The 72,089-nt window shown below is 42.2% G+C and overlaps 10 non-coding genes across 10 annotated transcripts; 3 read left to right on the top strand and 7 right to left on the bottom strand.

The window, feature by feature from the left end:
• Positions 1-18,802: 18,802 nt before the first annotated feature.
• LOC140310363 (U2 spliceosomal RNA) lies at positions 18,803-18,986 on the bottom strand. Its single transcript, XR_011916441.1, has one exon. It is a non-coding gene; the product is annotated as a U2 spliceosomal RNA (small nuclear RNA).
• Positions 18,987-19,294: 308 nt separating this feature from the next.
• On the bottom strand, positions 19,295-19,408 carry LOC140310736 (U5 spliceosomal RNA). The gene has a single exon (XR_011916780.1). It is a non-coding gene; the product is annotated as a U5 spliceosomal RNA (small nuclear RNA).
• A 6,926-nt stretch (positions 19,409-26,334) lies between these two features.
• Positions 26,335-26,448, top strand: LOC140310657 (U5 spliceosomal RNA). The gene has a single exon (XR_011916707.1). It is a non-coding gene; the product is annotated as a U5 spliceosomal RNA (small nuclear RNA).
• Positions 26,449-29,714: 3,266 nt separating this feature from the next.
• Positions 29,715-29,898, bottom strand: LOC140310471 (U2 spliceosomal RNA). Its single transcript, XR_011916538.1, has one exon. It is a non-coding gene; the product is annotated as a U2 spliceosomal RNA (small nuclear RNA).
• Positions 29,899-30,205: 307 nt separating this feature from the next.
• On the bottom strand, positions 30,206-30,319 carry LOC140310602 (U5 spliceosomal RNA). Its single transcript, XR_011916656.1, has one exon. It is a non-coding gene; the product is annotated as a U5 spliceosomal RNA (small nuclear RNA).
• Positions 30,320-43,598: 13,279 nt separating this feature from the next.
• LOC140310394 (U2 spliceosomal RNA) lies at positions 43,599-43,789 on the bottom strand. Its single transcript, XR_011916470.1, has one exon. It is a non-coding gene; the product is annotated as a U2 spliceosomal RNA (small nuclear RNA).
• A 289-nt stretch (positions 43,790-44,078) lies between these two features.
• LOC140310488 (U5 spliceosomal RNA) lies at positions 44,079-44,192 on the bottom strand. The gene has a single exon (XR_011916551.1). It is a non-coding gene; the product is annotated as a U5 spliceosomal RNA (small nuclear RNA).
• Positions 44,193-52,552: 8,360 nt separating this feature from the next.
• LOC140310773 (U5 spliceosomal RNA) lies at positions 52,553-52,666 on the top strand. Its single transcript, XR_011916812.1, has one exon. It is a non-coding gene; the product is annotated as a U5 spliceosomal RNA (small nuclear RNA).
• Positions 52,667-52,974: 308 nt separating this feature from the next.
• Positions 52,975-53,165, top strand: LOC140310652 (U2 spliceosomal RNA). Its single transcript, XR_011916702.1, has one exon. It is a non-coding gene; the product is annotated as a U2 spliceosomal RNA (small nuclear RNA).
• Positions 53,166-56,154: 2,989 nt separating this feature from the next.
• LOC140310656 (U5 spliceosomal RNA) lies at positions 56,155-56,268 on the bottom strand. Its single transcript, XR_011916706.1, has one exon. It is a non-coding gene; the product is annotated as a U5 spliceosomal RNA (small nuclear RNA).
• Between the last annotated feature and the right edge of the window lie 15,821 nt (positions 56,269-72,089).

Raw genomic sequence — 72,089 nt, 5'->3', positions numbered from 1 at the left:
AAGCGGGAGCAGAGCTGTTCGACTGCAAGTAGGTGTGAATGTCAGATCATAATTTGCAAAAAGCTGATGAGAAAGGGTGAGAATGCCCGACTATACATCATCAAATGCGGGAGCGGAGTTGTTCGGCTGTGAGTAGGTGTGAATCTCCGACCATAATTGCTGAAAAATGTGTTAGAAAAGGTAAAAATGCCGGTCCATACATCATCAAAAGCGAGAGAGGTTGTGTAATTATGGCTGGACATTCACACCTACTTGCAGCCGAACACCACTTTTCCCGCTTTTGATGATGTATGGTCCGGCATTCTAGTCTTTTCTAAAACATTTTTCAGCAATTATGGTTTGACATTCACACCTACTCACAGCCGAACACTTCCGCTCCCGCATTTGATGGTGTATAGTCGGGCATTCTCACCCTTTCTCATCAGCTTTTTGCAAATTATGATCTGACATTCACACCTACTTGCAGTCGAACAGCTCTGCTCCCGCTTTTGATTGTGTTTGGTTGGATATTCGAAACTTTTCTTCACTGCTTTTTACAAACTTTGGTCGGACGTTCACACCTTCTTGCAGCCGAACACCTCCGCTTCCGCTTTTGATGGTATATATTCGGGCATTCGAACCTTTTCTTACCCGCTTTTTACAAACCATGGTCGGACTTTCACACCTTCTTGTAGCCGAACAACTCCGCTCCCGCTATTGATTGTGTACAGTCGGGTATTTTCACCTTTTCTTACCCGCTTTTTACCAACTATTGTTGGACATTCACACCGTCTTACAGCGGAACACCTCCGCTCCCTCTTTTGATGGTGTATGTTCGGGCATTCGAACCTTTTCTTACCCGCATTTTACGAACTATGGTCGGACATTCAAACCTTCTTTTAGCCGAACACATCCACTCCTGCTTTTGATGATGTATGGTTGAGCATTCGCACCTTTTCTTACCCATTTTTTACAAACTATGGTCGGACATTCACACCTTCTTGCAGCTGAACACCTCCTCTCCCACTTATAATGATGTGCGGTTTGATATTCGAAAATTTTCTTTCATGTTTTCTAGCAATTATTGATGGACATTCAGACCTTCTTGCAGCTGAACACCTCCGCTCCAGCTGTTGATGGTGTATAGTCGGGCTTTCGAGCCTTTTCTTCCCCGATTTTTACAAATTATGGATGGACATTCAGACCTTCTTTCAGCCGAAAACCTCCGCTCCCTCTTTTGATCATACATTGTCGGGCATTCGCACCTTTTCTTACCCGCTTTTTACAATTCATGGTTGGACTTTCACACCTTTTAGTAGCGGAACAACTCTGCTCCCGCTATTGATTGTGTACAATAGGGTATTTTAACCTTTTCTTACCTGCTTTTTGCCAATTATGGTTGGACATTCACACCTTCTTACAGCGGAACACCTCCGCTCCCTCCTTTGATGGTGTATGTTCGGGCATTCGAACCTTTTCTTACCCGCTTTTTACAAACTATGCTCAGACATTCAAACCTTCTTGTAGCCGAACACGTCCACTCCTGCTTTTGATGATGGGTATTCAAACCTACTTGTTGCCCGCTTTTCATTAATTATGGGTGGACATACACACCTTGTCGCAGCCAAACACCTCCGCTCCCTGTTAGGATCATGTATGGTTGGGCATTCGTACCTTTTCTTACCCATTTTGCAGTAATTATGGGTGGACATTCACACCTTCTTGCATTTGAACACCTCCTCTCCCGCTTATGATCATGTGCGGTTTGATATTCGAAAATTCTCTTCCATGTTTTCTAGCAATTATTGATGGACATTCAGACCGTCTTGCAGCTGAACACCTCCGCTCCCACTTTTGATGGTGTATAGTCGGGCTTTCGAGCCTTTTCTTCCCCGGTTTTTACAAATTATGGTTGGACATTCAGACCTTCTTGCAGCCGAAAACCTCCACTCCCTCTTTTGATCATACATTGTCGGGCATTCGCACCTTTTCTTACCCGCTTTTTACAAACCATGGTCGGACTTTCACACCTTTTAGTAGCCGAACAACTCAGCTCCCGCTATTGATTGTGTACAGTCGGGTATTTTAACCTTTTCTTACCCGCTTTTTACCAACTATGGTTGGACATTCACACCTTCTTACAGCAGAACACCTCCGCTCCCTGTTTTGATTATGTATGGTTTGACATTCGCACCTTCTCTCACCCGCCTTTTACTATGGTCGGCCATTCACAGCTTCCTCTCCACCATACTTGTATGGTGGGATATTCACAACCACTTCCATCCGAAGACCTCCGCCCCCACTTTTGTTGATATTTAGTCGGACATTCGCACCTTACCCGCTTTTGGCAAACTATGGCCTTCTTGCAGCCAAACACCTCTGATCTCGCTTTTGATGATGTAAGGTTGGGCATTCAGACCTTGCTTCACCTGCTTTTCACCAAATATAGTCGGACATTCACACCTTCTTACAGCAGAACACCTCCGCTCCCTGTTTTGATTATGTATGGTTTGACATTCGCACCTTCTCTCACCCGCCTTTTACTATGGTCGGCCATTCACAGCTTCCTCTCCACCATACTTGTATGGTGGGATATTCACACCCACTTGCATCCGAAGACCTCCGCCCCCACTTTTGTTGATATTTAGTCGGTCATTCGCACCTTACCCGCTTTTGGCAAACTATGGCCTTCTTGCAGCCAAACACCTCTGATCTCGCTAAGACGGTGTGAATGTCCGACCATAGATAGTAAAAAGCGGGTAAGAAAAGGTTAAATTACCCGACTGTACACAATCAAAAGAGGGAGCGGAGTTGTTCAGCTAAGAGAAGGTGTGAAAGTCCGACCTTGGTTTGTAAAAAGCGGGTAAGAAAAGGTTCGTATGCCCGAATATACACCATCAAAAGCGGAAGCGGAGGTGTTCGGCTGCAAGATATTGTGAACGTCCGACCAAAGTTTGTAAAAAGCAGTTAAGAAAAGGTTCGAATATCTAACCAAACATAAGAATGAGTCTTTTCCGCTGTAGAATGCCCGACTATAGACCATCAAATGCGGGAGCGGAGGTGTTCGGCTCTGAGTAGGTGTGAATGTCCGACCATAATTGCTGAAGAATGTGTTAGAAAAGGTAAGAATGCTGGGCCATACATCATCAAAAGCGGTAGAGGTGGTGTTCGGCTGCAAAAAGGTGTGACTGTTCGACTAAAGTTTGTAAAAAGTGGGTAAGACAAGGTGCGAATGCCTGACAATTTATGATCAAATGCGGGAGCGACGTTGTACTTTGCAATAAAAGAAAGAGCAAATCAAAAGTTTTAGGAATCCGAGAATAAGCTTATTTTCATGAGTTCTGCACGATTTCGGATTTTATGTATAAAATGAATTCATTCACTCAAACCAAGTTAAAACTGCTTTTTCCTTCATATTTATCAATGTCTAGATCAACTTCAACAAAGAACAACATTGTATTTTGCAGTAGAAGAAAGAGCAAAACTGAAGGATCAGGAATCCGAGAATAAGCTTCTTTTCATACGTTCTGCATGATTTGGGATTTTATGTATAAAATGAATTCCTTCACTCAAACTAAGTTAACACTGCTTTGTCCTTCATATGTACCCATTTCTACATATATTTCAAGCATAAACTTCCTCATACTACCCTGAATGAGAAAGAACCACACTTGTGATTAAGCCATACGCCCCTTTTGAGGAGTTCTGCATGATTTGGGATTTTATCTATAAAATCAATTCCTTCACTCAAACTATGTTAAAACGGCTTTTACCTTCATATTTATCAATGTCTCGAAAGATTTAAACAAAAAAACAACGTTGTACTTTGCAGTAAAAGAAAGAGCCAATCAAAAGTTTTAGGAATCCGAGAATAAGCTTATTTTCATGAGTTCTGCACGATTTCGGATTTTATGTATAAAATGAATTCATTCACTCAAACCAAGTTAAAACTGCTTTTTCCTTCATATTTATCAATGTCTAGATCGACTTCAACAAAGAACAACATTGTATTTTGCAGTAGAAGAAAGAGCAACACTGAAGGATCAGGAATCCGAGAATAAGCTTATTTTCTTATGGGCAAGTGGGAACTGCTTTTTCCTTCATATTTATCAATGTGTAGATGGATTTCAACTTCTTCTACTGCAAAGTCCAATGTTTTTCTTTGTTGAAGTCGATCTAGACATTGATGAATATGGAAGGACAAAGCAGTTTTAACTTGGTTTGAGCAAAGCAATTCATTTTATAGCAAAATCCGAAATCGTGCAGAACTCATGAAAGCAGGCTTATACTCGGATTCCTGAAACTTTAGATTTGCTCTTTCTTTTACTGCAAAGTACAACGTTGTTTTTTTGTTTAAATATTTCTAGACATGGTAAATATGAAGGACAAATCAGTTTTAACATAGTTTGAGTGAAGTAATGCATTTTATAAGCAAAATCCCAAATCATGCGGAACTCACGAAATGCTTTTTCTCGCTTTTCACTGCTTTTTACAAACTTTGGTTGGACGTTCACACCTTCTTGCATCCGAACACCTCCGCTTCCAATTTTGATGATGTATATTCGGGCATTCGAACCTTTTATTACCCGCTTTTTACAAACCATTGTCGGACTTTCACACCTTCTTGCAGCCGAACACCACCTCTCCCGCTTTTGATGATGTATGGTCCAGTATTCTTACCTTTTCTAACACATTTTTCAGCAATTATGGTCGGACAATCACACCTACTCACAGCTGGACACCTCCGCTCCCGCTTTTGATCATACAATGTCGGGACATCGCTCCTTGTCTTACCAGCTTTTTACAAACTTTAGTCGAAAATTCACACCTTCTTGCAGCTGAACACCTCCGCTCCCGCTTTTGATGATGTATAGTCGGGCTTTCGAGCCTTTTCTTACCCGGTTTTTACAAATTATGGTTGGACATTCAGACCTTGCAGCCGAACACCTCCGCTCTCTCTTTTGATCATACATTGTTGGGCATTCGCACCTTGTCTTACCCGCTTTTTACAAACTATAGTTCACACATTCACACCTTGCAGCTGAACCTCCGCTCCCTGTTTTGATCATGTATGGTCTGGCAATACTACCTTTTCTTCCCCCGTTTGTGAGTAATTATGGCTGGACATTCACACCTACTTGCAGTCGAACTGCTCTGCTACCGCTTTTGATTATGTTTGGTTTGGATATTCGAACCTTTTCTTAACTGCTTTTTACAAACCATGGTCGGACTTTCACACCTTCTTGTAGCCGAACAACTCCGCTCCCGCTTTTGATTGTGTACAGTCGGGTATTTTAACCTTTTCTTACCCGCTTTTTACCAACTATGGTCGGACATTCACACCGTCTTACAGCGGAACACCTCCACTCCCGCTTTTTATGGTGTATAGTCGGGCATTCGAACCTTTTCTTACCCGCTATTTACAAACTATGGTACAACATTCAAACCTTCGTGTATCCAAAAACTCCGCTCTCTCTTTTGATCATACATTGTCGGACATTCGCACCTTTTCTTACCCGCTTTTTACAAACCATGGTCGGACTGTCACACCTTCTTGTAACCGAACACATCCGCTCCCGCTATTGATTGTGTACAGTCGGGAATTTTAACCTTTTCTTACCCGCTTTTTACCAAGTATGGTCGGACATTCACACCTTCGTACAGCGGAACACCTCCGCTCCCTCTTTTGATGGTGTATGTTCGGGCATTCCAACCTTTTCTTACCCGCTTTTTCCAAACTATGGTCGGCTATTCACAGCTTCCTCTCCACCATACTTGTATGGTGGGATATTCACACCCACTTGCATCCGAAGACCTCCGCCCCAAATTTTGTTGATATTTAGTCGGACATTCGCACCTTACCCGCTTTTGGCAAACTATGGCCTTCTTGCAGCCAAACAACTCTGATCTTGCTTTTGATGATGTAAGGTTGGGCATTCAGACCTTGCTTCACCTGCTTTTCACCAAATATAGTCGGACATTCACACCTTCTTGCAGCCGAACACTTCCGCTCCACCTTTTAGTGTTCTATCACACCTTTTTTTTCACCGCATTTTATACATTATGGTTGGAAATTTTCAACCACTCTCATCCGAAGACCTCTCCTCCCACTTTTGTTAATATATTTGAACTTTAGTTTGACATTCAAACCTTCTTGCAGCTGAACCACCTCCGCTCCCTGTTTTGATCATATATGGTCTGGCTACTACCTTTTCTTACCCGTTTGTGAGTAATTATGGCTGGACATTCACACCTACTTGCAGCCGAACACAACCTCTCTCGCATTTGATGATGTATGGACCGGCATTTTTACCTTTTCTAACACATTTTTCAGCAATTATGGTCGGAGATTCACACCTACTCACAGCCGAACAACTCCGCTCCCGCATTTGATGATGTATAGTCGGGCATTCTCACCCTTTCTCATCAGCTTTTTGCAAATTATGATCTGACATTCACACCTACTTGCAGTCGAACAGCTCTGCTCCCGCTTTTGATTATGTATGGTTGGATATTCGAACCTTTTCTTAACTGCTTTTTACAAACTTTGGTTGGACGTTCACACCTTCTTGTAGCCGAACACATGCACTCCTGCTTTTGATGATGTATGGTTGGGCATTCGCACCTTTTTTTTACCCATTTTTCAGGTATTATGGGTGGACATTCACACCTTCTTGCAGCTGAACACCTCCTCTCCCACTTATGATCATGTGTGGTTTGATTTTCGAAAATTTTCTTTCATGTTTTCTAGCAATTATTGATGGACATTTAGACCTTCTTGCAGCTGAACACCACCTCTCCCGATTTTGATGATGTATGGACCGGCATTTTTACCTTTTCTAACACATTTTTCAGCAATTATGGTTGGAGATTCACACCTACTCACAGCCAAATAACTCCGCTACCGCATTTGATGGTGTATAGTCGGGCATTCTCACCCTTTCTCATCAGCTTTTTGCAAATTATGAAGTGACATTCACACCTACTTCCAGTCGAACTGCTCTGCTCCCGCTTTTGATTATGTTTGGTTAGATATTTGAACCTTTTCTTAACTGCTTTTTACAAACTTTGGTCGGACGTTCACAATATCTTGCAGCCGAACACCTCCGCTTCCGCTTTTGATGGTGTATATTCGGGCATACGAACCTTTTCTTACCCGCTTTTTACAAACCAAGGTCGGACTTTCACACCTTCTCTTAGCTGAACAACTCCGCTCCCTCTTTTGATTGTGTACAGTCGGGTAATTTAACCTTTTCTTACCCGCTTTTTACCAACTATGGTCGGACATTCACACCGTCTTACAGCGGAACACCTCTGCTCCCGCTTTTGATGGTGTATAGTCGGGCATTCGAACCTTTTCTTACCCGCTTTTTACAAACTATGGTGGGACATTCAAACCTTCTTGTATCCGAAAACCTCCGCTCTCTCTTTTGATCATACATTGTCGGACATTCGCACCTTTTCTTACCCGCTTTTTACAAACCATGGTCGGACTGTCACATCTTCTTGTAGCCGAACACATCCGCTCCCGCTATTGATTGTGTACAGTCGGGTATTTTAACCTTTTCTTACCCGCTTTTTACCAAGTATGGTCGGACATTCACACCTTCGTACAGCGGAACACCTCCGCTCCCTCTTTTGATGGTGTATGTTCGGGCATTCAAACCTTTTCTTACCCGCTTTTTCCAAACTATGGTCGGCTATTCACAGCTTCCTCTCCACCATACTTGTATGGTGGGATATTCACACCCACTTGCATCCGAAGACCTCCGCCCCAAATTTTGTTGATATTTAGTCGGACATTCGCACCTTACCCGCTTTTGGCAAACTATGGCCTTCTTGCAGCCAAACACCTCTGATCTCGCTTTTGATGATGTAAGGTTGGGCATTCAGACCTTGCTTCACCTGCTTTTCACCAAATATAGTCGGACATTCACACCTTCTTGCAGCCGAACACTTCCGCTCCACCTTTTAGTGTTCTATCACACCTTTTTTTCACCGCATTTTATACATTATGGTCGGAAATTTTCAACCACTCTCATCCGAAGACCTCTCCTCCCGCTTTTGTTAATATATTTGAACTTTAGTCGGACATTAACACCTTCTTGCAGCTTAACCACCTCCGCTCCCTGTTTTGATCATGTATGGTCTGGCAATACTACCTTTTCTTACCCATTTGTGAGTAATTATGGCTGGACATTCACACCTACTTGCAGCCGAACACCACCTCTCCTGCTTTTGATGATGTATGGACCGGCATTCTTACCTTTTCTAACACATTTTTCAGCAATTATGGTTGGAGATTCACACCTACTCACAGCCGAACACCTCCGCTCCCGCATTTGATGGTGTACAGTCGGGCATACAAACCTGTTCTTACCCGCTTTTTACAAACTATGGTCGGACATTCAAACCTTCTTGTAGCCGAACACATCCACTCCTGCTTTTGATGATGTATGGTTGGGCATTCGCACCTTTTCTTACCCATTTTTCAGTAATTATGGGTGGATATTCACACCTTCTTGCAGCGGAACACCTCCTCTCCCGCTTATGATTATGTGCGGTTTGATATTCGAAAATTTTCTTTCATGTTTTATAGCAATTATTGATGGACATTCATACCTTCTTGAAGCCGAACACATCCACTCCTGCTTTTGATGATGTATGGTTGGGCATTCGAACCTACTTGTTGCCCGTTTTTCATTAATTATGGGTGGACATTCACACCTTGTCGCAGCCAAACACCTCCGCTCCCTGTTTTGATCATGTATGTTTTGACATTCGCACCTTTTCTCACCTGCTTTTTACTATTGTCGGCCAATCACAGCTTCCTCTCCACCATACTTGTATGGTAGGAAATTCTCACCCACTCTCATCCGAAGACCTCTCCTCCCGCTTTTGTTAATATTTAGTCGGGCATTCGAACCTTTTCTTACCCACTTTTTACAAATTATGGTCGAACATTCACACCTACTTGCAGCTGAATACTTCCGCTCCACCTTTTAGTGATGTATAGTTGGCATTTGCACCTTTTGTTACCCTCTTTTTATACTGATTGCTGAAGATTAAGTTGTTCTTTCTCAAACTACAATTTTTTTTTAATTGTTGAAACTTGATTTGAAGTGGATAAATAAGGAGGACAAACAGTTTTAAGTCACGCTGATAGAAGAAATTAATTTTATAACAAAATCTGTATTTCGTCATATGTCGAGAGATGCTTATTGCTGAAGAAGTTCTTTCACATTCTACAAAGTACGTTGTTTATCGTTGAAACTTGATTAGACATGAATAAATATGAAGGACAAAGCAGTCTTAACTTGGTTTGAGTTAATTAATTCGTTTTATAGGAGAATCCGAATTCGTGCTTATTTTCGGATTCCTGAAGAATGAGTCTGGTTCTTTCTCATAATACAAAGTTTGTTGTTTATTGTTGAAACTTCATCAGAAGCGAAGAAATAAATGAATGCCTATCAACAAATGTGGGATCTAAACTCTACTGCTTCCTCTAAAATAATTTCTTTTCTCAATTCAGAAATGTGTGTGTGTAAGTCACAACACCCGTGACACCAAAACGGCTTTCTTTTCTCTCTTTTCTCTACACTCTGCACTATGAGCACACACACCAAATCAGAAAGGCTTTTTTCTCTCTTTTCTACATTATGGACTGTGGGGACACAAAACCGCTCTCTCTTTTTTTTTTTGATTGTGTGCCAGGGCGTTGTCTCACGTATTAGATTATGCTTAAGATACGAATGGGTTTATCAGTCACATCAGAATCCATACATACTGATCCTCCCGTAATAAAATGGTCGGATCTTATCAAACACACTTTGTTTCTTGTGACAATCAAGTCAGCGAAACAGCGTATACACGTCAAGACACTGAATCAAGTTTGCCACAAGAACTCATAAGTTTGGCAGTATTGCTCTGCCGTCAGCAATCATACACCCATTTTATTTTCGTGAGACGTGCAGGCACCTGTTCATCTACTGTTCTATCACTATGAATTAGTTTATCTATTATCAATAAGGATACTTCTACAACTACTATCAAAGTATGTCCAGACTTCTTATGTTGTCAGTTGCTATATATGAATAAGTGGGTAGCTACTGACAAGCATTAAGCATGTCACACAGCCCAAACATATAACATTTCAGGACACACCACACAGTTAACAACCACAGTGAAGTGTCAAAGCCCAAACATTCAACAGGACACTTACACAACACATTCAAATCAAACAGTCAGACAACATACAAGAACATATACCCCAGCCGGCATTGCTCCCTGCCTATTTTCCTACAGCTCACTATGTGTGCGCACACCTTTATTCACAAACTCTTCAACTTATACTCTTTTACCGAAGCTGCTACAGCTCGATTGGCCGAATACCCTTAGATCCTATTTCGGTGAATTTGACATCTGCCTTACATGTAACAGATTAGCGGTTTAGCAGTTTTAATTTAGTTTGAGTGAAGGAATTCATTTTATAGCAAAATCCGAAATCGTGAAGCACTCATGAAAGTAAGCTTATTCTCGGATTCCTGAAACTTTAGATTTGCTCTTTCTTTTACTGCAAAGTACAACGTTGTTTTTTTTGTTTAAATCTTTCTAGACATGGTAAATATGAACGACAAAGCAGTTTTAACATAGTTTGAGTGAAGGAATTCATTTTATAGATAAAATCCCAAGAGTCTGCAGAGAAAAGAGAGTGAATGCAAAGTAGACTTTAACACGGCTATGGGAGCGAGCCGAGTGTCGGCTAACCGGGAGAATTGCTTGAAAGAAACGCGACACCGAATGAGCGATCAGAACAAAGCCTCAATATGGGATTCTCGTGGTGTTTTTGTTGCTGCCTTGTCTTTTGCATAGAGTAAAAGACAAGGCAGCCATCGAATAGGGCCCGATTGTTCCTACTTGGTCAGCCGAGGAGCAAGGTTTGGGCTTTGACACGCTTCACTGTGGTTGTTAACTGTGTGGTGTGTCCTGAAATGTTATATGTTTGGGCTGTGTGACATGCTTAATGCTTGTCAGTAGCTACCCACTTATTCATATATAGCAACTGACAACATAAGAAGTCCGGACATACTTTGATAGTAGTTGTAGAAGTATCCTTATTGATAATAGATCACTAATTCATAGTGATAGAACAGTAGATGAACAGGTGCTTGCACATGTCTCACGAAAATAAAATGGGTGTATGATTGCTGACGGCAGAGCAATACTGCCAAACTTATGAGTTCTTGTGGCAAACTTGATTCAGTGTCTTGACGTGTATACGCTGTTTCGCTGACTTGATTGTCACAAGAAACAAAGTGTGTTTGATAAGATCCGACCATTTTATTACGGGAGGATCAGTATGTATGGATTCTGATGTGACTGATAAACCCATTCGTATCTTAAGCATAATCTAATACGTGAGACAACGCCCTGGCACACGATAAAAAAAAAAAAGAGAGAGAGCGGTTTTGTGTCCCCACAGTCCATAATGTAGAAAAGAGAGAAAAAAGCCTTTCTGATTTGGTGTGTGTGCTCATAGTGCAGAGTGTAGAGAAAAGAAAGCCGTTTTGGTGTCACGGGTGTTGTGACTTACACACACACATTTCTAAATTGAGAAAGGAAATTATTTTAGAGGAAGCACTAGAGTTTAGATCCCACATTTGTTGATAGGCATTCATTTATTTCTTCACTTCTGATGAAGTTTCAACAACAAACTTTGTATTATGAGAAAGAACCAGACTCATTCTTCAGGAATCCGAAAATAAGCTCTATTTTATGAGTTATGCACGAATTCGGATTCTCCTATAAAACGAATTCATTAACTCAAACCAAGTTAAGACTGCTTTGTCCTTCATATTTATTCATGTCTAATCAAGTTTCAACGATAAACAACGTTGTACTTTGTAGAATGAGAAAGAACTTCTTCAGCAATAAGCATCTCTCGACATATGACGAAATACAGATTTTGCTATAAAAATCAAAACTGTTTGTCCTCCTTATTTATCCACTTCAAATCAAGTTTCAACAATTAAAAAAAATTTGTAGTTTGAGAAAGAACAACTTAATCTTCAGCAATCAGTATAAAAAGAGGTGCAAATGCCAACCATACATACCTAAAAGGTGGAGCGGAAGTATTCAGCTGCAAGTAGGTGTGAATGTTCGACCATAATTTGTAAAAAGCGGATAAGAAAAGGTTCGAATGCCCGACTATATATTAACAAAAGCGGGAGGAGAGGTCTTCGGATGAGAGTGGGTGAGAATTTCCAACCATAATCTATAAAATACGGTGAAAAAAAATATGTGAATGCCTCATAGAACACTAAAAGCGGAAGTGTTCGGCTGCAAGAAGGTGTGAATGTCCGACTATATTTGGTGAAAAGCAGGTGAAGCAAGGTCTGAATGCCCAACCTTACATCATCAAAAGCGAGATCAGAGGTGTTTGGCTGCAAGAAGGCCATAGTTTGCCAAAAGCGGGTAAGGTGCGAATGACCGACTAAATATCAACAAAAGTGGGGGCGGAGGTCTTCGGATGCAAGTGGGTGTGAATATCCCACCATACAAGTATGGTGGAGAGGAAGCTGTGAATGGCCGACCATAGTAAAAGGCGGGTGAGAGAAGGTGCGAATGTCAAACCATACATAATCAAAACAGGTAGCGGAGGTGTTCTGCTGTAAGAAGGTGTGAATGTCCAACCATAGTTGGTAAAAAGCGGGTAAGAAAAGGTTAAAATACCCGACTGTACACAATCAATAGCGGGAGCTGAGTTGTTCGGCTACTAAAAGGTGTGAAAGTCCGACCATGGTTTGTAAAAAGCGGGTAAGAAAAGGTGCGAATGCCCGACAATGTATGATCAAAAGAGGGAGTGGAGGTTTTCGGCTGCAAGAAGGTCTGAATGTCCAACCATAATTTGTAAAAACCGGGGAAGAAAAGGCTCGAAAGCCCGACTATACACCATCAAAAGTGGGAGCGGAGGTGTTCAGCTGCAAGACGGTCTGAATGTCCATCAATAATTGCTAGAAAACATGTAAGAAAATTTTCGAATATCAAACTGCACATGATCATAAGCGGGAGAGGAGGTGTTCAGCTGCAAGAAGGTGTGAATGTCTACCCATAATTACTGAAAAATGGGTAAGAAAAGGTGCGAATGCCTAACCATACATCATCAAAAGAGGGAGCGGAGGTGTTCCGCTGCAAGAAGGTCTGAATGTCCATCAATAATTGCTAGAAAACATGGAAGAGAATTTTCGAATATCAAGCCGCACATGATCATAAGCGGGAGAGGAGGTGTTCAAATGCAAGAAGGTGTGAATGTCCACCCATAATTACTGCAAAATGGGTAAGAAAAGGTACGAATGCCCAACCATACATGATCCTAACAGGGAGCGGAGGTGTTTGGCTGCGACAAGGTGTGTATGTCCACCCATAATTAATGAAAAGCGGGCAACAAGTAGGTTTGAATACCCATCATCAAAAGCAGGAGTGGATGTGTTCGGCTACAAGAAGGTTTGAATGTCTGACCATAGTTTGTAAAAAGAGGGTAAGAAAAGGTTCGAATGCCCGAACATACACCATCAAAGGAGGGAGCGGAGGTGTTCCGCTGTAAGAAGGTGTGAATGTCCAACCATAATTGGCAAAAAGCAGGTAAGAAAAGGTTAAAATACCCTATTGTACACAATCAATAGCGGGAGCAGAGTTGTTCCGCTACTAAAAGGTGTGAAAGTCCGACCATGGTTTGTAAAAAGCGGGTAAGAAAAGGTGCGAATGCCCGACAATGTATGATCAAAAGAGGGAGCGGAGGTTTTCGGCTGAAAGAAGGTCTGAATGTCCATCCATAATTTGTAAAAATCGGGGAAGAAAAGGCTCGAAAGCCCGACTATACACCATCAACAGCTGGAGCGGAGGTGTTCAGCTGCAAGAAGGTCTGAATGTCCATCAATAATTGCTAGAAAACATGGAAGAGAATTTTCGAATATCAAACCGCACATGATCATAAGCGGGAGAGGAGGTGTTCAAATGCAAGAAGTTGTGAATGTCCACCCATAATTACTGAAAAATGGGTGAGAAAAGGTACGAATGCCCAACCATACATGATCCTAACAGGGAGCGGAGGTGTTTGGCTGCGACAAGGTGTGTATGTCCACCCATAATTAATGAAAAGCGGGCAACAAGTAGGTTTGAATACCCATCATCAAAAGCAGGAGTGGATGTGTTCGGCTACAAGAAGGTTTGAATGTCTGACCATAGTTTGTAAAAAGCGGGTAAGAAAAGGTTCGAATGCCCGAACATACACCATCAAAGGAGGGAGCGGAGGTGTTCAGCTGCAAGACGGTCTGAATGTCCATCAATAATTGCTAGAAAACATGAACGAAAGTTTTTGAATATCAAACTGCACATAATCATAAGCGGGAGAGGAGGTGTTCAGCTGCAAGAAGGTGTGAATGTCTACCCATAATTACTGAAAAATGGGTAAGAAAAGGTGCGAATGCCTAACCATACATCATCAAAAGAGGGAGCGGAGGTGTTCCGCTGTAAGACGGTGTGAATGTCCGACCATAGATGGTAAAAAGCGGGTAAGAAAAGGTTAAATTACCCGACTGTACACAATCAAAAGAGGGAGCGGAGTTGTTCAGCTAAGAGAAGGTGTGAAAGTCCGACCTTGGTTTGTAAAAAGCGGGTAAGAAAAGGTTCGTATGCCCGAATATACACCATCAAAAGCGGAAGCGGAGGTGTTCGGCTGCAAGATATTGTGAACGTCCGACCAAAGTTTGTAAAAAGCAGTTAAGAAAAGGTTCGAATATCTAACCAAACATAAGAATGAGTCTTTTCCGCTGTAGAATGCCCGACTATAGACCATCAAATGCGGGAGTGGAGGTGTTCGGCTCTGAGTAGGTGTGAATGTCCGACCATAATTGCTGAAGAATGTGTTAGAAAAGGTAAGAATGCTGGGCCATACATCATCAAAAGCGGTAGAGGTGGTGTTCGGCTGCAAAAAGGTGTGACTGTTCGACTAAAGTTTGTAAAAAGTGGGTAAGACAAGGTGCGAATGCCTGACAATTTATGATCAAAAGCGGGAGCGGAGGTGTTCAGCTGCAAGAAGGTCTACATGTCCATCAATAATTGCTAGAAAACATGAAATAAACTTTTCGAAAATCAAACCGCACATGATCATAAGTGGGATAGGAGGTATTCAGCTGCAAGGTGTGAATGTCCACCCATAATTCCTGAAAAATGGGCAAAAAAAAGGTGTGAATGCCCAACCATACATCAAAAGCAGGAGTGGAAGTGTTCGGCTACAAGAAGGTGTGAACGTCCAACCAAAATATGTAAAAAGAAGTTAAGAAAAGGATCGAATATCCAACCAAACATAATCAAAAGCGGGAGCAGAGCTGTTCGACTGCAAGTAGGTGTGAATGTCAGATCATAATTGCTGAAAAATGTGTTAGAAAAGGTAAAAATGCCGGTCCATACATCATCAAAAGCGAGAGAGGTTGTGTTCGGCTGCAAGTAGGTGTGAATCTCCGACCATAATTGCTGAAAAATGTGTTAGAAAAGGTAAAAATGCCGGTCCATACATCATCAAAAGCGAGAGAGGTTGTGTTCGGCTGCAAGTAGGTGTGAATGTCCAGCCATAATTACTCACAAACGGGTAAGAAAAGGTAGTATTGCCAGACCATATATGATCAAAACAGGGAGCGGAGGTGGTTCAGCTGCAAGAAGGTTTGAATGTCAAACTAAAGTTCAAATATATTAACAAAAGCGGGAGGAGAGGTCTTCGGATGAAAGTGGTTGAAAATTTCCAACCATAATGTATAAAATGCGGTGAAAAAAAGGTGTGATAGAACACTAAAAGGTGGAGCCGAAGTGTTCGGCTGCAAGAAGGTGTGAATGTCCGACTATATTTGGTGAAAAGCAGGTGAAGCAAGGTCTGAATGCCCAACCTTACATCATCAAAAGCAAGATCAGAGTTGTTTGGCTGCAAGAAGGCCATAGTTTGCCAAATGCGGGTAAGGTGCGAATGTCCGACTAAATATCAACAAAATTTGGGGCGGAGGTTTTCGGATGCAAGTGGGTGTGAATATCCCACCATACAAGTATGGTGGAGAGGAAGCTGTGAATAGCCGACCATAGTTTGGAAAAAGCGGGTAAGAAAAGGTTTGAATGCCCGAACATACACCATCAAAAGAGGGAGCGGAGGTGTTCCGCTGTACGAAGGTGTGAATGTCCGACCATACTTGGTAAAAAGCGGGTAAGAAAAGGTTAAAATACCCGACTGTACACAATCAATAGCGGGAGCGGATGTGTTCGGCTACAAGAAGGTGTGACAGTCCGACCATGGTTTGTAAAAAGCGGGTAAGAAAAGGTGCGAATGTCCGACAATGTATGATCAAAAGAGAGAGCGGAGGTTTTTGGATACACGAAGGTTTGAATGTCCTACCATAGTTTGTAAATAGCGGGTAAGAAAAGGTTCGAATGCCCGACTATACACCATAAAAAGCGGGAGCGGAGGTGTTCCGCTGTAAGACGGTGTGAATGTCCGACCATAGTTGGTAAAAAGCGGGTAAGAAAAGGTTAAAATACCCGACTGTACACAATCAAAAGCGGGAGCGGAGTTGTTCGGCTACAAGAAGGTGTGAAAGTCCGACCATGGTTTGTAAAAAGCAGTTAAGAAAAGGTTCGAATATCCAACCAAACATAATCAAAAGCGGGAGCAGAGCTGTTCCACTGCAAGTAGGTGTGAATGTCCAGCCATAATTACTCACAAACGGGGGAAGAAAAGGTAGTATTGCCAGACCATACGTGATCAAAACAGGGAGCGGAGGTTCAGCTGCAAGGTGTGAATGTCTGACTATAGTTTGTAAAAAGCGGGTAAGACAAGGTGCGAATGCCCAACAATGTATGATCAAAAGAGAGAGCGGAGGTGTTCGGCTGCAAGGTCTGAATGTCCATACATTATTTGTAAAAACCGGGTAAGAAAAGGCTCGAAAGCCCGACTATACATCATCAAAAGCGGGAGCGGAGGTGTTCAGCTGCAAGAAGGTGTGAATGTTCGACTAAAGTTTGTAAAAAGCTGGTAAGACAAGGAGCGATGTCCCGACATTGTATGATCAAAAGCGGGAGCGGAGGTGTCCAGCTGTGAGTAAGTGTGAATGTCCGACCATAATTGCTGAAAAATGTGTTAGAGAAGGTAAGAATACTGGACCATACATCATCAAAAGCGGGAGAGGTGGTGTTCGGCTGCAAGAAGGTGTGAAAGTCCGACAATGGTTTGTAAAAAGCGGGTAAAAAAAGGTTCGAATGCCCGAATATACATCATCAAAAGCGGAAGCGGAGGTGTTCGGTTGCAAGAAGGTGTGAACGTCCGACCAAAGTTTGTAAAAAGCAGTGAAAAGCGAGAAAAAGCATTTCGTGAGTTCTGCATGACTTGGGATTTTGCTTATAAAATGCATTACTTCACTCAAACTATGTTAAAACTGATTTGTACCTCTCCCGATTTTGATTATGTATGGACCGGCATTTTTACCTTTTCTAACACATTTTTCAGCAATTATGGTTGGAGATTCACACCTACTCACAGCCGAACAACTCCGCTACCGCATTTGATGGTGTATAGTCAGGCATTCTCACCCTTTCTCATCAGCTTTTTGCAAATTATGATCTGACATTCACACCTACTTGCTGTCGAACAGCTCTGCTCCCGCTTTTGATTATGTATGGTTGGATATTCGAACCTTTTCTTAACTGCTTTTTACAAACTTTGGTTGGACGTTCACACCTTCTTGTAGCCGAACACATGCACTCCTGCTTTTGATGATGTATGGTTGGGCATTCGCACCTTTTTTTTACCCATTTTTCAGGTATTATGGGTGGACATTCACACCTTCTTGCAGCTGAACACCTCCTCTCCCACTTATGATCATGTGTGGTTTGATTTTCGAAAATTTTCTTTCATGTTTTCTAGCAATTATTGATGGACATTTAGACCTTCTTGCAGCTGAACACCACCTCTCCCGATTTTGATTATGTATGGACCGGCATTTTTAACTTTTCTAACACATTTCTAAATTGAGAAAGGAAATTATTTTAGAGGAAGCACTAGAGTTTAGATCCCACATTTGTTGATAGGCATTCATTTATTTCTTCACTTCTGATAAAAATGATAAGACTGACCTAAAGAATTGGAGGCCCATCACACTTTTAAACTTTGACTGTAAACTTTTTAGCAAGGTTTTAACGACACGGATGTCCTCTGTTTTAGAGGAGGTAATTCACCCAGACCAGGCTTGTGCCATCTCAGAGAGACAGCTCACCGACAGCCTCGTACTGATTCGAGACATCATTGATTACGCTAGAGACAGAAACACCCGGCTTGTCATCTTAAATTTAGACTTTGAAAAAGCTTTTGATCGGGTCTCGCATCAATATCTCTTTCAGGTGTTGCAGCCATCGAATAGGGCCCGATTGTTCCTACTTGGTGAGATTTGCTTGGTTGAGACGCTTGCTCCCCCCCCTTGCTCCTCGGCTGACCAAGTAGGAACAATCGGGCCCTATTCGATGGCTGCCTTGTCTTTTACTCTGTGCAAAAGACAAGGCAGCCACAAACACCACGGGAACACCGTATTGAGGCTTTGTTCTGACCACTCATTCGGTGTCGCGTTTCTTTCAAGCAATTCTCCCGGTTAGCCCACACTCAGCTCGCTCCCAGAGCTGTGTTAAAGTCTACTTCGCATTCACTCTCTTTTCTCAGCAGATTAAAAGAAAGTTTCATCTTGGGCTCCCTGAAACTTCCATCCTGCACCGCTGTTTGCTTTTTCACAAGAGCAGAGAAGAGCGCACCGTTCCCAGCGGCACTGCAGTACTGGGTCGATGCTTGGAGTGAACGGAGCAAGCTTCTTTTTCAACTCCTATTCTTAAAAATCCATTTAATATGTAGTCCTCGTATAGAGGACATATTAAACTGATAAGAACAGATACTACACTTGATCTTAGCCAAAAGGCCGAGAAGCGATAACTGTCCACTGTTTCAGGTCCGAGGGCCCTTGCTGGCACAATGCGCACTTGTAGCAGTGTTCTTTTTATGGCCATAGGTGGCCAGAGTGTCACGTTGCACCTCCGCCCACCCGCTGCACTGAGCACTCTTCAGCCCTTTTAAATGGTAAAACTTTGCACTCCCGCATGCTCCAGCAAGCACCATTCAAGCAACAACTTTGCACTCCAGCTTCGAACATCGGCACAATCGCAACAAGTAAGGCGACTCTACTCAGAGAAGTCACTCTGCACAGTAAGAAGATTTCTTTTGCACAGACAGAAAGGGCTTCACCCGCAAAGGTAAAGCCTGCCAAAAATAGAAACAACTCATTAGTGCTGCTCTCCACGAAAGTCTTTAGTAAAAGGCGAAAGACTTGTATGTTATGAAGAGAAACCAGAGTACGATTATCCGTCACTGCGGGAGCAGGGCATCAGGCTAGTTGCCATAGCCACCTTCCCCATGGTGAGCGTTGCTTGGTTGAAACGCTTGCCCCTGTGCAATCGACAAGGCAGCAACAAAAACACCACGGGAACACCGTATTGAGGCTTTGTTCTGACCGCTCATTCGGTGTCGCGTTTCTTTCAAGCAATTCTCCCGGTTAGCCCACACTCGGCTCGCTCCCAGAGCCGTGTTAAAGTCTACTTCGCATTCACTCTCTTTTCTCAGCAGACTCTTGGGATTTTATCTATAAAATGAATTCCTTCACTCAAACTATGTTAAAACTGCTTTGTCCTTCATATTTACCATGTCTAGAAAGATTTAAACAAAAAAAAAACAACGTTGTACTTTGCAGTAAAAGAAAGAGCAAATCTAAAGTTTCAGGAATCCGAGAATAAGCTTACTTTCATGAGTTCTTCACGATTTCGGATTTTGCTATAAAATGAATTCCTTCACTCAAACTAAATTAAAACTGCTAAACCGCTAATCTGTTACATGTAAGGCAGATGTCAAATTCACCGAAATAGGATCTAAGGGTATTCGGCCAATCGAGCTGTAGCAGCTTTGGTAAAAGAGTATAAGTTGAAGAGTTTGTGAATAAAGGTGTGCGCACACATAGTGAGCTGTAGGAAAATAGGCAGGGAGCAATGCCGGCTGGGGTATATGTTCTTGTATGTTGTCTGACTGTTTGATTTGAATGTGTTGTGTAAGTGTCCTGTTGAATGTTACATGTTTGGGCTTTGACACTTCACTGTGGTTGTTAACTGTGTGGTGTGTCCTGAAATGTTATATGTTTGGGCTGTGTGACATGCTTAATGCTTGTCAGTAGCTACCCACTAATTCATATATAGCAACTGACAACATAAGAAGTCTGGACATACTTTGATAGTAGTTGTAGAAGTATCCTTATTGATAATAGATAAACTAATTCATAGTGATAGAACAGTAGATGAACAGGTGCCTGCACATGTCTCACGAAAATAAAATGGGTGTATGATTGCTGACGGCAGAGCAATACTGCCAAACTTATGAGTTCTTGTGGCAAACTTGATTCAGTGTCTTGACGTGTATACACTGTTTCGCTGACTTGATTGTCACAAGAAACAAAGTGTGTTTGATAAGATCCGACCATTTTATTACGGGAGGATCAGTATGTATGGATTCTGATGTGACTGATAAACCCATTCGTATCGTAAGCATAATCTAATACGTGAGACAACGCCCTGGCACACAATCAAAAAAAAAAAGAGAGAGCGGTTTTGTGTCCCCACAGTCCATAATGTAGAAAAGAGAGAAAAAAGCCTTTCTGATTTGGTGTGTGTGCTCACAGTGCAGAGTGTAGAGAAAAGAGAGAAAAGAAAGCCGTTTTGGTGTCACGGGTGTTGTGACTTACACACACACATTTCTGAATTGAGAAAGGAAATTATTTTAGAGGAAGCACTAGAGTTTAGATCCCACATTTGTTGATAGGCATTCATTTATTTCTTCACTTCTGATGAAGTTTCAACAATAAACAACAAACTTTGTATTATGAGAAAGAACCAGACTCATTCTTCAGGAATCCGAAAATAAGCTCTATTTTACGAGTTATGCACGAATTCGGATTCTCCTATAAAACGAATTCCTTAACTCTAACCAAGTTAAGACTGCTTTGTCCTTCAACTTAATCTTAAGCAATCAGTAGGGTAAGAAAGGGTAAGAAAAGGTGCAAATGCCAACCATACATCACTAAAAGGTGGAGCGGAAGTATTCGGCTGCAAGTAGGTGCGAATGCCCAACAATGTATGATCAAAAGAGAGAGCGGAGGTGTTCGGCTGCAAGGTCTGAATGTCCAACCATAATTTGTAAAAACCGGGTAAGAAAAGGCTCGAAAGCCCGACTATACATCATCAAAAGCGGGAGCGGAGGTGTTCAGCTGCAAGAAGGTGTGAATGTTCGACTAAAGTTTGTAAAAAGCTGGTAAGACAAGGAGCGATGTCCCGACATTGTATGATCAAAAGCGGGAGCGGAGGTGTCCAGCTGCGAGTAGGTGTGAATGTCCGACCATAATTGCTGAAAAATGTGTTAGAAAAGGTAAGAATACTGGACCATACATCATCAAAAGCGGGAGAGGTGGTGTTCGGCTGCAAGAAGGTGTGAAAGTCCGACAATGGTTTGTAAAAAGCGGGTAAAAAAAGGTTCGAATGCCCGAATATACATCATCAAAAGCGGAAGTGGAGGTGTTCGGATGCAAGAAGGTGTGAACGTCCGACCAAAGTTTGTAAAAAGCAGTGAAAAGCGAGAAAAAGCATTTCGTGAGTTCTGCATGATTTGGGATTTTGCTTATAAAATGCATTACTTCACTCAAACTATGTTAAAACTGATTTGTCCTTCATATTTACCATGTCTAGAAATATTTAAACAAAAAAACAACGTTGTACTTTGCAGTAAAAGAAAGAGCAAATCTAAAGTTTCAGGAATCCGAGTATAAGCCTGCTTTCATGAGTTCTGCACGATTTCGGATTTTGCTATAAAACTTTGGTCGGACGTTCACACCGTCTTGCAGCCGAACACCTCCGCTTCCGCTTTTGATGGTGTATAGTCGGGCATTCGAGCCTTTTCTTACCCACCTATTACTTACTATGGTTGGACATTCAAACCTTCTTGTAGCCGAACACATCCGCTCCTGCTTTTGATGATGTATGATTTGGCATTCGCACCTTTTCTTACCCATTTTTCAGTAATTATTGGTCGGACATTATGACCTTCTTGCACCTGAACACCTCTGCTCCCGCTTTTGATGGTGTATAGTCGGGCTTTCGAGCCTTTCCTTCCCCGATTTTTAAAGATTATGGTTGGACATTCAGACCTTGCAGCCGAAAACCTCCGCTCCCTGTTTTGATCATATATGGTCTGGCAATACTACCTTTTCTTACCCGTTTGTGAGTAATTATGGCTGGACATTCACACCTACTTGCAGCCGAACACAACCTCTGTCGCTTTTGATGATGTATGGACCGGCATTCTTACCTTTTCTAACACATTTTTCAGCAATTATGGTCGGAGATTCACACCTACTCACAGCCGAACAACTCCGCTCCCGCATTTGATGGTGTATAGTCGGGCATTCTCACCCTTTCTCATCAGCTTTTTGCAAATTATGATCTGACATTCACACCTACTTGCAGTCGAACAGCTCTGCTCCCGCTTTTGATTATGTATGGTTGGATATTCGAACCTTTTCTTAACTGCTTTTTACAAACTTTGGTTGGACGTTCACACCTTCTTGTAGCCGAACACATGCACTCCTGCTTTTGATGATGTATGGTTGGGCATTCGCACCTTTTTTTTACCCATTTTTCAGGTTTTATGGGTGGACATTCACACCTTCTTGCAGCTGAACACCTCCTCTCCCACTTATGATCATGTGTGGTTTGATTTTCGAAAATTTTCTTTCATGTTTTCTAGCAATTATTGATGGACATTTAGACCTTCTTGCAGCTGAACACCACCTCTCCCAATTTTGATTATGTATGGACCGGCATTTTTACCTTTCCTAACACATTTTTCAGCAATTATGGTTGGAGATTCACACCTACTCACAGCCGAACAACTCCGCTACCGCATTTGATGGTGTATAGTCGGGCATTCTCACCCTTTCTCATCAGCTTTTTGCAAATTATGATCTGACATTCACACCTACTTCCAGTCGAACAGCTCTGCTCCCGCTTTTGATTATGTTTGGTTAGATATTCGAACCTTTTCTTAACTGCTTTTTACAAACTTTGGTAGGACGTTCACAATATCTTGCAGCCGAACACCTCCGCTTCCGCTTTTGATGGTGTATATTCGGGCATACGAACCTTTTCTTACCCGCTTTTTACAAACCAAGGTCGGACTTTCACACCTTCTCTTAGCTGAACAACTCCGCTCCCTCTTTTGATTGTGTACAGTCGGGTAATTTAACCTTTTCTTACCCGCTTTTTACCATCTATGGTCGGACATTCACACCGTCTTACAGCGGAACACCTCCGCTCCCACTTTTGATGGTGTATAGTCGGGCTTTCGAGCCTTTTCTTCCCCGGTTTTTACAAATTATGGTTGGACATTCAGACCTTCTTGCAGCCGAAAACCTCCACTCCCTCTTTTGATCATACATTGTCGGGCATTCGCACCTTTTCTTACCCGCTTTTTACAAACCATGGTCGGACTTTCACACCTTTTAGTAGCCGAACAACTCCGCTCCCGCTATTGATTGTGTACAGTCGGGTATTTTAACCTTTTCTTACCCGCTTTTTACCAACTATGGTTGGACATTCACACCTTCTTACACCTCCGCTCCCTGTTTTGATTATGTATGGTTTGACATTCGCACCTTCTCTCACCCGCCTTTTACTATGGTCGGCCATTCACAGCTTCCTCTCCACCATACTTGTATGGTGGGATATTCACACCCACTTGCATCCGAAGACCTCCGCCCCCACTTTTGTTGATATTTAGTCGGTCATTAGCACCTTACCCGCTTTTGGCAAACTATGGCCTTCTTGCAGCCAAACACCTCTGATCTCGCTTTTGATGATGTAAGGTTGGGCATTCAGACCTTGCTTCACCTGCTTTTCACCAAATATAGTCGGACATTCACACCTTCTTGCAGCCGAACACTTCCGCTTTTAGTGTTCTATGATGCATTCACATATTTTTTTTTCACCGTATTTTATAGATTATGGTTGGAAATTCTCACCCACTCTCATCCGAAGACCTCTCCTCCCGCTTTTGTTAATATATAGTCGGGCATTCGAACCTTTTCTTACCCGCTTTTTACAAATTATGGTCGAACATTCACACCTACTTGCAGCTGAATACTTCCGCTCCACCTTTTAGGTATGTATGGTTGGCATTTGCACCTCTTTTTATACTGATTGCTGAAGATTAAGTTGTTCTTTCTCAAACTACAAATTTTTTTTAATTGTTGAAACTTGATTTGAAGTGGATAAATAAGGAGGACAAACAGTTTTAAGTCAGGCTGATAGAAGGAATTAATTTCATAGCAAAATCTGTATTTCGTCATATGTCGAGAGATGCTTATTGCTGAAGAAGTTCTTTCTCATTCTACAAAGTACAACGTTGTTTATCGTTGAAACTTGATTAGACATGAATAAATATGAAGGACAAAGCAGTCTTAACTTGGTTAGAGTTAATGAATTCGTTTTATAGGAGAATCCAAATTCGTGCATAACTCATAAAATAGAGCTTATTTTCGGATTCCTGAAGAATGAGTCTGGTTCTTTCTCATAATACAAAGTTTGTTGTTTATTGTTGAAACTTCATCAGAAGTGAGGAAATAAATGAATGCCTATCAACAAATGTGGGATCTAAACTCTAGTGCTTCCTCTAAAATAATTTCCTTTCTCACTTTAGAAATGTGTGTGTGTAAGTCACAACACCCGTGACACCAAAACGGCTTTCTTTTCTCTACACTCTGCACTATGAGCACACACACCAAATCAGAAAAGCTTTTTTCTCTCTTTTCTACATTATGGACTGTGGGGACACAAAACCGCTCTCTCTCTTTTTTTTTTTTTATCGTCTGCCAGGGCGTTGTCTCACGTATTAGATTATGCTTAAGATACGAATGGGTTTATCAGTCACATCAGAATCCATACATACTGATCCTCCCGTAATAAAATAGTCGGATCTTATCAAACACACTTTGTTTCTTGTGACAATCAAGTCAGCGAAACAGCGTATACACGTCAAGACACTGAATCAAGTTTGCCACAAGAACTCATAAGTTTGGCAGTATTGCCGTCAGCAATCATACACCCATTTTATTTTCGTTAGACATGTGCAAGCACCTGTTCATCTACTGTTCTATCACTATGAATTAGTGATCTATTATCAATAAGGATACTTCTACAACTACTATCAAAGTATGTCCGGACTTCTTATGTTGTCAGTTGCTATATATGAATAAGTGGGTAGCTACTGACAAGCATTAAGCATGTCACACAGCCCAAACATATAACATTTCAGGACACACCACACAGTTAACAACCACAGTGAAGCGTGTCAAAGCCCAAACATGTAACATTCAACAGGACACTTACACAACACATTCAAATCAAACAGTCAGACAACATACAAGAACATATACCCCAGCCGGCATTGCTCCCTGCCTATTTTCGTACAGCACACTATGTGTGCGCACACCTTTATTCACAAACTCTTCAACTTATACTCTTTTACCGAAGCTGCTACAGCTCGATTGGCCGAATACCCTTTGATCCTATTTCGGTGAATTTGACATCTGCCTTACATATAACAGATTAGCGGTTTAGCAGTTTTAATTTAGTTTGAGTGAAGGAATTCATTTTATAGCAAAATCCGAAATCGTGAAGAACTCATGAAAGTAAGCTTATTCTCGGATTCCTGAAACTTTAGATTTGCTCTTTCTTTTACTGCAAAGTACAACGTTGTTTTTTTTGTTTAAATCTTTCTAGACATGGTAAATATTAAGGACAAAGCAGTTTTCACATAGTTTGAGTGAAGGAGTTCATTTTATAGATAAAATCCCAAGAGTCTGCTGAGAAAAGAGAGTGAATGCGAAGTAGACTTTAACACGGCTATGGGAGCGATCCGAGTGTGGGCTAACCGGGAGAATTGCTTGAAAGAAACGCGACACCGAATGAGCGATCAGAACAAAGCCTCAATACGGGATTCTCGTGGTGTTTTTGTTGCTGCCTTGTCTTTTGCACAGAGTAAAAGACAAGGCAGCCATCGAATAGGGCCCGATTGTTCCTAGTTGGTCAGCCGAGGAGCAGGGGGGGGGGGGCAAGCGTCTCAACCAAGCAAAGCTCACCATGGGGAAGGTGGCTATGCCTGATGCCCTGCTCCCGCAGTGACGGATAATCGTACTCTGGTTTCTCTTCATAACGTACAAGTCTTTCGCCTTTTACTAAAGATTTCTGTGGAGAGCAGCACTAATGAGTTGTTTCTATTTTTGGCAGGCTTTACCTTTGCGGGTGAAGCCCTTTCTGTCTGTGCAAAAGAAATCTTCTTACTGTGCAGAGTGACTTCTCTGAGTAGAGTCGCCTTACTTGTTGCGACTGTGCCGATGTTCGAAGCTGGAGTGCAAAGTTGTTGCTTGAATGGTGCTTGCTGGAGCGTGCGGGAGTGCAAAGTTATACCATTTAAAAAGGGCTGAAGAGTGCTCAGTGCAGCGGGTGGGCGACACTCTGGCCACCTTGAAAACCGAGGTTACATCCACTACCAGGGGCAGCCCAAGTTCTGCCGCAAGTGTGGTGAGCATGGGCACCTGGTTGAGGCTTGTACCAAGGTGTTATGTGGGAAGAGCAGAGAAATTGGGCAAACTTTTGGAGAGTGTCCAAATGGCAGGAAATGTAATCTCTGTGGAGAATTAAATCACCTCTTCAGAGATTGCCCTAAATCTTTTGCCAACAAATTAAAGACGGTAAAGCCACAGCCAAGCCAACAAAGAGAAGGACCAAAGGTGGCAGTTGGTGAACAAAGTGAAGAGGTTGACCCCATAAATTCAAACTTCACGCCAAAAGCTTGGATTGGAAGTGAGGAGCAAAAAGGGGAGGGGGCCTGTAGAGGCCTCACCACTCAGTGTTGAAGTCTGTGAGAATTCACAGGCAGAGGGTGGAGCTACGCTAAATGAGGAGGAAGAGCAGACAGGTGAGTCTAGTGAAGATACTCACCTCCCCGAAGGTCAACAGCCGAAGAGGACGGCATCTGAGCCTCTGATTCCCCAGTGGTATCAGAGAAGAGGGGAAGGGTTAGGTCCCTTTCAGACAGTTCTTCAGTGGAAGAACCTAGAGTCTTCCCCTCCGACTCACCAAATGAGGTCTCCTTTTTAACTTCAGCTCTGCAATCAACCCCCAGGGACTCAAAGTTAAATGCAACATTGTGTCAGAGGCCAACACCGAGAGTCCGAAAGGGAAATATAGATCACCCTACTCACTTTTCACCTAAAGAAATGAAGGAAGAGCTAGTTTCCCAAGAAATAACCTGTGTGTAATTTGTTTTGATAACTTAGAAAAACGAAAATGACATACCTACTTTCCTTTATGCTTTTAATGGTTCTCACCTTCTCAACACTAAATGTGAGAAGTGTGAAATCAAAGACAAGAGCCCAGAGTATTTTATTCTTCTTAGACTCCATAAAATCAGATGTGTTTTTAATACAAGAATGTGGACTACCTTTTTTAAAAAACCATAGACAATGGGAGGAAATGTGGCCCCATTTATCGATATGGAGTGGCTCAAATCAAAATAAAAATGATGGTGTGGCCATTCTAATTAAAAATCCGCATGTTCTGGTGAAAGGTAGCACAGTGGTGAGAGACGGACGGGCACTTTTAGCACACTTGAATTTTATGGGGCAAGACTTTAACCTCTTAAATATTTATGGTTTCAATGGAAAAAATGAAAGGTATGACCTTTTAGAAGATATACAGCTTTACATGCTAGGGCAAGTACCTTTAGTTGTAGGAGGGGATTTTAACTGTATCTTGAGCAGGAAAGATAGAAAAAGAGCAGGGGTAGATTTTAAAGTGGATAAGACTTCGATTTTACTTCAGGGCATATGCAGGGATTTTAAGCTTACTGACTGTTTTAAAACCATGCATCCCAGAGAGGAGGGCTTCACCTGGTTTAGTCATGATGGCACCAGAGCCTCTCGCATTGATTATTTCTTTACTAGAGATTGCCCACCCACTGATGTTAGATTAACCCCTGTTTTCTTTTCAGACCACCTTATGCTCTCCTGCACCCTTTCACCCCCTTCTGGTGTGACGGTAGGAAGTGGTCTGTGGAAACTCAACTGTTCCCTGTTGGAGGATGAAATCATAGTCAGTCAGTACAGGGAATGTTATAAAGAGTGGCAGACCCTTCAAGACCTCTACGAAACACATGCACAATGGTGGGAAATGGTGAAGGAAACGACCCAGACTTTTTTTAAACAGCAAGGTAAACGTAAAAAATTGAAAGAGAATAGATGTATGATGGGACTACATAAACGCTTACAGCGCTACTTTAAACTAAATCAGTGTGGCATAGACTTTAAAGAAGAAATCAAAGATGTCAAAAAGGAAATGTCAGTTTTAGCAGAAATAAAGAGTAAAGGAATTTTTGTAAGAAGCAGGGAGCAGGAAATTGAGGAAGGTGAAAAAGAAAGAAAGTTATAAATAAAAAGGAGTGTATTCAAAATCTAAAAAGAGAAGATGGGTTTTTAACAAAATCCACACAAGAGATGATTGAAACTGTACATACCTTTTATAGTAACATGTACAAAGAGAAACCAGTGCACTTGGAACATCGCAGAAATCTTAAAATTCGTTGACAAAACCGTAAAAGAGAATGCACACTTGACACAGAATTTTACTGCTTTAGAGTTAAAAACAATGCCTAACAGGTTTCAAGAGAAGTCGAGCTCCGGTTTAGACGGGCTTCCTGCAGAATTCTATCTGACCTATTGGGACTTTTATCATCAGACATTTTAGATGTTTTAAAGATTTTGAAAAACCTCGACCGACTGCCTGACAGTTTTAGAGTGGGAATAGTGACTCTACTTTATAAAAAAAATGATAAGACTGACCTAAAGAATTGGAGGCCCATCACACTTTTAAACTTTGACTGTAAACTTTTTAGCAAGGTTTTAGCGACACGGATGTCCTCTGTTTTAGAGGAGGTAATTCACCCAGACCAAGCTTGTGCCATCTCAGGGAGACAACTCACCGACAGCCTCGTACTGATTCGAGACATCATTGATTACGCTAGAGACAGAAACACCCGGCTTGTCATCTTAAATTTAGACTTTGAAAAAGCATTTGATCGGTCTCGCATCAATATCTCTTTCCGGTGTTGCAGCCATCGAAAAGGGCCCGATTGTTCCTACTTGGTGAGCTTTGCTTGGTTGAGACGCTTGCCCCCCCCCCCCCCCCCCCCCCCCCCCCCCCCCCCCGCTCCTCGGCTGACCAAGTAGAAACAATCTATTCGATGGCTGCCTTGTCTTTTACTCTGTGCAAAAGACAAGGCAGCCACAAACACCACGGGAACACCGTATTGAGGCTTTGTTCTGACCACTCATTCGGTGTCGCGTTTCTTTCAAGCAATTCTCCCGGTTAGCCCGCACTCGGCTCGCTCCCAGAGCCGTGTTAAAGTCCACTTCGCATTCACTCTCTTTTCTCAGCAGATTAAAAGAAAGTTTCATCTTGGGCTCCCTGAAACTTCCATCCTGCACCGCTGTTTGCTTTTTCACAAGAGCAGAGGAGAGCGCACCGTTCCCAGCGGCACTGCAGTACCGGGTCGAGGCTTGGAGTGAACGGAGCAAGCTTCTTTTTCAACTCCTATTCTTAAAAATCCATTTATTATGTTGTCCTCGTATAGAGGACATATTAAACTGATAAGAACAGATACTACACTTGATCTTAGCCAAAAGGCCGAGAAGCGATAACTGTCCACTGTTTCAGGTCCGAGGGCCCTTGCTGGCACAATGCGCACTTGTAGCAGTGTTCTTTTTATGGCCATAGGTGGCCAGAGTGTCACGTTGCACCTCCGCCCACCCGCTGCACTGAGCACTCTTCAGCCCTTTTAAATGGTATAACTTTGCACTCCGCATGCTCCAGCAAGCACCATTCAAGCAACAACTTTGCACTCCAGCTTCGAACATCGGCACAGTCGCAACAAGTAAGGCGACTCTACTCAGAGGAGTCACTCTGCAAAGTAGCAAGATTTCTTTTGCACAGACAGAAAGGGCTTCACCCGCAAAGGTAAAGCCTGCCAATAATAGAAACAACTCATTAGGGCTGCTCTCCACGGAAGTCTTTAGTAAAAGGCGAAAGACTTGTATGTTATGAAGAGAAACCAGAGTACGATTATCCGTCACTGCGGGAGCAGGGCATCAGGCTAGTTGGTATAGCCACCTTCCCCATGGTGAGCTTTGCTTGGTTGAGACGCTTGCCCCCCCCCCCCCTTGCTCGACATATGACGAAATACAGATTTTGCTATAAAATTAATTCCTTCTATCAGCGTGACTTAAAACTGTTTGTCCTCCTTATTTATCCACTTCAAATCAAGTTTCAACAATTAAAAAAAAATTGTAGTTTGAGAAAGAGCAACTTAATCTTCAGCAATCAGTATAAAAAGAGGGTAAGAAAAGGTGCAAATGCCAACCATACATCACTAAAAGGTGGAGCGGAAGTATTCAGCTGCAAGTAGGTGTGAATGTTCGACCATAATTTGTAAAAAGTGGGTAAGAAAAGGTTTGAATGCCCGACTAAATATTAACAAAAGCAGGAGGAGAGGTCTTCGGATGAGAGTGGGTGAGAATTTCCTACCATACAAGTATGGTGGAGAGGAAGCTGTGATTGGCCGACAATAGTAAAAAGCGGGTGAGAATGTGCGAATGTCAAAACATATATGATCAAAACAGGGAGCGGAGGTGTTCGGCTACAAGAAGGTATGAATGTCCATCAATAATTGCTAGAAAACATGAAAGAAAATTTTTGAATATCAAACCGCACATAATCATAAGCGGGAGAGGAGGTGTTCCGCTGCAAGAAGGTGTGAATATCCACCCATAATTACTGAAAAATGGGTAAGAAAAGGTGCGAATGCCCAACCATACATCATCAAAAGCAGGAGTGGATGTGTTCGGCTACAAGAAGGTTTGAATGCCCGACCATAGTTTGTAAAAAGCGGGTAAGAACAGGTTTGTATGCCCGACTGTACACAATCAAAAGAGGGAGCGGAGTTGTTCAGCTACAAGAAGGTTTGAATGTCCGACCATAGTTTGTAAAAAGCGGGTAAGAACAGGTTTGTATGCCCGAATATACACCATCATATGCGGGAGCGGAGTTGTTCGGCTGTGAGTAGGTGTGAATCTCCAACCATAATTGCTGAAAAATGTGTTAGAAAAGGTAAGAATGCCGGTCCATACATCATCAAAAGCGGGAGAGGTGGTGTTCGATTGCAAGTAGGCGTGAATGTCCAGCCATAATTACTCACAAATGGATAAGAAAAGGTAATATTGCCAGACCATACATGATCAAAACAGGGAGCGGAGGTGGTTAAGCTGCAAGAAGGTGTTAATGTCCGACTAAAGTTTGTAAAAAGCGGGTAAGAAAAGGTGCGAATGCCCGACAATGTATGATCAAAAGAGGGAGCGGAGGTTTTCGGCTGAAAGAAGGTCTGAATGTCCAACCATAATTTGTAAAAACCGGGGAAGAAAAGGCTCGAAAGCCCGACTATACACCATCAAAAGCTGGAGCGGAGGTGTTCAGCTGCAAGAAGGTCTGAATGTCCATCAATAATTGCTAGAAAACATGAAAGAGAATTTTCGAATATCAAACCGCACATGATAATAAGCGGGAGAGGAGGTGTTCAGCTGCAAGAAGGTGTGAATGTCCACCCATAATTACTGAAAAATGGGTAAGAAAAGGTGCGAATGCCCAACCATACATCATCAAATGCAGGAGTGGATGTGTTCTGCTACAAGAAGGTTTGAATGTCCAACCATAGTTTGTAAAAAGCGGGTAAGAAAAGGTTCGAATGCCCAAACATACACCATCAAAAGAGGGAGCGGAGGTGTTCCGCTGTAAGAAGGTGTGAATGTCCGACCATAGTTGGTAAAAAGCGGGTAAGAAAAGGCTCGCTCCCAGAGCCATGTTAAAATCTACTTCGCATTCACTCTCTTTTCTCAGCAGACTCTTGGGATTTTATCTATAAAATGAATTCCTTCACTCAAACTATGTTAAAACTGCTTTGTCGTTCATATTTACCATGTCTAGAAAGATTTAAACAAAAAAAACAACATTGTACTTTGCAGTAAAAGAAAGAGCAAATCTAAACTTTCAGGAATCCGAGAATAAGCTTACTTTCATGAGTTCTTCACGATTTCGGATTTTGCTATAAAATGAATTCCTTCACTCAAACTAAATTAAAACTGCTAAACCGCTAATCTGTTACATGTAAGGCAGATGTCAAATTCACTGAAATAGGATTATTCGGTATTCGGCCAATCGAGCTGTAGCAGCTTCGGTAAAAGAGTATAAGTTGAAGAGTTTGTGAATAAAGGTGTGCGCACACATAGTGAGCTGTAGGAAAATAGGCAGGGAGCAATGCCGGCTGGGGTATATGTTCTTGTATGTTGTCTGACTGTTTGATTTGAATGTGTGTAAGTGTCCTGTTGAATGTTTGGGCTTTGACACTTCACTGTGGTTGTTAACTGTGTGGTGTGTCCTGAAATGTTATATGTTTGGGCTGTGTGACATGATTAATGCTTGTCAGTAGCTACCCACTTATTCATATATAGCAACTGACAACATAAGAAGTCTGGACATACTTTGATAGTAGTTGTAGAAGTATCCTTATTGATAATAGATAAACTAATTCATAGTGATAGAAAAGTAGATGAACAGGTGCCTGCACGTCTCACGAAAATAAAATGGGTGTATGATTGCTGACGGCAGAGCAATACTGCCAAACTTATGAGTTCTTGTGGCAAACTTGATTAAGTGTCTTGACGTGTATACGCTGTTTCGCTGACTTGATCGTCAGAAGAAACAAAGTGTGTTTGATAAGATCCGACCATTTTATTACGGGAGGATCAGTATGTATGGATTCTGATGTGACTGATAAACCCATTCGTATCTTAAGCATAATCTAATACGTGAGACAACGCCCTGGCACACAATAAAAAAAAAAAAAGAGTGAGCGGTTTTGTGTCCCCACAGTCCATAATGTAGAAAAGAGAGAAAAAAGCCTTTCTGATTTGGTGTGTGTGCTCATAGTGCAGAGTGTAGAGAAAAGAGAGAAAAGAAAGCCGTTTTGGTGTCACGGGTGTTGTGACTTACACACACACATTTCTGAATTGAGAAAAGAAATTATTTTAGAGGAAGCAGTAGAGTTTAGATCCCACATTTGTTGATAGGCATTCATTTATTTCTTCACTTCTGATGAAGTTTCAACAATAAACAACAAACTTTGTATTATGAGAAAGAACCAGACTCATTCTTCAGGAATCCGAAAATAAGCTCTATTTTACGAGTTATGCACGAATTCGGATTCTCCTATAAAACGAATTCATTAACTCAAACCAAGTTAAGACTGCTTTGTCCTTCATATTTATTCATGTCTAATCAAGTTTCAACGATAAACAACATTGTACTTTGTAGAATGAGAAAGAACTTCTTCAGCAGTAAGCATCTCTCGACATATGACAAAATACAGATTTTGCTATAAAATTAATTCCTTCTATCAGCCTGACTTAAAACTGTTTGTCCTCCTTATCTATCCACTTCAAATCAAGTTTCAACAATTAAAAAAAATTTTGTAGTTTGAGAAAGAACAACTTAATCTTCAGCAATCAGTATAAAAAGAGTGTAAGAAAAGGTGCAAATGCCAACCATACATCACTAAAAGGTGGAGCGGAAGTATTCGGCTGCAAGTAGGTGTGAATGTTCGACCATAATTTGTAAAAAGTGGGTAAGAAAAGGTTCGAATGCCCGACTAAATATTAACAAAAGCGGGAGGAGAGGTCTTCGGATGAGAGTGGGTGAGAATTTCCTACCATACAAGTATGGTGGAGAGGAAGCTGTGATTGGCTGACAATAGTAAAAAGCGGGTGAGAATGTGCGAATGTCAAAACATACATGATCAAAACAGGGAGCGGAGGTGTTTGGCTGCGACAAGGTGTGAATGTCCACCCATAATTAATGAAAAACGGGCAACAAGTAGGTTCGAATGCCCAACCATACATCATCAAAAGCAGGAGTGGATGTGTTCGGCTACAAAAAGGTATGAATGTCCATCAATAATTGCTATAAAACATGAAAGAAAATTTTCGAATATCAAACCGCACATAATCATAAGCGGGAGAGGAGGTGTTCCGCTGCAAGAAGGTGTGAATATCCACTCATAATTACTGAAAAATGGGTATGAAAAGGTGCGAATGCCCAACCATACATCATCAAAAGCAGGAGTGGATGTGTTCGGCTACAAGAAGGTTTGAATGTCCGACCATAGTTTGTAAAAAGCGGGTAAGAGAAGGTTCGAATACCCGAATATATACCATCAAAAGCGGAAGCGGAGGTGTTCGGCTGCAAGAAGGTGTGAACGTCCGACCAAAGTTTGTAAAAAGCAGTTAAGAAAAGGTTTGAATATCCAACCGAATATAATCAAAAGCGGGAGCAGAGCTGTTCGACTGCAAGTAGGTGTGAATGTCAGATCATAATTAATGAAAAATGTGATAGAAAAGACTAGAATGCCGGACAATACTTCATCAAAAGCGGGAGAGGTGGTTTTTCGGCTGCAAGTAGGTGTGAATGTCCAGCCATAATTACTCACAAACGGGGGAAGAAAAGGTAGTATTTCCAAAGCCGTTTTAACATAGTTTGAGTGAAGGAATTACTTTTATAGATCCCAAATCATGCAGAACTCCTCAAAAGGGGCGTATGGCTTAATCACAAGTGTGGTTCTTTCTCATTCAGGGTAATATGAGGAAGTTTATGCTTGAAATATATGTAGAAATGGGTACATATGAAGGACAAAGCAGTTTTAACTTAGTTTGAGTGAAGGAATTCATTTTATACACAAAATCCGAAATCGTGCAGAACTCATGAAAGCAAGCTTATACTCGCATTCCTGAAACTTTAGATTTGCTCTTTCTTTTACTACAAAGTACAACGTTGTTTTTTGTTGAAATCTATCTAGACATTGATAAATACCAGCCGAACATCTGTGCCGCCGCTTTTGATAATTTATGGTTGGACATTCAGAACTTCTTGCAGCCGAACACATCCACTCCTGCTTTTGATGATGTATGATTGGGCATTCACACCCTTTTTTTACCCATTTTTCAGGAATTATGGGTGGACATTCAGACCTTCTTGCAGCCGAAAACTTCCGCTCCCTCTTTTGATCATACATTGTCGAGCATTCGCACCTTGTCTTAACCGCTTTTTATAAACTTTAGTCGGACATTCACACCTTCTTGCAGCTGAACCACCTCCGCTCCCTGTTTTGATCATGTATGGTCTGGCAATACTACCTTTTCTTACCCGTTTGTGAGTAATTATGGCTGGACATTCCCACCTACTTGTAGCTGAACAACTCCACTCCTGCTTTTGATGATGTATGGTTGGATATTCGAACCTTTTCTTAACTGCTTTTTACAAACTTTGGACGGACGTTCACGTCTTCTTGAAGCCGAACACCTCCGCTTCCGCTTTTGATGGTGTATATTCGGGCATACAAGACTTTTCTTACCCACTTTTTACAAACCATGGTCGGACTTTCACACCTTCTTGTAGCTGAACAACTCCGCTCCCTCTTTTTACTGTGTACAGTTGGGAATTTTAACCTTTTCTTACCCGCTTTTTACCAACTATGGTCGGACATTCACACCTTCTTATAGCGGAACACCTCCGCTCCCTCTTTTGATGGTGTATGTTCGAGCATTCAAACCTTTTCTTACCCGCCTTTTACTTACTATGGTCGGACATTCAAACCTTCTTGTAGCCGAACACATTCACTCCTGCTTTTGATGATGTATGGTTGGGCATTCGCACCTTTTCTTACCCATTTTTCAGTAATTATTGGTCGGACATTCAGACCTTCTTGCACCTGAACACCTCCGCTCCTGCTTTTGATATTGTATAGTCGGGCTTTCGAGCCTTTTCTTCCCCGGTTTTTACAAATTATGGTTGGACATTCAGACCTTGCAGCCGAAAACCTCCGCTCCCTCTTTTGATCATACATTGTTGGGCATTCACACCTTGTCTTACACACTTTTTACAAACTTTAGTCAGACATTCACACCTTGAAGCTGAACCACCTCCACTCCCTGTTTTGATCATGTGTGGTCTGTTAATACTACCTTTTCTTCCCCCGTTTGTGAGTAATTATGGCTGGACAATCACACCTACTTGCAGCCGAAAAACCACCTCTCCCGCTTTTGATGATGTATTGTCCGGCATTCTAGTCTTTTCTATCACATTTTTCAGCAATTATGATCTGACAATCACACCTACTTGCAGTCGAACACGTCTGCTCCCGGTTTTGATTATGTTTGGTTGGATATTCGAACCTTTTCTTAACTGCTTTTTACAAACTTTGGTCGGACATTCACACCTTCTTGCAGCCGAACACCTCCGCTTCCGCTTTTGATGGTATATATTCGGGTATTCGAACCTTTTCTTACCCGCTTTTTACAAACCATGGTTGGACTTTCATACCTACTTGTAGCTGAACAACTCCACTCCTGCATTTGATGATGTATGTTTGGACATTCGCACCTTTTCCTACCCATTTTTCAGTAATTGTGGGTGGACATTCACACCTTCTTGCTGCTGAACACCTCCTCTCCCGCTAATGATCATATAAGGTTTGATATTCGAAAATTTTCTTTCATGTTTTAAAGCAATTATTGATGGACATTCAAACGTTCTTGTAACCGAACACATCCACTCCTGCTTTTGATGATGTATGGTTGGGCATTCACAACCTTTTTTTACCCATTTTTCAGGAATTATGGGTGGACATTCAGACCTTCTTGCAGCCGAAAACCTCCGCTCCCTCTTTTGATCATACATTGTTGGGCATTCGCACCTTGTCTTACCCGCTTTTTACAAACCAGGGTCGGACTTTCACACCTTTTAGTAGCCGAACAACTCCGCTCCCGCTATTGATTGTGTACAGTCGGGTATTTTCACCTTTTCTTACCTGCTTTTTACCAACTATGGTCGGACATTCACACCTTCTTACAGCGGAACACCTCCGCTCCCTCTTTTGATGGTGTATGTTCGGGCATTCGAACCTTTTCTTACCCGCTTTTACGAACTATGGTCGGAAATTAAAACCTTCTTGTAGCCGAACACATCCACTCCTGCTTTTGATGATGTATGGTTGGGCATTCGTACCTTTTCTTACTCATTTTGCAGTAATTATGGGTGGACATTCACACCTTCTTGCATTTGAACACCTCCTCTCCCGCTTATGATCATGTGCGGTTTGATATTCGAAAATTCTCTTCCATGTTTTCGAGCAATTATTGATGGACATTCAGACTTTCTTGAAGCTGAACACCTCCGCTCCAGCTGTTGATGGTGTATAGTCGGGCTTTCGAGCCTTTTCTTCCCGGATTTTTACAAAATATGGATGGACATTCAGACCTTCTTTCAGCCGAAAACCTCCGCTCCCTCTTTTGATCATACATTGTCAGGCATTCGCACCTACTTGCAGCCGAATACTTCCGCTCCACCTTTTAGTGATGTTTGGTTGGCATTTGCACCTTTTCTTACCCTCTTTTTATACTGATTGCTTAAGATTAAGTGGATAAATAAGGAGGACAAAAAGTTTTAAGTCAGGCTGATAGAAGGAATTAATTTTATAGCAAAATCTGTATTTCGTCATATGTCGATAGAGATGCTTATTGCTGAAGAAGTTCTTTCTCATTCTACAAAGTACAACGTTGTTTATCGTTGAAACTTGATTAGACATGAATAAATATGAAGGACAAAGCAGTCTTAACTTGGTTTGAGTTAAGGAATTCGTTTTATAGGAGAATCCGAATTCGTGCATAACTCGTAAAATAGAGCTTATTTTCGGATTCCTGAAGAATGAGTCTGGTTCTTTCTCATAATACAAAGTTTGTTGTTTATTGTTGAAACTTCATCAGAAGTGAAGAAATTTTAAGTCAGTTTGATAGAGGGATTTAATTTTATAGCAAAATCTGTATTCCTTCATATCTCCTCGAGAGAAGCTTATTGCTGAAAATTAGTCTTGTTCTTTTTCATACTACAAAATACAGTGTTGTTTATTGTTGAAACTAGATTAGAAGTAGATAAATATGAAGAACAAAGCAGTTTGAACTTGGTTTGAGAGAAGGAATTAATTTTATTGCAAAATCCGAATTCATGCATAACTCGTCAATAGATAGTGATGTGTCGTTCGTGAGCGATTCGTTCGATATGAACTAATTTTTTATATGACTCGGGAGTAACGAGTTGTCTCAGTGAATGATTTGTTCATTTTCATTTAGTACCCTTCCTCACCACATGGCAGGCGGCAGCTTCATAAGCTCAGTCAGCAGGACAGGAAACAGTATTGATTCGTTCACGACTCAAGTCCTCGGGTGACGGGTCCTCGCACAGGAAAAAGTATTGATTCGTTCATGACTCAACTCCTCAGCTGACGGGTCCTCGCACAGGAAACAGTATTGATTCGTTTACGACTCAACTCCTTGGGTCTTCGTTCATTTGTCACTTTTCAAATTCTACGTTTCATTTGACAGGCTGAAGAGCAGTAGGCACAACAGTTCGTTCACAAACCGGATCATTAATCTCATAGACTATTCTACCATCAACAACTTGGAAACCACAATCGACTCTCTAGATGCAGAAAAAGCATTTGATGGAGTGAACTGGAAATTTTTATTCGCAGCATTAAACAAATTCGGGTTTGGGTCACACTTTATCAAATGGATAAGGATATTAAATAGCTCCCCAAATACATGTGTCAGGACAAATGATCAAACTTCTCCAAGCTTCAGTCTGCAGAGAGGTACACGATAGGGTTGCCCACTTTCTCCCTCACTTTTTGCTATTTTCATCAAACCTTTAGCAGCTTCTATCAGACAAGATAGAAATATTAAAGGCATCCAATCCCAAAATATTGAGCATAAAATAAGTCTTTATGCTGATGATGTATTACTTTTCCTTCAGAACTAACAGACGTCTCTCACTCACACGATCACACTCATAAATAAATTCTCAGCACTTTCTGACTACTCTATCAACTGGTCTAAGACCACAGTTCTGCCCATTAACTGTAGGGTCCAGAATATACCTGCGATCACTTTACAGTCAGGAAATATTAGATATTTAGGCATAAACATTTCCTCCAGGCTCTCAGAGCTAACAAAGCTAAATTAAGTGCAATTATTAAAGAGAGTAGAGGACGATCTCTCTCATTGGAAGTCCTTACCTATATCACTTATGGGGAGAGTTACAACCATTAAAATGATGATACTACCAAAAGTTAACTATATGTTCACAATGATCCCCATAAAACCATCTGCTACTTGGTTTAAGTCACTAGATTCATGCATCTCCAAATTTCTGTGGAAAAACAAACCACCACGTATTAGTTTAAAAACCCTACAGACAGTGGTGGATTAGATATACCTCATTTTCAGCACTATTCCTTAGCCAATAGGTTACAATATATATCAAAATGGTTTAAACCTTGTTGTTGTCACAGTTCCCAGAGACGTTGTAATCGTTGAGGATTCTATATTCACCCCCTCATTAGAGGCACGTGTTGCAGATTGATGACACTGAATCTTCTTCTCTGTTCATTGCTGGCATCATTCCCAGCATCGTAAGTGTTCGTGGCATTGTTAGCCTCTTCTTCTGGATCTTGACATCGAGCATCCTTTTGTATTTCTGGTTTGTCAGTCCTCTCTCTTCATTCACTGGAGTCTTCGTCTCTTTGTCCTTGAGTTTGGTGATTTTTTCTTCTTTTTATGCCTTGACACAGTGTGACAGGTGATACCACGTGGGAGATCCTTTAACTTGGACTGCTGTCCCTGTGCTGCGAAATGGCTGTGCTGCTCAAATGGTCTCTCCTTCATCATATACACAGTTATTTATACATCACCTTCCACCATGAAGCGTTGTCCCTTTTTGTTTCTCTCTTTGTTCTTAAAATGCTGTTATGCATGTCTAAAACCAATCCATTAAATTAGATCATTTTGGCACAAAAGCGATCTACAATGTGCTTGGTCGCAAAGCTGCTCATCTGTGGTAAACAGCTCTTCAGAAAGGCATTCTTCAATTGATTTCACTAAAGTTATGTAATAATTTTGTGATTTCCTACAAAACTACATTTCTTCTCCCATCTGTCTGAGTATTTAATATTGTCTGGGTCCCGTTAAAACATGTATTTTTCCCATCTAATTCCTTGTTTGCTTTAAAACAAGTATTCTGGAGCAACTTGACTGATCAGTAAAACACTGCTTTTGTTGTCACCGTAAGGCTTCCCCTGTCGGTTGTTTCACTGAGACACTACTGAGTAACTACAAATCAACACAGTTTATACACATAACATTAATATACAAACTAACAAACAAACAAACAATTATTTATCGCAATTTTCTTATCTCTGTTTGAACGTAAACCCAGGTAAATATTCCTGTAGTCTTCTCATACCGACTATGGACCCATTCATTGTTTAACTTCACTGTTTTGCAAATCCTAATTGAATATTACACATTGACATTGAACTTTACTGGATAAGCAGGTCTTCATTGCATTCAGCAGCCTATATGTGAGCATCTATGTGTAAGCTGTTCTTCTTTGCATTTATCAGCAGCAAGCAATTCTTCATTGCACATCCATATGAAAATAGTAAAACAATTCCAATGCGTTAGCGAAACCTTCTATATCAGGAGTGTCCATCATGATGCTGGGAATAGAACCTCTTTCCCAGAATAGTTCAACCTTCATTACTCAACTGATCATAACTCCGCAATGAGCGCATTTCAAAGTATCATTCCTCTACATGTATTCAAAAATCTATGTGTAAATGTTTAATATTTCTTATATTTGTTGATGTCATTCTGTGTGCATGGGGCCTAACCCAATCTCTGTGTGGCAATTTTAATTTAAACAAGTTGAACTCTGCCTCTGATCATTTAAAAAAGGTGTGTACCAATATCAACCTTTCTCAGGTAATTACTGATCCTACAAAACCAAACTTAAGAGATCCTTCAAGGTTGTCCCTGATTGGCTCAATCTTAACAAATCAAAGGTAAAAAATCCGCAGTATCTGAACTTGGTGTTAGTTATCACTGCTCAATAGCCTGTATCAGAATTGCAAAAATGAAAAGATTAGATCCACGCTTGGTATCCAGATCCTGAAACATCTCCATGAGCAGGTTTTTTTTTTGACTGATCTGTTGAATAGTTATACTTTTTGTAAATCTTCTAATTCCATAGTTGATAAACACGCCCCTTTTAAAAAGTATAGAACTTAGAACAGGTCTAGTCCCTGGCTTTCGGCAGAACTGTCTTCTTTACTTTTTTTTTTTTCCCCTTATCATGTTCAGCATTATGGCAGCAGAATTGTAGTCTGAATACCTTTGATGCCAAACAGATTTGCTTTGCCAAGGGAAGATTTATAAATGTAAAGCTCCCCTTAATGCCCATTTATTTATTTCTGTTTACAATATATGACATGTAATAGAACTGAACCGGACCGGGGGACAAGGAAAGAAGAAGAAGAAAGAAGAGGAAACAGAACAAAAATAGAAACAAAATCCAGACAACCAGCTGCTACACCTGTAAAAAACAAAACAGACAACAATCATGACGACATAATAATACATCAACTTCTTAGCGACCATGCTACTGGACTAATGAATGTGGTTGTGTGTGTGTGAGAACATGCAACACCCATGGCACAGGACCTACATGATAAACCGTGCTTAGTTATGAGTGTATAAGCGTACAGGGCCACAATCCACAGCCCCCCCAAGCAATCAGAAGCAGGCAGAGAGGGCCACAAGACCCAGGCCACCAGCAGCCCCCACAGAGCACAGAACCCAGGAAGCCCACCGCAGGGGCAACCACGCATCCACCCAGAAGACTGCAGAGGAAGCCCCCATAAGCATAGGGCAGAGGCCCTCCGGGAGCCAGGGGCAACAGCCCACCGACGTCGCCAGGCCCCAGCCGCCCAGACATGGGCCGTGCACTGGATCCGGGCCCCAGGAGCCCGAGCGCCCCCAAACCCCCCGGCAGAGGCCCCACCCAATACCCAGGAGGGCCAAGCGCCCCAGACAGCCACACAGTGGATCAGCGCCTGCCCCAGCAGCCCTGGCCAAGTGCCCTGGGAGTCAAGACGTGCCCACAGGTGGGTGAAGTCACGAGCAGCGGGGAGAGGCCACGCCGCCCCCCCATCGGGAGAAGCACAGGCAGGCCAGGCGACAGCAAGTCCAAGATCCAGGCCCAATCATTACCACACACACTTTCATGTCCCATACATCCACACGTCCTCCTTCCCTCGACTCCGCTGGGGTGTAGTGCAGCGGGCACACCAGGGGGCCAGCAGCCCCCCAGCCACCACAGACCCCAAACCAGCAGAACAATTAATTAATCCTCCTGGCCACTCCCGCCCCGAGCAGCAACCAGGAAGCAGGGGTGTGCGAAGAAGACCCCTCCCCTCACCCTTCTGGCTCTTCAATATTTTCTAATAGTGAGCAATTAAAATTGAGGGGCAGCCAAACTTGTAGAATTGGGAGCGTGGCCCTCTGGGCAGCCTACATACCCAAAGAGCCCCGCCCACCAGATGCCACTCAGTGTAACCACCCCCCAAGACCTAATGTGTGTGTGTGAGTGTGTTTGATAAGTAGTAATGTCTAAGGTGTAATTAGAACAGGGGCGGGGAACTGCAGAGTGCAACTACTGCAGAGTCCACTACACCCCACCGAACACACACGCCCCCAAAACCCTTCATGTGTGAGTGTGTGCTGTGTACAGGAGCCAGAAGGGAGAGGGGTATGGGGATATACGCCGGGGGAGCTACTCTCCCCCAGAGAGGGCAGCCAGGGACTGGCTGCAACAGGCATCCCCGCTACCAGGGAGCCAATATAGGACAGGAGGGCCTGATGTCCACCAGGCTCGGGGCCTGCAGCGACCATATTCCGGGAGCTACTGTACCCCCAGAAGGTACCCATCCCGCCCCACCCCACTCAACCCAACCCCACTCCGGAGGACCTCTAAAAAAACAAACAAACAACAACAAAAAACAAACAAACAAACCACCCGGTCACACCAGTCGCAGCAGCCCGGGCCTGAGACCCACCATCACCCAGGCCCCCTCTACACAGGTGCGCTCTTGTGAAAAAGCAAACAGCGGCAGCATTAAAAACACCACGGGAACACCGTATTGAGGCTTTGTTCTGACCGCTCATTTGGTATGGCGTTTCTTTCAAGCAATTCTCCCGGTTAGCCCGCACTCAGCTCGCTCCCAGAGCCGTGTTAAAGTCTACTTCGCATTCACTCTCTTTTCTCAGCAGACTAAAAGAAAGTTTCATCTTGGGCTCCCTGAAACTTGCATCCTGCACCGCTGTTTGCTTTTTCACAAGAGTAGAGAAGAGCGCACCGTTCCCAGCGGCACTGCAGTACCGGGTCAATGCTTGGAGTGAACGGAGCAAGCTACTTTTTCAACTCCTATTGCTAAAAATCCATTTAATATGTAGTCCTCGTATAGAGGACATATCAGATATTAAACTGATAAGAACAGATACTACACTTGATCTTAGCCAAAAGGCCGAGAAGCGATAACTGTCCACTGGTTCACGTCCGAGGGCCCTTCATGGCACAATGCGCACTTGTAGCGGTGTTCGTTTTATGGCCATAGGTGGCCAGAGTGTCACTTTGCACTGAGCCCTCTTCAGCCCTTTTAAACGGTATAACTTTGCACTCCCGCACGCTCCAGCGAGCACCATTCAAGCAACAACTTTGCACTCCAGCTTCGAACATCGGCACAGTCGCAACAAGTAAGGCGACTCTACTCAGAGACGTCACTCTGCACAGTAACAAGATTTCTTTTGCACAGAGAGAAAGGGCTTCACCCGCAAAGGTAAAGCCTGCCAAAAATAGAAACAACTCATTAGTGCTGCTCTCCACGGAAGTCTTTAGTAAAAGGCGAAAGACTTGTACGTTATGAAGAGAAACCAGAGTACGATTATCCGTCACTGCGGGAGCAGGGCATCAGGCTAGTTGGCATAGCCACCTTCCCCATGGTGAGCTTTGCTTGGTTGAGACGCTTGCTCCCCCCCCCTTGCTCCTCGGCTGACCAAGTAGGAACAATCGGGCCCTATACGATGGCTGCCTTGTCTTTTACTCTGTGCAAAAGACAAGGCAGCAACAAAAACACCACGGGAAAACCGTATTGAGGCTTTGTTCTGACCGCTCATTCGGTGTGGCGTTTCTTTCAAGCAATTCTCCCGGTTAGCCCGCACTCGGCTCGCTCCCAGAGCCGTGTTAAAGTCTACTTCGCATTCACTCTCTTTTCTCAGCAGACTCTTGGGATTTTATCTATAAAATTAATTCCTTCACTCAAACTATGTTAAAACTGCTTTGTCCTTCATATTTACCATGCCTTGAAAGATTTAAACAAAAAAACCAACGTTGTACTTTGCAGTAAAAGAAAGAGCAAATCTAAAGTTTCAGGAATCCGAGAATAAGCTTAGTTTCATGAGTTCTTCACGATTTCGGATTTTGCTATAAAATGAATTCCTTCACTCAAACTAAATTAAAACTGCTAAACCGCTAATCTGTTACATGTAAGGCAGATGTCAAATTCACTGAAATAGGATTATTCGGTATTCGGCCAATCGAGCTGTAGCAGCTTCGGTAAAAGAGTATAAGTTGAAGAGTTTGTGAATAAAGGTGTGCGCACACATAGTGAGCTGTAGGAAAATAGGCAGGGAGCAATGCCGGCTGGGGTATATGTTCTTGTATGTTGTCTGACTGTTTGATTTGAATGTGTTGTGTAAGTGTCCTGTTGAATGTTACATGTTTGGGCTTTGACACGCTTCACTGTGGTTGTTAACTGTGTGGTGTGTCCTGAAATGTTATATGTTTGGGCTGTGTGACATGCTTAATGCTTGTCAGTAGCTACCCACTTATTCATATATAGCAACTGACAACATAAGAAGTCCGGACATACTTTGATAGAGTAGTTGTAGAAGTATCCTTATTGATAATAGATAAACTAATTCATAGTGATAGAACAGTAGATGAACATGTGCCTGCACATGTCTCACGAAAATAAAATGGATGTATTATTTCTGACGGCAGAGCAATACTGCCAAACTTATGAGTTCTTGTGGCAAACTTGATTCAGTGTCTTGACGTGTATACGCTGTTTCGCTGACTTGATTGTCACAAGAAACAAAGTGTGTTTGATAAGATCCGACCATTTTATTACGGGAGGATCACTATGTATGGATTCTGATGTGACTGATAAACCCATTCGTATCTTAAGCATAATCTAATACGTGAGACAACGCCCTGGCACACGATAAAAAAAAAAAGAGAGAGCGGTTTTGTGTCCCCACAGTCCATAATGTAGAAAAGAGAGAATTTCTGATTTGGTGTGTGTGCTCATAGTGCAGAGTGTAGAGAAAAGAAAGCCGTTTTGGTGTCACGGGTGTTGTGACTTACACACACACATTTCTGAATTGAGAAAAGAAATTATTTTAGAGGAAGCAGTAGAGTTTAGATCCCACATTTGTTGATAGGCATTCATTTATTTCTTCACTTCTGATGAAGTTTCAACAATAAACAACAAACTTTGTATTATGAGAAAGAACCAGACTCATTCTTCAGGAATCCGAAAATAAGCTCTATTTTACGAGTTATGCACGAATTCGGATTCTCCTATAAAACGAATTCCTTAACTCAAACCAAGTTAAGACTGCTTTGTCCTTCATATTTATTCATGTCTAATCAAGTTTAAACGATAAACAACGTTGTACTTTGTAGAATGAGAAAGAACTTCTTCAGCAATAAGCATCTCTCGACATATGACGAAGTACAGATTTTTCTATAAAATTAATTACTTCTATCAGCCTGACTTAAAACTGTTTGTCCTCGTAATTTATCCACTTCAAATCAATTTTCAACAATTAAAAAAATGTTGTAGTTTCAGAAAGTACAACTTAATCTTCAGCAATCAGTATAAAAAAGGTGCAAATGCTAACCATACATACCTAAAAGGTGGAGCGGAAGTATTCGGCTGCAAGTAGGTGTGAATGTCCGACCATAATTTGTAAAAAGTGGGTAAGAAAAGGTTCGAATGCCCGACTATATATTAACAAAAGCGGGAGGAGAGGTCTTCGGATGAGAGTGGGTGAGAATACCCAACCATAATCTATAAAAAGCGGTGAAAAAAAATATGTGAATGCCCCATAGAACACTAAAAGGTGGAGCGGAAGTGTTCGGCTGCAAGAAGGTGTGAATGTCCGACTATATTTGGTGAAAAGCAGGTGAAGCAAGGTCTGAATGCCCAACCTTACATCATCAAAAGCGAGATCAGAGGTGTTTGGCTGCAAGAAGGCTATAGTTTGCCAAAAGCGGGTAAGGTGCGAATGACCGACTAAATATCAACAAAAGTGGGGGTGGAGGTCTTCGGATGCAAGTGGGTGTGAATATCCCACCATACAAGTATGGTGGAGAGGAAGCTGTGAATGGCCGACCATAGTTTGGAAAAAGCGGGTAAGAAAAGGTTCGAATGCCCGACTATACACCATAAAAAGCGGGAGCGGAGGTGTTCCGCTGTAAGACGGTGTGAATGTCCAACCATAGTTGGTAAAAAGCGGGTAAGAAAAGGTTAAAATACCCGACTGTACACAATCAATAGCGGGAGCAGAGTTGTTCGGCTACAAGAAGGTGTGAAAGTCCGACCATGGTTTGTAAAAAGCAGTTAAGAAAAGGTTCGAATATCCAACCAAACATAATCAAAAGCGGGAGCAGAGCTGTTCGACTGCAAGTAGGTGTGAATATCAGATCATAATTTGCAAAAAGCTGATGAGAAAGGGTGAGAATGCCCGACTATACACTATCAAATGTTGGAGCGGAGGTGTTCGTCTGTGAGTAGGTCTGAATGTCCGACCATAATTGCTGAAAAATGTGTTAGAAAAGGTAAGAATGCCGGACCATATATCATCAAAAGCGGGAGAGGTTGTGTTCGGCTGCAAGAAGGTGTGAATGTCCAGCCATAATTACTCACAAATGGGTAAGAAAAGGTACTATTGCCAGACCATATATGATCAAAACAGGGAGCGGAGATGGTTCAGCTGCAAGAAGGTTTGAATGTCCGACTAAAGTTTGTAAAAAGCGGGTAAGACAAGGTGTGAATGCCCGACAATGTATGATCAAAAGAGGAGCGGAGGTTTTTGGCTGCAAGAAGGTTTGAATGTCCAACCATAATTTGTAAAAATCGGGGAAGAAAAGGCTCGAAAGCCCGACTATACACCATCAAAAGCGGCAGCGGAGGTATTCGGCTGTAAGAAGGTCTGAATGTCCACCCATAATTACTGAAAAATGGGTAAGAAAAGGTGCGAAAGCCCAACCGCACATGATCATAAGTGGATGAGAAGGTGTTCGCAAGTAGGTGTGAATGTAAGATCATAATTTGTAAAAAGCGGGTAAGAAAAGGTAAGAATGCCCAACCATAAATTATCAAAAGCGGCAGCAGAGTTTCGGCTGGTATTTATCAATGTCTAGATAGATTTCAACAAAAAACAACGTTGTACTTTGCAGTAAAAGAAAGTGCAAATCAAAAGTTTTAGGAATCCGAGAATAAGCTTATTTTCATGAGTTCTGCACGATTTCGGATTTTATGTATAAAATGAATTCATTCACTCAAACCAAGTTAAAACTGCTTTTTCCTTCATATGTACCCATTTCTACATATATTTCAAGCATAAACTTCCTCATACTACCCTGAATGAGAAAGAACCACACTTGTGATTAAGCCATACGCCCCTTTTGAGGAGTTCTGCATGATTTGGGATTTTATCTATAAAATTAATTCCTTCACTCAAACTATGTTAAAACGGCTTTTACCTTCATATTTATCAATGTCTCGATAGATTTAAACAAAAAAACAACGTTGTACTTTGCAGTAAAAGAAAGAGCCAATCAAAAGTTTTAGGAATCCGAGAATAAGCTTATTTTCATGAGTTCTGCACGATTTCGGATTTTATGTATAGAATGAATTCATTCACTCAAACCAAGTTAAAACTGCTTTTTCCTTCATATTTATCAATGTCTAGATCGACTTCAACAAAGAACAACATTGTATTTTGCAGTAGAAGAAAGAGCAAAACTGAAGGTTTAGGAATCCGAGAATAAGCTTTTTTTCTTATGGGCAAGTGGGAACTGCTTTGTCCTTCATATTTATCAATGTGTAGATGGATTTCAACTTCTTCCTCTACTGCAAAGTCCAATGTTTTTCTTTGTTGAAGTCGATCTAGACATTTATAAATATGGAAGGACAAAGCAGTTTTAACTTGGTTTGAGTGAATGAATTCATTTTATACATAAAATCCGAAATCGTGCAGAACTCATGAAAGCAGGCTTATACTCGGATTCCTGAAACTTTAGTTTTGCTCTTTCTTTTACTGCAAAGTACAACGTTGTTTTTTTTGTTTAAATCTTTCTAGACATGGTAAATATGAAGGACAAATCAGTTTTAACATAGTTTGAGTGAAGGAATGCATTTTATAAAAAATCCCATACAAAATCCCAAATCATGCAGAACTCACGAAAAGCTTTTTCTCGCTTTTCACTGCTTTTTACAAACTTTGGTCGGACGTTCACACCTTCTTGCATCCGAACACCTCCGCTTCCGCTTTTGATGATGTATATTCGGGCATTCGAACCTTTTATTACCCACTTTTTACAAACCATTGTCGGACTTTCACACCTTCTTGCAGCCGAACACCACCTCTCCCGCTTTTGATGATGTATGGTCCAGTATTCTTACCTTTTCTAACACATTTTTCAGCAATTATGGTCGGACATTCACACCTACTCACAGCTGGACACCTCCGCTCCCGCTTTTGATCATACAATGTCGGGACATCGCTCCTTGTCTTACCAGCTTTTTACAAACTTTAGTCGAACATTCACACCTTCTTGCAGCTGAACACCTCCGCTCCCGCTTTTGATGATGTATAGTCGGGCTTTCGAGCCTTTTCTTACCCGGTTTTTACAAATTATGGTTGGACATTCAGACCTTGCAGCCGAACACCTCCACTCTCTCTTTTGATCATACATTGTCGGGCATTCGCACCTTGTCTTACCCGCTTTTTACAAACTATAGTCAGACATTCACACCTTGCAGCTGAACCTCCGCTCCCTGTTTTGATCATGTATGGTCTGGCAATACTACCCTTTCTTCCCCCGTTTGTGAGTAATTATGGCTGGACATTCACACCTACTTGCAGTCGAACAGCTCTGCTCCCGCTTTTGATTATGTTTGGTTGGATATTCGAACCTTTTCTTAACTGCTTTTTACAAACCATGGTCGGACTTTCACACCTTCTTGTAGCCGAACAACTCCGCTCCCGCTATTGATTTTGTACAGTCGGGTATTTTAACCTTTTCTTACCCGCTTTTTACCAACTATAGTCGGACATTCACACCGTCTTACAGCGGAACACCTCCGCTCCCGCTTTTTATGGTGTATAGTCGGGCATTCGAACCTTTTCTTACCCGCTATTTACAAACTATGGTAGGACATTCAAACTTTCGTGTATCCGATAACCTCCGCTGTCTCTTTTGATCATACATTGTCGGACATTCGCACCTTTTCTTACCCGCTTTTTACAAACCATGGTCGGACTGTCACACCTTCTTGTAGCCGAACACATCCGCTCCCGCTATTGATTGTGTACAGTCGGGTATTTAAACCTTTTCTTACCCGCTTTTCACCAACTATGGTCGGACATTCACACCTTCGTACAGCGGAACACCTCCGCTCCCTCTTTTGATGGTGTATGTTCGGGCATTCAAACCTTTTCTTACCCGCTTTTTCCAAACTATGGTCGGCTATTCACAGCTTCCTCTCCACCCACCTGCATCCGAAGACCTCCGCCCCAAATTTTGTTGATATTTAGTCGGACATTCGCACCTTACCCGCTTTTGGAAAACTATGGCCTTCTTGCAGCCAAACACCTCTGATCTCGCTTTTGATGATGTTAGGTTGGGCATTCAGACCTTGCTTCACCTGCTTTTCACCAAATATAGTCGGACATTCACACCTTCTTGCAGCCGAACACTTCCGCTTTTAGTGTTCTATGAGGCATTCACAAATTTTTTTTCACCGTATTTTATAGATTATGGTTGGAAATTCTCACCCACTCTCATCCGAAGACCTCTCCTCCCGCTTTTGTTAATATATAGTCGGGCATTCGAACCTTTTCTTACCCGCTTTTTACAAATTATAGTCGAACATTCACACCTACTTGCAGCTGAATACTTCCGCTCCACCTTTTAGGTATGTATGGTTGGCATTTGCACCTCTTTTTATACTGATTGCTGAAGATTAAGTTGTACTTTCTCAAACTACAACATTTTTTTATTTGTTGAAACTTGATTTGAAGTGGATAAATAAGGAGGACAAACAGTTTTAAGTCAGGCTGATAGAAGGAATTAATTTTATAGCAAAATCTGTACTTCGTCATATGTCGAGAGATGCTTATTGCTGAAGAAGTTCTTTCTCATTCTACAAAGTACAACGTTGTTTATCGTTGAAACTTGATTAGACATTGATAAATATGAAGGACAAAGCAGTCTTAACTTGGTTTGAGTTAAGGAATTCGTTTTATAGGAGAATCCGAATTCTTGCATAACTCATAAAATAGAGCTTATTTTCGGATTCCTGAAGAATGATTCTGGTTCTTTCTCATAATACAAAGTTTGTTGTTTATTGTTGAAACTTCATCAGAAGTGAAGAAATAAATGAATGCCTATCAACAAATGTGGGATCTAAACTCTAGTGCTTCCTCTAAAATAATTTCCTTTCTCAATTTAGAAATGTGTGTGTGTAAGTCACAACACCCGTGACACCAAAACGGCTTTCTTTTCTCTACACTCTGCACTATGAGCACACACACCAAATCAGAAAGGCTTTTTTCTCTCTTTTCTACATTATGGACTGTGGGGACACAAAACCGCTCTCTCTCTTTTTTTTTTTATCGTGTGCCAGGGCGTTGTCTCATGTATTAGATTATGCTTAAGATACGAATGGGTTTATCAGTCACATCAGAATCCATACATACTGATCCTCCCGTAATAAAATGGTCGGATCTTATCAAACACACTTTGTTTCTTGTGACAATCAAGTCAGCGAAACAGCGTATACACGTCAAGACACTGAATCAAGTTTGCCACAAGAACTCATAAGTTTGGCAGTATTGCTCTGCCATCAGCAATGATACACCCATTTTATTTTCGTGAGACATGTGCAAGCACCTGTTCATCTACTGTTCTATCACTATGAATTAGTGATCTATTATCAATAAGGATACTTCTACAACTACTATCAAAGTATGTCCAGACTTCTTATGTTGTCAGTTGCTATAAATGAATAAGTGGGTAGCTACTGACAAGCATTAAGCATGTCACACAGCCCAAACATATAACATTTCAGGACACACCACACAGTTAACAACCACAGTGAAGTGTCAAAGCCCAAACATTCAACAGGACACTTACACACATTCAAATCAAACAGTCAGACAACATACAAGAACATATACCCCAGCCGGCATTGCTCCCTGCCTATTTTCCTACAGCTCACTATGTGTGCGCACACCTTTATTCACAAACTCTTCAACTTATCCTCTTTTACCGAAGCTGCTACAGCTCGATTGGCCGAATACCCTTAGATCCTATTTCGGTGAATTTGACATCTGCCTTACATGTAACAGATTAGCGGTTTAGCAGTTTTAATTTAGTTTGAGTGAAGGAATTCATTTTATAGCAAAATCCGAAATCGTGAAGAACTCATGAAAGTAAGCTTATTCTCGGATTCCTGAAACTTTAGATTTGCTCTTTCTTTTACTGCAAAGTACAACGTTGTTTTTTTTGTTTAAATCTTTCTAGACATGGTAAATATGAACGACAAAGCAGTTTTCACATAGTTTGAGTGAAGGAATTCATTTTATAGATTAAAATCCCAAGAGTCTGCTGAGAAAAGAGAGTGAATGCGAAGTAGACTTTAACACGGCTCTGGGAGCGAGCCGAGTGCGGGCTAACCGGGAGAATTGCTTGAAAGAAACGCGACACTGAATGAGCGGTCAGAACAAAGCCTCAATACAGTTTTCCCGTGGTGTTTTTGTTGCTGCCTTGTCTTTTGCACAGAGTAAAAGACAAGGCAGCCATCGAATAGGGCCCGATTGTTCCTACTTGGTCAGCCGAGGAGCAAGGGGGGGGGGGGCAAGCGTCTCAACCAAGCAAAGCTCACCATGGGGAAGGTGGCTATGCCAACTAGCCTGATGCCCTGCTCCCGCAGTGACGGATAATCGTACTCTGGTTTCTCTTCATAACGTACAACTCTTTCGCCTTTTACTAAAGACTTCTGTGGAGAGCAGCACTAATGAGTTGTTTCTATTTTTGGCAGGCTTTACCTTTGCGGGTGAAGCCCTTTCTGTCTGTGCAAAAGAAATCTTCTTACTGTGCAGAGTGACTTCTCTGAGTAGAGTCGCCTTACTTGTTGCGACTGTGCCGATGTTCGAAGCTGGAGTGCAAAGTTGTTGCTTGAATGGTGCTTGCTGGAGCGTGCGGGGGTGCAAAGTTATACCATTTAAAAGGGCTGAAGAGTGCTCAGTGCAGCAGGTGGGCGGAGGTGCATAGTGACACTCTGGCCACCTATGGCCATAAAAAGAACACCGCTACAAGTGCGCATTGTGCCAGGAAGGGCCCTCGGACGTGAACCAGTGGACAGTTGTCGCTTCTCGGCCTTTTGGCTAAGATCAAGTGTAGTATCTGTTCTTATCAGTTTAATATCTGATATGTCCTCTATACGAGGACTACATATTAAATGGATTTTCAAGAATAGGAGTTGAAAAAGAAGCTTGCTCCGTTCACTCCAAGCCTCGACCCGGTACTGCAGTGCCGCTGGGAACGGTGCGCTCTCCTCTGCTCTTGTGAAAAAGCAAACAGCGGTGCAGGATGGAAGTTTCAGGGAGCCCAAGATGAAACTTTCTTTTAATCTGCTGAGAAAAGAGAGTGAATGCGAAGTAGACTTTAACACGGCTCTGGGAGCGAGCCGAGTGCGGGCTAACCGGGAGAATTGCTTGAAAGAAACGCGACACCGAATGAGTGGTCAGAACAAAGCCTCAATACGGTGTTCCCGTGGTGTTTGTGGCTGCCTTGTCTTTTGCACAGAGTAAAAGACAAGGCAGCCATCAAATAGGGCCCGATTGTTCCTACTTGGTCAGCCGAGGAGCAGGGGGGGGGGCAAGCGTCTCAACCAAGCAAAGCTCACCAAGTAGGAACAATCGGGCCCTATTCGATGGCTGCAACACCTGAAAGAGATATTGATGCGAGACCCGATCAAATGCTTTTTCAAAGTCTAAATTTAAGATGACAAGCCGGGTGTTTCTGTCTCTAGCGTAATCAATGATGTCTCGAATCAGTACGAGGCTGTCGTTGAGTTGTCTCCCTGAGATGGCACAAGCTTGGTCTGGGTGAATTACCTCCTCTAAAACAGAGGACATCCGTGTCGCTAAAACCTTGCTAAAAAGTTTACAGTCAAAGTTTAAAAGTGTGATGTGCCTCCAATTCTTTAGGTCAGTCTTATCATTTTTTTTATAAAGTAGAGTCACTATTCCCACTCTAAAACTGTCAGGCAGTCGGTCGAGTTTTTCAAAATCTTTAAAAACATCTAAAACGTCTGATGATAAAAGGTCCCAATAGGTCAGATAGAATTCTGCAGGAAGCCCGTCTAAACCTGGAGCTCGACTTCTCTTAAAACCTGTTAGGCATTTTTTTAACTCTAAAGCAGTAAAATCCTGTGTCAAGTGTGCATTCTCTTTTACGGTTTTGTCAACGAATTTTAAAATTCCTGCCGATGTTTCCAAGTGCACTGGTTTCTCTTTGTACATGTTATTATAAAAGGTATGTACAGTTTCAATCATCTCTTGTGTGGATTTTGTTAAAAACCCATCTTCTCTTTTTAGATTTTGAATACACTCCTTTTTATTTATAACTTTCTTTCTTTTTCACCTTCCTCAATTTCCTGCTCCCTGCTTCTTACAAAAATTCCTTTACTCTTTATTTCTGCTAAAACTGACATTTCCTTTTTGACATCTTTGATTTCTTCTTTAAAGTCTATGCCACACTGATTTAGTTTAAAGTAGCGCTGTAAGCGTTTATGTAGTCCCATCATACATCGATTCTCTTTCCTTTTTTTACGTTTACCTTGCTGTTTAAAAAAAGTCTGGGTCGTTTCCTTCACCATTTCCCACCATTGTGCATGTGTTTCGTAGAGGTCTTGAAGGGTATGCCACTCTTTATAACATTCCCTGTACTGACTGACTATGATTTCATCCTCCAACAGGGAACAGTTGAGTTTCCACAGACCACTTCCTACCGTCACACCAGAAGGGGGTGAAAGGGTGCAGGAGAGCATAAGGTGGTCTGAAAAGAAAACAGGGGTTAATCTAACATCAGTGGGTGGGCAATCTCTAGTAAAGAAATAATCAATGCGAGAGGCTCTGGTGCCATCATGACTAAACCAGGTGAAGCCCTCCTCTCTGGGATGCATGGTTTTAAAACAGTCAGTAAGCTTAAAATCCCTGCATATGCCCTGAAGTAAAATCGAAGTCTTATCCACTTTAAAATCTACCCCTGCTCTTTTTCTATCTTTCCTGCTCAAGATACAGTTAAAATCCCCTCCTACAACTAAAGGTACTTGCCCTAGCATGTAAAGCTGTATATCTTCTAAAAGGTCATACCTTTAATTTTTTCCATTGAAACCATAAATATTGAAGAGGTTAAAGTCTTGCCCCATAAAATTCAAGTGTGCTAAAAGTGCCCATCCGTCTCTCACCACTGTGCTACCTTTCACCAGAACATGCGGATTTTTAATTAGAATGGCCACACCATCATTTTTATTTTGATTTGAGCCACTCCATATCGATAAATGGGGCCACATTTCCTCCCATTGTCTATGGTTTTTTAAAAAAGGTAGTCCACATTCTTGTATTAAAAACACATCTGATTTTATGGAGTCTAAGAAGAATAAAATACTCTGGGCTCTTGTCTTCGATTTCACACTTCTCACATTTAGTGTTGAGAAGGTGAGAACCATTAAAAGCATAAAGGAAAGTAGGTATGTCATTTTCGTTTTTCTAAGTTATCAAAACAAATTACACACTCAGGTTATTTCTTGGGAAACTAGCTCTTCCTTCATTTCTTTAGGTGAAAAGTGAGTAGGGTGATCTATATTTCCTTTTCGGACTCTCGGTGTTGGCCTCTGACGCAATGTTGCATTTAACTGAATTCTAACAGACTTCAACACTGAGTGGTGAGGCCTCTACAGGCCCCTCCCCTTTTTGCTCCTCACTTCCAATCCAAGCTTTTGGCGGGAAGTTTGAATTTATTGGGTCAACCTCTTCACTTTGTTCACCAACTGCCACCTTTGGTCCTTCTCTTTGTTGGCTTGACTGTGGCTTTACCGTCTTTAATTTGTTGGCAAAAGATTTAGGGCAATCTCTGAAGAGGTGATTTAATTCTCCACAGAGATTACATTTCCTGCCATTTGGACACTCTCCAAAAGTTTGCCCAATTTCTCTGCTCTTCCCACATAACACCTTGGTACAAGCCTCAACCAGGTGCCCATGCTCACCACACTTGCGGCAGAACTTGGGCTGCCCCTGGTAGTGGATGTAACCTCGGTTTTCAAGGTGGCCAGAGTGTCGCCCACCCGCTGCACTGAGCACTCTTCAGCCCTTTTAAATGGTATAACTTTGCACTCCCGCATGCTCCAGCAAGCACCATTCAAGCAACAACTTTGCACTCCAGCTTCGAACATCGGCACAGTCGCAACAAGTAAGGCGACTCTACGCAGAGAAGTCACTCTGCACAGTAACAAGATTTCTTTTGCACAGACAGAAAGGGCTTCACCCGCAAAGGTAAAGCCTGCCAAAAATAGAAACAACTCATTAGTGCTGCTCTCCACAGAAATCTTTAGTAAAAGGCGAAAGACTTGTACGTTATGAAGAGAAACCAGAGTACGATTATCCGTCACTGCGGGAGCAGGGCATCAGGCTAGTTGGCATAGCCACCTTCCCCATGGTGAGCTTTGCTTGGTTGAGACGCTTGCTCCCCCCCCCTTGCTCCTCGGCTGACCAAGTAGGAACAATCGGGCCCTATTCGATGGCTGCCTTGTCTTTTACTCTGTGCAAAAGACAAGGCAGCAACAAAAACACCACGAGAATCCCATATTGAGGCTTTGTTCTGACCGCTCATTCGGGGTCGCGTTTCTTTCAAACAATTCTCCTGGTTAGCCCACACTCGGCTCGCTCCCATAGCCGTGTTAAAGTCTACTTCGCATTCACTCTCTTTTCTCAGCAGACTCTTGGGATTTTATCTATAAAATGAATTCCTTCACTCAAACTATGTGAAAACTGCTTTGTCCTTAATATTTACCATGTCTAGAAAGATTTAAACAAAAGAAACAACGTTGTACTTTGCAGTAAAAGAAAGAGCAAATCTAAAGTTTCAGGAATCCGAGAATAAGCTTACTTTCATGAGTTCTTCACGATTTCGGATTTTGCTATAAAATGAATTCCATCACTCAAACTAAATTAAAACTGCTAAACCGCTAATCTGTTATATGTAAGGCAGATGTCAAATTCACCGAAATAGGATCAAAGGGTATTCGGCCAATCGAGCTGTAGCAGCTTCGGTAAAAGAGTATAAGTTGAAGAGTTTGTGAATAAAGGTGTGCGCACACATAGTGTACTGTACGAAAATAGGCAGGGAGCAATGCCGGCTGGGGTATATGTTCTTGTATGTTGTCTGACTGTTTGATTTGAATGTGTTGTGTAAGTGTCCTGTTGAATGTTACATGTTTGGGCTTTGACACGCTTCACTGTGGTTGTTAACTGTGTGGTGTGTCCTGAAATGTTATATGTTTGGGCTGTGTGACATGATTAATGCTTGTCAGTAGCTACCCACTTATTCATATATAGCAACTGACAACATAAGAAGTCCGGACATACTTTGATAGTAGTTGTAGAAGTATCCTTATTGATAATAGATCACTAATTCATAGTGATAGAACAGTAGATGAACAGGTGCTTGCACATGTCTCACGAAAATAAAATGGGTGCATCATTGCTGATGGCAGAGCAATACTGCCAAACTTATGAGTTCTTGTGGCAAACTTGATTCAGTGTCTTGACGTGTATACGCTGTTTCGCTGACTTGATTGTCACAAGAAACAAAGTGTGTTTGATAAGATCCGACCATTTTATTACGGGAGGATCAGTATGTATGGATTCTGATGTGACTGATAAACCCATTCGTATCTTAAGCATAATCTAATACATGAGACAACGCCCTGGCACACGATAAAAAAAAAAATAGAGAGAGCGGTTTTGTGTCCCCACAGTCCATAATGTAGAAAAGAGAGAAAAAAGCCTTTCTGATTTGGTGTGTGTGCTCATAGTGGAGAGTGTAGAGAAAAGAAAGCCGTTTTGGTGTCACGGGTGTTGTGACTTACACACACACATTTCTAAATTGAGAAAGGAAATTATTTTAGAGGAAGCACTAGAGTTTAGATCCCACATTTGTTGATAGGCATTCATTTATTTCTTCACTTCTGATGAAGTTTCAACAATAAACAACAAACTTTGTATTAAAAAAAAGGTGCGAATGCCTAACAATACATTATCAAAAGCAGGTGTGGATGTCAGATCATAATTTGTAAAAAGCTGATGAGAAAGGGTGAGAATGCCCGACTATACACCATCAAATGCGGGAGCGGAGGTGTTCGGCTCTGAGTAGGTGTGAATGTCCGACCATAATTGCTGAATAATGTGTTAGAAAAGGTAAGAATGCTGGACCATACATCATCAAAAGCGGGAGAGGTGGTGTTCGGCTGCAAAAAGGTGTGACTGTTCGACTAAAGTTTGTAAAAAGTGGGTAAGACAAGGTGCGAATGCCTGACAATGTATGATCAAAAGCGGGAGCGGAGGTGTTCAGCTGCAAGAAGGTCTACATGTCCATCAATAATTGCTAGAAAACATGAAAGAAACTTTTCGAAAATCAAACCGCACATGATCATAAGTGGGATAGGAGGTGTTCAGCTGCAAGGTGTGAATGTCCACCCTTAATTCCTGAAAAATGGGCAAAAAAAAAGTGTGAATGCCCAACCATACATCATCAAAAGCAGGAGTGGAAGTGTTCGGCTACAAGAAGGTGTGAACGTCCAACCAAAATATGTAAAAAGAAGTTAAGAAAAGGTTCGAATATCCAACCAAACATAATCAAAAGCGGGAGCAGAGCTGTTCGACTGCAAGTAGGTGTGAATGTCAGATCATAATTTGCAAAAAGCTGATGAGAAAGGGTGAGAATGGCCGACTATACACCATCAAATGCGGGAGCGGAGTTGTTCGGCTGTGAGTAGGTGTGAATCTCCGACCATAATTGCTGAAAAATGTGTTAGAAAAGGTAAGAATGCCGGTCCATACATCATCAAAAGCGAGAGAGGTTGTGTTCGGCTGCAAGTAGGTGTGAATGTCCAGCCATAATTACTCACAAACGGGTAAGAAAAGGTAGTATTGCCAGACCATATATGATCAAAACAGGGAGCGGAGGTGGTTCAGCTGCAAGAAGGTTTGAATGTCCGACTAAAGTTCAAATATATTAACAAAAGCGGGAGGAGAGGTCTTCGGATGAGAGTGGTTGAAAATTTCCGACCATAATGTATAAAATGCGGTGAAAAAAAGGTGTGATAGAACACTAAAAGGTGGAGCGGAAGTGTTCGGCTGCAAGAAGGTGTGAATGTCCGACTATATTTGGTTAAAAGCAGGTGAAGCAAGGTCTGAATGCCCAACCTTACATCATCAAAAGCGAGATCAGAGGTGATTGGCTGCAAGAAGGCCATAGTTTGCCAAAAGCGGGTAAGGTGCGAATGTCCGACTAAATATCAACAAAATTTGGGGCGGAGGTCTTCGGATGCAAGTGGGTGTGAATATCCCACCATACAAGTATGGTGGAGAGGAAGCTGTGAATAGCCGACCATAGTTTGGAAAAAGCGGGTAAGAAAAGGTTTGAATGCCCGACTATACACCATCAAAAGCGGGAGCAGAGGTGTTCCGCTGTAAGACGGTGTGAATGTCCGACCATAGTTGGTAAAAAGCGGGTAAGAAAAGGTTAAAATACCCGACTGTACACAATCAATAGCGGGAGCGGAGTTGTTCGGCTACAAGAAGGTGTGAAAGTCCCACCATGGTTTGTAAAAACCGGGAAGAAAAGGCTCGAAAGCCCGACTATACACCATCAAAAAGAAGGTTTGAATGTCCATCAATAATTGCTTTAAAACAAGAAAGTAAATTTTCGAATATCAAACCGCACATGATCATAAGTGGGAGAGGAGGTGTTCGGCTGCAAGAAGGTTTGAATGTCCACCCATAATTCATGAAAAATGGGTAAAAAAAAAGGTGCGAATGCCTAACAATACATTATCAAAAGCAGGTGTGAATGTCAGATCATAATTTGTAAAAAGCTGATGAGAAAGGGTGAGAATGCCCGACTATACACTATCAAATGCGGGAGCGGAGGTGTTCGGCTCTGAGTAGGTGTGAATGTCCGACCATAATTGCTGAAGAATGTGTTAGAAAAGGTAAGAATGCTGGACCATACATCATCAAAAGCGGGAGAGGTGGTGTTCGGCTGCAAAAAGGTGTGACTGTTCGACTAAAGTTTGTAAAAAGTGGGTAAGACAAGGTGCGAATGCCTGACAATGTATGATCAAAAGCGGGAGCGGAGGTGTTCAGCTGCAAGAAGGTCTACATGTCCATCAATAATTGCTAGAAAACATGAAAGAAACTTTTCGAAAATCAAACCGCACATGATCATAAGTGGGATAGGAGGTTTTCAGCTGCAAGGTGTGAATGTCCACCCATAATTCCTGAAAAATGGGAAAAAAAAAGGTGTGAATGCCCAACCATACATCATCAAAAGCAGGAGTGGAAGTGTTCGGCTACAAGAAGGTGTGAACGTCCAACCAAAATATGTAAAAAGAAGTTAAGAAAAGGTTCGAATATCCAACCAAACATAATCAAAAGCGGGAGCAGAGCTGTTCGACTGCAAGTAGGTGTGAATGTCAGATCATAATTTGCAAAAAGCTGATGAGAAAGGGTGAGAATGGCCGACTATACACCATCAAATGCGGGAGCGGAGTTGTTCGGCTGTGAGTAGGTGTGAATCTCCGACCATAATTGCTGAAAAATGTGTTAGAAAAGGTAAGAATGCCGGTCCATACATCATCAAAAGCGAGAGAGGTTGTGTTCGGCTGCAAGTAGGTGTGAATGTCCAGCCATAATTACTCACAAACGGGTAAGAAAAGGTAGTATTGCCAGACCATATATGATCAAAACAGGGAGCGGAGGTGGTTCAGCTGCAAGAAGGTTTGAATGTCCGACTAAAGTTCAAATATATTAACAAAAGCGGGAGGAGAGGTCTTCGGATGAGAGTGGTTGAAAATTTCCGACCATAATGTATAAAATGCGGTGAAAAAAAGGTGTGATGGAACACTAAAAGGTGGAGCGGAAGTGTTCGGCTGCAAGAAGGTGTGAATGTCCGACTATATTTGGTTAAAAGCAGGTGAAGCAAGGTCTGAATGCCCAACCTTACATCATCAAAAGCGAGATCAGAGGTGATTGGCTGCAAGAAGGCCATAGTTTGCCAAAAGCGGGTAAGGTGCGAATGTCCGACTAAATATCAACAAAATTTGGGGCGGAGGTCTTCGGATGCAAGTGGGTGTGAATATCCCACCATACAAGTATGGTGGAGAGGAAGCTGTGAATAGCCGACCATAGTTTGGAAAAAGCGGGTAAGAAAAGGTTTGAATGCCCGACTATACACCATCAAAAGCGGGAGCAGAGGTGTTCCGCTGTAAGACGGTGTGAATGTCCAACCATAGTTGGTAAAAAGCGGGTAAGAAAAGGTTAAAATACCCGACTGTACACAATCAATAGCGGGAGCGGAGTTGTTCGGCTACAAGAAGGTGTGAAAGTCCGACCATGGTCTGTAAAAACCGGGAAGAAAAGGCTCGAAAGCCCGACTATACACCATCAAAAAGAAGGTTTGAATGTCCATCAATAATTGCTTTAAAACAAGAAAGTAAATTTTCGAATATCAAACCGCACATGATCATAAGCGGGAGAGGAGGTGTTCGGCTGCAAGAAGGTTTGAATGTCCACCCATAATTCATGAAAAATGGGTAAAAAAAAAGGTGCGAATGCCTAACAATACATTATCAAAAGCAGGTGTGAATGTCAGATCATAATTTGTAAAAAGCTGATGAGAAAGGGTGAGAATGCCCGACTATACACCATCAAATGCGGGAGCGGAGGTGTTCGGCTCTGAGTAGGTGTGAATGTCCGACCATAATTGCTGAAGAATGTGTTAGAAAAGGTAAGAATGCTGGACCATACATCATCAAAAGCGGGAGAGGTGGTGTTCGGCTGCAAAAAGGTGTGACTGTTCGACTAAAGTTTGTAAAAAGTGGGTAAGACAAGGTGCGAATGCCTGACAATGTATGATCAAAAGCGGGAGCGGAGGTGTTCAGCTGCAAGAAGGTCTACATGTCCATCAATAATTGCTAGAAAACATGAAAGAAACTTTTCGAAAATCAAACCGCACATGATCATAAGTGGGATAGGAGGTTTTCAGCTGCAAGGTGTGAATGTCCACCCATAATTCCTGAAAAATGGGAAAAAAAAAGGTGTGAATGCCCAACCATACATCATCAAAAGCAGGAGTGGAAGTGTTTGGCTACAAGAAGGTGTGAACGTCCAACCAAAATATGTAAAAAGAAGTTAAGAAAAGGTTCGAATATCCAACCAAACATAATCAAAAGCGGGAGCAGAGCTGTTCGACTGCAAGTAGGTGTGAATGTCAGATCATAATTTGCAAAAAGCTGATGAGAAAGGGTGAGAATGCCCGACTATACATCATCAAATGCGGGAGCGGAGTTGTTCGCCTGTGAGTAGGTGTGAATCTCCGACCATAATTGCTGAAAAATGTGTTAGAAAAGGTAAAAATGCCGGTCCATACATCATCAAAAGCGAGAGAGGTTGTGTTCGACTGCAAGTAGGTGTGAATGTCCAGCCATAATTACTCACAAACGGGTAAGAAAAGGTAGTATTGCCAGACCATATATGATCAAAACAGGGAGCGGAGGTGGTTCAGCTGCAAGAAGGTTTGAATGTCCGACTAAAGTTCAAATATATTAACAAAAGCGGGAGGAGAGGTCTTTGGATGAGAGTGGTTGAAAATTTCCAACCATAATGTATAAAATGCGGTGAAAAAAAGGTGTGATAGAACACTAAAAGGTGGAGCGGAAGTGTTCGGCTGCAAGAAGGTGTGAATGTCCGACTATATTTGGTGAAAAGCAGGTGAAGCAAGGTCTGAATGGCCAACCTTACATCATCAAAAGCGAGATCAGAGGTGTTTGGCTGCAAGAAGGCCATACTTTGCCAAAAGCGGGTAAGGTGCGAATGTCCGACTAAATATCAACAAAATTTGGGGCGGAGGTCTTCGGATGCAAGTGGGTGTGAATGTCCGACTATATTTGGTGAAAAGCAGGTGAAGCAAGGTCTGAATGCCCAACCTTACATCATCAAAAGCGAGATCAGAGGTGTTTGGCTGCAAGAAGGCCATAGTTTGCCAAAAGCGGGTAAGGTGCGAATGACCGACTAAATATCAACAAAAGTGGAGGCGGAGGTCTTCGGATGCAAGTGGGTGTGAATATCCCACCATACAAGTATGGTGGAGAGGAAGCTGTGAGTGGCCGACTATAGTAAAAGGCGGGTGAGAGAAGGTGCGAATGTCAAACCATACATAATCAAAACAGGGAGCGGAGGTGTTCTGCTGTAAGAAGGTGTGAATGTCCAACCATAGTTGGTAAAAAGCGGGTAAGAAAAGGTTAAAATACCCGACTGTACACAATCAATAGCGGGAGCGGAGTTGTTCGGCTACTAAAAGGTGTGAAATCCGACCATGGTTTGTAAAAAGCGGGTAAGAAAAGGTGCGAATGCCCGACAATGTATGATCAAAAGAGGGAGTGGAGGTTTTCGGCTGCAAGAAGGTCTGAATGTCCAACCATAATTTGTAAAAACCGGGGTAGAAAAGGCTCGAAAGCCCGACTATACACCATCAAAAGTGGGAGCGGAGGTGTTCAGCTGCAAGACGGTCTGAATGTCCATCAATAATTGCTAGAAAACATGAAAGAAAATTTTCGAATATCAAACTGCACATGATCATAAGCGGGAGAGGAGGTGTTCAGCTGCAAGAAGGTGTGAATGTCTACCCATAATTACTGAAAAATGGGTAAGAAAAGGTGCGAATGACTAACCATACATCATCAAAAGAGGGAGCGGAGGTGTTCCGCTGTAAGACGGTGTGAATGTCCGACCATAGATGGTAAAAAGCGGGTAAGAAAAGGTTAAATTACCCGACTGTACACAATCAAAAGAGGGAGCGGAGTTGTTCAGCTAAGAGAAGGTGTGAAAGTCCGACCTTGGTTTGTAAAAAGCGGGTAAGAAAAGGTTCGTATGCCCGAATATACACCATCAAAAGCGGAAGCGGAGGTGTTCGGCTACAAGATATTGTGAACGTCCGACCAAAGTTTGTAAAAAGCAGTTAAGAAAAGGTTCGAATATCTAACCAAACATAATCAAAAGCGGGAGCAGAGCTGTTCGACTGGAAGTAGGTGTGAATGTCAGATTATAATTTGCAAAAAGCTGATGAGAAAGGGTGAGAATGCCCGACTATAAACCATCAAATGCGGTAGCGGAGTTGTTCGGCTGTGAGTAGGTGTGAATCTCCAACCATAATTGCTGAAAAATGTGTTAGAAAAGGTAAAAATGCCGGTCCATACATAATCAAAATTGGGAAAGGTGGTGTTCAGCTGCAAGAAGGTCTAAATGTCCATCAATAATTGCTAGAAAACATGAAAGAAAATTTTCGAAAATCAAACCGCACATGATCATAAGTGGGAGAGGAGGTGTTCAGCTGCAAGAAGGTGTGAATGTCCACCCATAATACCTGAAAAATGGGTAAAAAAAAGGTGCGAATGCCCAACCATACATCATCAAAAGCAGGAGTGCATGTGTTCGGCTACAAGAAGGTGTGAACGTCCAACCAAAGTTTGTAAAAAGCAGTTAAGAAAAGGTTCGAATATCCAACCATACATAATCAAAAGCGGGAGCAGAGCTGTTCGACTGCAAGTAGGTGTGAATGTCAGATCATAATTTGCAAAAAGCTGATGAGAAAGGGTGAGAATGCCCGACTATACACCATCAAATGCGGTAGCGGAGTTGTTCGGCTGTGAGTAGGTGTGAATCTCCAACCATAATTGCTGAAAAATGTGTTAGAAAAGGTAAAAATGCCGGTCCATACATCATCAAAATCGGGAGAGGTGGTGTTCAGCTGCAAGAAGGTCTAAATGTCCAACAATAATTGCTAGAAAACATGAAAGAAAATTTTCGAAAATCAAACCGCACATGATCATAAGTGGGAGAGGAGGTGTTCAGCTGCAAGAAGGTGTGAATGTCCACCCATAATACCTGAAAAATGGGTAAAAAAAAGGTGCGAATGCCCAACCATACATCATCAAAAAAAGGAGTGCATGTGTTCGGCTACAAGAAGGTGTGAACGTCCAACCAAAGTTTGTAAAAAGCAGTTAAGAAAAGGTTCGAATATCCAACCAAACATAATCAAAAGCGGGAGCAGAGCTGTTCGACTGCAAGTAGGTGTGAATGTCAGATCATAATTTGCAAAAAGCTGATGAGAAAGGGTGAGAATGCCCGACTATACACCATCAAATGCGGGAGCGGAGTTGTTCGGCTGTGAGTAGGTGTGAATCTCCGACCAAAATTGCTGAAAAATGTGTTAGAAAAGGTAAGAATGCCGGTCCATACATCATCAAAAGCGAGAGAGGTTGTGTTCGGCTGCAAGTAGGTGTGACTGTTCGACTAAAGTTTGTAAAAAGTGGGTAAGACAAGGTGCGAATGCCTGACAATGTATGATCAAAAGCGGGAGCGGAGGTGTTCAGCTGCAAGAATGTATACATGTCCATCAATAATTGCTAGAAAACATGAAAGAAACTTTTCGAAAATCAAACCGCACATGATCATAAGTGGGATAGGAGGTGTTCAGCTGCAAGGTGTGAATGTCCACCCATAATTCCTGAAAAATGGGCAAAAAAAAGGTGTGAATGCCCAACCATACATCATCAAAAGCAGGAGTGGAAGTGTTCGGCTACAAGAAGGTGTGAACGTCCAACCAAAATATGTAAAAAGCAGTTAAGAAAAGGTTCGAATATCCAACCAAACATAATCAAAAGCGGGAGCAGAGCTTTTCGACTGCAAGTAGGTGTGAATGTCAGATCATAATTTGCAAAAAGCTGATGAGAAAGGGTGAGAATGCCCGACTATACACCATCAAATGCGGTAGCGGAGTTGTTCGGCTGTGAGTAGGTGTGAATCTCCAACCATAATTGCTGAAAAATGTCTTAGAAAAGGTAAAAATGCCGGTCCATACATAATCAAAATCAGGAGAGGTGGTGTTCAGCTGCAAGAAGGTCTAAATGTCCATCAATAATTGCTAGAAAACATGAAAGAAAATTTTCGAAAATCAAACCACACATGATCATAAGTGGGAGAGGAGGTGTTCAGCTGCAAGAAGGTGTGAATGTCCACCCATAATACCTGAAAAATGGGTAAAAAAAAGGTGCGAATGCCCAACCATACATCATCAAAAGCAGGAGTGCATGTGTTCGGCTACAAGAAGGTGTGAACGTCCAACCAAAGTTTGTAAAAAGCAGTTAAGAAAAGGTTCGAATATCCAACCATACATAATCAAAAGTGGGAGCAGAGCTGTTCGGCTGCAAGTAGGTGTGAATGTCCAGCCATAATTACTCACAAACGGGTAAGAAAAGGTAGTATTGCCAGACCATATATGATCAAAACAGGGAGCGGAGGTGGTTCAGCTGCAAGAAGGTTTGAATGTCCGACTAAAGTTCAAATATATTAACAAAAGCGGGAGGAGAGGTCTTCGGATGAGAGTGGTTGAAAATTTCCAACCATAATGTATAAAATGCGGTGAAAAAAAGGTGTGATAGAACACTAAAAGGTGGAGCGGAAGTGTTCGGCTGCAAGAAGGTGTGAATGTCCGACTATATTTGGTGAAAAGCAGGTGAAGCAAGGTCTGAATGGCCAACCTTACATCATCAAAAGCGAGATCAGAGGTGTTTGGCTGCAAGAAGGCCATAGTTTGCCAAAAGCGGGTAAGGTGCGAATGTCCGACTAAATATCAACAAAATTTGGGGCGGAGGTCTTCGGATGCAAGTGGGTGTGAATGTCCGACTATATTTGGTGAAAAGCAGGTGAAGCAAGGTCTGAATGCCCAACCTTACATCATCAAAAGCGAGATCAGAGGTGTTTGGCTGCAAGAAGGCCATAGTTTGCCAAAAGCGGGTAAGGTGCGAATGACCGACTAAATATCAACAAAAGTGGAGGCGGAGGTCTTCGGAAGCAAGTGGGTGTGAATATCCCACCATACAAGTATTGTGGAGAGGAAGCTGTGAATGGCCGACCATAGTAAAAGGCGGGTGAGAGAAGGTGCGAATGTCAAACCATACATAATCAAAACAGGGAGCGGAGGTGTTCTGCTGTAAGAAGGTGTGAATGTCCAACCATAGTTGGTAAAAAGCGGGTAAGAAAAGGTTAAAATACCCGACTGTACACAATCAATAGCGGGAGCGGAGTTGTTCGGCTACTAAAAGGTGTGAAATCCGACCATGGTTTGTAAAAAGCGGGTAAGAAAAGGTGCGAATGCCCGACAATGTATGATCAAAAGAGGGAGTGGAGGTTTTCGGCTGCAAGAAGGTCTGAATGTCCAACCATAATTTGTAAAAACCGGGGTAGAAAAGGCTCGAAAGCCCGACTATACACCATCAAAAGTGGGAGCGGAGGTGTTCAGCTGCAAGACGGTCTGAATGTCCATCAATAATTGCTAGAAAACATGAAAGAAAATTTTCGAATATCAAACTGCACATGATCATAAGCGGGAGAGGAGGTGTTCAGCTGCAAGAAGGTGTGAATGTCTACCCATAATTACTGAAAAATGGGTAAGAAAAGGTGCGAATGACTAACCATACATCATCAAAAGAGGGAGCGGAGGTGTTCCGCTGTAAGACGGTGTGAATGTCCGACCATAGATGGTAAAAAGCGGGTAAGAAAAGGTTAAATTACCCGACTGTACACAATCAAAAGAGGGAGCGGAGTTGTTCAGCTAAGAGAAGGTGTGAAAGTCCGACCTTGGTTTGTAAAAAGCGGGTAAGAAAAGGTTCGTATGCCCGAATATACACCATCAAAAGCGGAAGCGGAGGTGTTCGGCTACAAGATATTGTGAACGTCCGACCAAAGTTTGTAAAAAGCAGTTAAGAAAAGGTTCGAATATCTAACCAAACATAATCAAAAGCGGGAGCAGAGCTGTTCGACTGGAAGTAGGTGTGAATGTCAGATTATAATTTGCAAAAAGCTGATGAGAAAGGGTGAGAATGCCCGACTATACACCATCAAATGCGGTAGCGGAGTTGTTCGGCTGTGAGTAGGTGTGAATCTCCAACCATAATTGCTGAAAAATGTGTTAGAAAAGGTAAAAATGCCGGTCCATACATAATCAAAATCGGGAAAGGTGGTGTTCAGCTGCAAGAAGGTCTAAATGTCCATCAATAATTGCGAGAAAACATGAAAGAAAATTTTCGAAAATCAAACCACACATGATCATAAGTGGGAGAGGAGGTGTTCAGCTGCAAGAAGGTGTGAATGTCCACCCATAATACCTGAAAAATGGGTAAAAAAAAGGTGCCAATGCCCAACCATACATCATCAAAAGCAGGAGTGCATGTGTTCGGCTACAAGAAGGTGTGAACGTCCAACCAAAGTTTGTAAAAAGCAGTTAAGAAAAGGTTCGAATATCCAACCATACATAATCAAAAGCGGGAATAGAGCTGTTCGACTGCAAGTAGGTGTGAATGTCCAGCCATAATTACTCACAAACGGGTAAGAAAAGGTAGTATTGCCAGACCATATATGATCAAAACAGGGAGCGGAGGTGGTTCAGCTGCAAGAAGGTTTGAATGTCCGACTAAAGTTCAAATATATTAACAAAAGCGGGAGGAGAGGTCTTCGGATGAGAGTGGTTGAAAATTTCCGACCATAATGTATAAAATGCGGTGAAAAAAAGGTGTGATAGAACACTAAAAGGTGGAGCGGAAGTGTTCGGCTGCAAGAAGGTGTGAATGTCCGACTATATTTGGTGAAAAGCAGGTGAAGCAAGGTCTGAATGGCCAACCTTACATCATCAAAAGCGAGATCAGAGGTGTTTGGCTGCAAGAAGGCCATAGTTTGCCAAAAGCGGGTAAGGTGCGAATGTCCGACTAAATATCAACAAAATTTGGGGCGGAGGTCTTCGGATGCAAGTGGGTGTGAATGTCCGACTATATTTGGTGAAAAGCAGGTGAAGCAAGGTCTGAATGCCCAACCTTACATCATCAAAAGCGAGATCAGAGGTGTTTGGCTGCAAGAAGGCCATAGTTTGCCAAAAGCGGGTAAGGTGCGAATGACCGACTAAATATCAACAAAAGTGGAGGCGGAGGTCTTCGGAAGCAAGTGGGTGTGAATATCCCACCATACAAGTATTGTGGAGAGGAAGCTGTGAATGGCCGACCATAGTAAAAGGCGGGTGAGAGAAGGTGCGAATGTCAAACCATACATAATCAAAACAGGGAGCGGAGGTGTTCTGCTGTAAGAAGGTGTGAATGTCCAACCATAGTTGGTAAAAAGCGGGTAAGAAAAGGTTAAAATACCCGACTGTACACAATCAATAGCGGGAGCGGAGTTGTTCGGCTACTAAAAGGTGTGAAATCCGACCATGGTTTGTAAAAAGCGGGTAAGAAAAGGTGCGAATGCCCGACAATGTATGATCAAAAGAGGGAGTGGAGGTTTTCGGCTGCAAGAAGGTCTGAATGTCCAACCATAATTTGTAAAAACCGGGGTAGAAAAGGCTCGAAAGCCCGACTATACACCATCAAAAGTGGGAGCGGAGGTGTTCAGCTGCAAGACGGTCTGAATGTCCATCAATAATTGCTAGAAAACATGAAAGAAAATTTTCGAATATCAAACTGCACATGATCATAAGCGGGAGAGGAGGTGTTCAGCTGCAAGAAGGTGTGAATGTCTACCCATAATTACTGAAAAATGGGTAAGAAAAGGTGCGAATGACTAACCATACATCATCAAAAGAGGGAGCGGAGGTGTTCCGCTGTAAGACGGTGTGAATGTCCGACCATAGATGGTAAAAAGCGGGTAAGAAAAGGTTAAATTACCCGACTGTGCACAATCAAAAGAGGGAGCGGAGTTGTTCAGCTAAGAGAAGGTGTGAAAGTCCGACCTTGGTTTGTAAAAAGCGGGTAAGAAAAGGTTCGTATGCCCGAATATACACCATCAAAAGCGGAAGCGGAGGTGTTCGGCTACAAGATATTGTGAACGTCCGACCAAAGTTTGTAAAAAGCAGTTAAGAAAAGGTTCGAATATCTAACCAAACATAATCAAAAGCGGGAGCAGAGCTGTTCGACTGGAAGTAGGTGTGAATGTCAGATTATAATTTGCAAAAAGCTGATGAGAAAGGGTGAGAATGCCCGACTATACACCATCAAATGCGGTAGCGGAGTTGTTCGGCTGTGAGTAGGTGTGAATCTCCAACCATAATTGCTGAAAAATGTGTTAGAAAAGGTAAAAATGCCGGTCCATACATAATCAAAATCGGGAAAGGTGGTGTTCAGCTGCAAGAAGGTCTAAATGTCCATCAATAATTGCGAGAAAACATGAAAGAAAATTTTCGAAAATCAAACCACACATGATCATAAGTGGGAGAGGAGGTGTTCAGCTGCAAGAAGGTGTGAATGTCCACCCATAATACCTGATAAATGGGTAAAAAAAAGGTGCCAATGCCCAACCATACATCATCAAAAGCAGGAGTGCATGTGTTCGGCTACAAGAAGGTGTGAACGTCCAACCAAAGTTTGTAAAAAGCAGTTAAGAAAAGGTTCGAATATCCAACCATACATAATCAAAAGCGGGAATAGAGCTGTTCGACTGCAAGTAGGTGTGAATGTCAGATCATAATTTGCAAAAAGCTGATGAGAAAGGGTGAGAATGCCCGACTATACACCATCAAATGCGGTAGCGGAGTTGTTCGGCTGTGAGTAGGTGTGAATCTCCAACCATAATTGCTGAAAAATGTGTTAGAAAAGGTAAGAATGCCGGTCCATACATCATCAAAAGCGAGAGAGGTTGTGTTCGGCTGCAAGTAGGTGTGAATGTCCAGCCATAATTACTCACAAACGGGTAAGAAAAGGTAGTATTGCCAGACCATATATGATCAAAACAGGGAGCGGAGGTGGTTCAGCTGCAAGAAGGTTTGAATGTCCGACTAAAGTTCAAATATATTAAAGAAAGCGGGAGGAGAGGTCTTCGGATGAGAGTGGTTGAAAATTTCTGACCATAATGTATAAAATGCGGTGAAAAAAAGGTGTGATAGAACACTAAAAGGTGGAGCGGAAGTGTTCGGCTGCAAGAAGGTGTGAATGTCCGACTATATTTGGTGAAAAGCAGGTGAAGCAAGGTCTGAATGCCCAACCTTACATCATCAAAAGCGAGATCAGAGGTGTTTGGCTGCAAGAAGGCCATAGTTTGCCAAAAGCGGGTAAGGTGCGAATGTCCGACTAAATATCAACAAAATTTGGGGCAGAGGTCTTCGGATGCAAGTAGGTGTGAATATCCCACCATACAAGTATGGTGGAGAGGAAGCTGTGAATAGTCGACCATAGTTTGGAAAAAGCGGGTAAGAAAAGGTTTGAATACCCGAACATACACCATCAAAAGAGGGAGCGGAGGTGTTCCGCTGTACGAAGGTGTGAATGTCCGACCATAGTTGGTAAAAAGCGGGTAAGAAAAGGTTAAAATACCCGACTGTACACAATCAATAGCGGGAGCGGATGTGTTCGGCTACAAGAAGGTGTGAAAGTCCGACCATGGTTTGTAAAAAGCGGGTAAGAAAAGGTGCGAATGTCCGACAATGTATGATCAAAAGAGAGAGCGGAGGTTTTCGGATACAAGAAGGTTTGAATGTCCCATCATAGTTTGTAAAAAGCGGGTAAGAAAAGGTTCGAATGCCCGACTATACACCATGAAAAGCGGGAGCAGAGGTGTTCCGCTGTAAGACGGTGTGAATGTCCGACCATAGTTGGTAAAAAGCGGGTAAGAAAAGTTAAAATACCCGACTGTACACAATCAATAGCGGGAGCGGAGTTGTTCGGCTACAAGAAGGTGTGAAAGTCCGACCATGGTTTGTAAAAACCGGGAAGAAAAGGCTCGAAAGCCCGACTATACACCATCAAAAAGAAGGTTTGAATGTCCATCAATAACTGCTTTAAAACAAAAAAGTAAATTTTCGAATATCAAACCGTACATGATCATAAGCGGGAGAGGAGGTGTTCCGCTGTAAGACGGTGTGAATGTCCGACCATAGTTGGTAAAAAGCGGGTAAGAAAAGGTTAAAATACCCGACTGTACACAATCAATAGCGGGAGCGGAGTTGTTCGGCTACTATAAGGTGTGAAAGTCCGACCCTGGTTTGTAAAAAGCGGGTAAGAAAAGGTTTGAATGCCCGAACATACACCATCAAAAGAGGGAGCGGAGGTGTTCCGCTGTAAGACGGTGTGAATGTCCGATCATAGTTGGTAAAAAGCGGGT

The sequence above is a fragment of the Leuresthes tenuis genome, unplaced genomic scaffold (assembly GCF_036924035.1).
Source record: "Leuresthes tenuis unplaced genomic scaffold, fLeuTen1.0.hap1 SCAF_6, whole genome shotgun sequence".
Classification (NCBI taxonomy): domain Eukaryota; kingdom Metazoa; phylum Chordata; class Actinopteri; order Atheriniformes; family Atherinopsidae; genus Leuresthes; species Leuresthes tenuis.
Note: the sequence above shows the minus strand (reverse complement) of the source record. Positions and strands in the feature narration are given on the sequence as shown.